Source organism: Protomyctophum parallelum (assembly GCF_964188405.1).
Source record: "Protomyctophum parallelum genome assembly, chromosome: 14".
Taxonomy (NCBI): Eukaryota; Metazoa; Chordata; class Actinopteri; order Myctophiformes; family Myctophidae; genus Protomyctophum; species Protomyctophum parallelum.
Window position 1 is genome coordinate 32,777,295 of NC_139709.1, and position 58,839 is coordinate 32,836,133.

General features: G+C 41.8%; 4 protein-coding genes across 4 annotated transcripts; 3 read left to right on the plus strand and 1 right to left on the minus strand.

The window, feature by feature from the left end:
* The first annotated feature begins 19,613 nt into the window (after positions 1-19,613).
* Positions 19,614-23,783, plus strand: LOC310870291 (aquaporin FA-CHIP-like). Its single transcript, XM_083781455.1, has 4 exons — positions 19,614-20,049; positions 20,920-21,084; positions 21,526-21,609; positions 22,956-23,783. Exons 1-4 carry the CDS (start codon positions 19,687-19,689, stop codon positions 23,139-23,141), a joined length of 798 nt encoding a protein of 265 aa, XP_083637581.1. The 5' UTR covers positions 19,614-19,686; the 3' UTR covers positions 23,142-23,783.
* Positions 23,784-28,870: 5,087 nt separating this feature from the next.
* LOC310871259 (aquaporin-1-like) lies at positions 28,871-31,079 on the plus strand (the record flags this gene model as incomplete). Its single annotated transcript, XM_083782748.1, has 4 exons — positions 28,871-29,233; positions 29,662-29,820; positions 29,992-30,072; positions 30,825-31,079. The coding sequence occupies 4 exons, from the start codon at positions 28,871-28,873 to the stop codon at positions 31,077-31,079; spliced, it is 858 nt and encodes a 285-aa protein (XP_083638874.1).
* Positions 31,080-37,140: 6,061 nt separating this feature from the next.
* thoc1 (THO complex 1) lies at positions 37,141-46,557 on the plus strand. The gene is made up of 21 exons (XM_083781100.1): positions 37,141-37,238; positions 37,419-37,492; positions 38,494-38,554; positions 38,684-38,753; positions 38,869-38,987; positions 39,466-39,514; positions 39,596-39,691; positions 40,245-40,327; positions 40,999-41,072; positions 41,368-41,476; positions 41,641-41,775; positions 42,183-42,283; positions 43,094-43,160; positions 43,427-43,477; positions 43,597-43,667; positions 43,796-43,891; positions 43,971-44,036; positions 44,505-44,588; positions 45,157-45,304; positions 45,633-45,717; positions 46,184-46,557. The coding sequence occupies exons 1-21, from the start codon at positions 37,191-37,193 to the stop codon at positions 46,459-46,461; spliced, it is 1,965 nt and encodes a 654-aa protein (XP_083637226.1). The 5' UTR covers positions 37,141-37,190; the 3' UTR covers positions 46,462-46,557.
* Positions 46,558-46,621: 64 nt separating this feature from the next.
* On the minus strand, positions 46,622-56,486 carry usp14 (ubiquitin specific peptidase 14 (tRNA-guanine transglycosylase)). Its single transcript, XM_083782113.1, has 16 exons — positions 56,353-56,486; positions 55,359-55,504; positions 54,729-54,761; positions 54,524-54,628; positions 52,692-52,795; positions 51,523-51,581; positions 51,275-51,405; positions 51,035-51,115; positions 50,522-50,604; positions 49,704-49,818; positions 49,416-49,481; positions 49,184-49,276; positions 48,945-49,082; positions 48,769-48,829; positions 48,539-48,646; positions 46,622-47,598 (listed from the first exon to the last, which is right to left on the minus strand). Exons 1-16 carry the CDS (start codon positions 56,366-56,368, stop codon positions 47,453-47,455), a joined length of 1,485 nt encoding a protein of 494 aa, XP_083638239.1. The 5' UTR covers positions 56,369-56,486; the 3' UTR covers positions 46,622-47,452.
* Between the last annotated feature and the right edge of the window lie 2,353 nt (positions 56,487-58,839).

Genomic DNA, 58,839 nt, shown 5'->3' on the forward strand with positions numbered 1-58,839 from the left:
TTGAAGCACGTGTTGACAAAGGTGTGCAGGAAGCGTAACTTTTAGGCGCGCACGGTAATAGTTAGACACGGAGCATTGAGGAACTTTGTTATCTTTGCCCATCCCCGTCCATTAATTCGTCATTCTGTCCCATATGGTGCTGATATTTCCCCTAGTCTGTGTGAGTACAGATGGTCACACACACACACGAATACACGACACACCCACATGTGGTGCGTTTTTATTATGGACCCATTATACTGTACTGCACATGTCGTCAGTGAGGGAGCGACCCTGTGCCTTTCAGACAATAGATGGATATGACTTTATCCTCCTCAAGAGTTGATGAGTTCTCATCATTTGAAAGACACTTCATGCATGGCACCATATACCATTAACCCATAGTGGGGTATATCTGCCAGCTATAGAGCAGGTGTTTCTCTGAGCAGGTGTCAATGTAAATGTTTCCTTAAAAAAATATATATATATATACAAATTGGCAGCTATTCATAATCGTTACTGGTGCAAAAACAATTTAAAGCCTTATTTTACACAGGAAAATAATCACTGTTTTGATTGGAAAAGCAGAACATAAAAAAAGGGAATGTTCCACACACGATATGTTTGCTCATCAAAACAGCAACGTTTCGCCCGTCTGTCCGCGCTAGTCTCAAGTTGATTGGAAGAGCAATCACACGTTTAAAGGATCTAAGATAAGCATGAATTATCTCGAAGAAAAGGCATGGGTGCTTATCTGAAGCGTTGATAAATATGTAGTAGCATTTCCACTCCGGCACACGACTAAGGAGATATGGCTTGTTGGGATTCTCTCTCTAGCACAAAGCGCACTTAATAGCTGCCACTGAGATATGTTCCGTTTCCTAGAAAGAGGCATCACAGAGGGTTGGCGTATGGAATCTGCACTCGAGCTCCACAGTACCTTCCACCACGCCAGTAACTCATGTTCTCTGTACCTACTATACAGTACTACTTGACATCAGCATATTTTAAAAATGTCAATGCTTGGGTGGTTTGAATATCAATGTGTTTATTTGCCTTTGTGTGTGTGCCTGTGCCTGTTCTTTCTCTCCCCTAAAATGAAATACAGATGCAATAAATACATAGATACTTGGGTGGGTGGTACTGTGAGCTCCATCCACAAACCAAACCACAGTAGAAACCCCCCCCCCCCCCCCCCAACAGGACAAACCAGTGGTTTATGTCCTACCAATCAATCAATCCTCGACAGCCCGTAAGTGCGTGCCATCCAAATTGTCCAGTTTTAAGGCAGTACACGTTGCACCTAAATTGTATCGTGATCCCTGACGCACTCTGTCATGGAGGTCATCATGTTGACAGCATACACCCTCCGACGTGTCTGGATATGAGAACCCTGTTTTAGTGGTGTTGTTGCGCGTCTTATCTCATCATTGCCTGGCCTGCACGTCTTGCTTGATTTGTTGGGAGCTTGAGTGGGCGTTCTTATAGGCACTTCAAGACGTATAGAAATATGGTAATGGTGCTTTCTGGTTCCGTTTGTTTTTCTGCTCTTTTTAGTCTCCCCTTGGAGGATATGTGTTAACTCCTTGAATCTTTTAAGGAGCTAGTGAGAATAGACATTTCTGGATCATACCACAACATTGTTATTGAAATGTGGAATCTAAGGTAGGAATGCAAAGCCATTAATAAGCAAATTAATTAAATAATGCCTAAAGCCCAAACCACAAGGGTCACCATGCAACTCCTTGGGTCCAAACGGTTGCAAGGAGTTAACGCTAAAACAGTCTTGACCCTTTGGTGTGGTTTGGGCCACTGAATCCCATGCGTTGAATCACTAGGGTCAACGTGGGTCAACGTGCAACAAGACGTATCACACCGCAGGGACAACGCTAAAACCGTCTTGATCCTTTGGTGTGGTTAGGGCTTAATTCAGCACAGCTGCATAGTAGTGTTTGTTTAGGACCAAAAAGAGCTTTCAACTAATATAGTTTTCATGCACCTCTGCCTCACATCAATCATTCTTACCTGCAAACAATAATCGTTCCGTTAGGAAATTATTACAATTAGGCTGACTGATAGACAGCAATGTGTGTCCATGTCTCAGTCCATCCGACTACAGAAATAACACACACACACACACACACACACACACACACACACACACACACACACACACACACACACACACACACACACACACACACACACACACACACACACACACACACACACACACACACACACACACACACACACACACCCTGTTTTTAGGACTCGAACTTCGGCAGGAATTTTCGAGCGAACATCCAAAGTTTCCGAACCATTTGTTTCTAATTCATTATAAAAATTACCTTCGAGCTCCGAACCTCCGAGTGCTTTTAACCAGGCTGCAATTCATAAATAAATGGTAAATGGTGCATTTATATAGCGCCTTTATCCAAGGCGCTTTACATAGATTGTGCATTACATCCACCCATTCACACACACATTCATACACCGATTGCGGCGGAAGCCATGCAAGGTACCAACCGGCACATCGGGAGCAATTTGGGGTTCAGTGTCTTGCACTTCGACGCTTCGACATGTAGACAGGAGGAGCCGGGATTCGAACCGCCGACCCATGGATCATTGGCCGACCTGATAACTCCTGAGCCACAGTCGCCCCTTAACATCTAAACATGTAACATGTAAACACAAGATGAACATAGTACTCTTATTATGCATATCGCATTCTCGCCGAGATATATTTTCGAGTTAAAAAAAAGGAAGAAATAAAAAGGTTTAATTTAAACACAAATTTAAAAAAGAATAATAATAAAATAAACGTTCCAACCCCCGAATGTTCGGAGACAGCCTTAACACACTTGAAGAAAACAAGGTTACATTGTATGTAACGATTTGGCCAAGACATTGGCATGCTCAATCAACTCTTGTTTAACAACTTAAAAGTTGTTGAAATGTTAAAAAAAAAGAATTATACATATATCGCCCGTCACGTGGATGATTAAGTGCCAGTGATATGAAGAGGATTCCCCATGGGATTAGGAGGAGGCTTTGCCATATAGTTTACAATGTAATAACTCATTTGTGTATATGTCTCTGTAAGTGCCTGGGGTCCAAGTTGCAGCTGAAAAAGAGTCTTGCTCAGGATTCCAGGATTTAGTCGGCTCATTATCAGTGGTGGAAAAAGTACTCAATTGTTTTACTTAAGTAAAAGTATCAATACTGCAATGTAGAACTACTCCATTTCAAGTAAGAGTTCAAAATGTAGACTACTTGAGTGTCGTTAAAGTACCAAAAGTAAAAGTGCTCATTATGCAGAATATCTCATTTCAAATGTATAAATATCTTTTGAAAATAGCAGATCTACAAGCTCACAATATGTCGCACTGCAAGTCTGCGACGCATTGTGAGCTTGCAGATCTGCTATTATCAAATGGTCGAAATGTATATGGCTGAGTGGTTAACGTTGTTTTGTAATAATAATCAAAATCTACAAAGTAACTAGTAACTAAACATTTTAAAATAATTGCAGTGGAGTAAAAGTGCAATATTTGCCTCTGAGATGTAGTGGAGTAGAAGTAAAAGTATTGGAAATTGAAAATACTCATAGTAAAGTAAAGTACCTCAAAATGTTACTCAAGTACAGCACTTGAGTAAATGGACTTTCCAGCACACTGCTCAATGTGAGGAAGTGTTAAGCTGCAACAACAAGGATCCACCCGACCCTCGCTCACTATTTCATTGTGGACAAAACATCATGGCCTCACATGGGAGGCTTTCTCAAGCACATCCCACCAACCACAATGTAGTGAAAACACCTCTGTCTGTAGGTTACATATGGAATTTAAGAAGATTGTTTTTGCGACCACAGGTCGCAGTTAACTATGAAATCGTGCATTTCCGTGCATTTCCCCGCCAGTCAGTTGGTCACAGATCCCTTTGGCCAGAAACTCTAAACTCAAACCTCAAAACCTTAGATCTCCATACATGAAGCTGACCTGGCTGTTCTGACATTCCATATGTTGATCCTTCCCCATCCATCCTCTTTGATGTCTCCCTTTTGACTGATACCTGTCCATTTAAACTCTAGACGGGCCTGCCCCAAAGTTATTAGTGCAGCCGGCAGCCGGCGAAAACTAGAGTTCTCAACAGGCCCGAAAATTAAGGCCCGGCCCTACCTGGGCCCTCATCAAACCCTACATGTAGACTCAAGACACTGCCCCCGCTGCCACCCTTAGATCTCCATATATGGAGCTGACCGGTTCTGACATTCCATATGTTGATCTGACCTCATCAAACCCTGCACACTCAAGACACGCTCCATATATGGCCAGTACAGAATTAATTCCATAATTATTTACTTTAATTTACTTTAGTAACTTTAATTACTTTACTGGCCAGTATTTCCAATTTTCTGTACTTCTGGGGCGACTGTGGCTCAGGAGGTAGAGCAGGTCGTCCAATGATCCATGGGTCGGCGGTTCGAATCCCGGCTCCTCCTGTCTACATGTCGAAGTGTCCTTGGGCAAGACACTGAACCCCCAATTGCTCCCGATGTGCTGGTTGGTACCTTGCATGGCTTCCGCCGCAATCGGTGTATGAATGGGTGAATGTAATGCACAATCTATGTAAAGCGCCTTGGATAAAGGCGCTATATAAATGCACCATTTACCATTTACCATTTTACTTCCTACTCTACATCTGACTGAGCTCAGAGGCAAATATTGTACTTTTACTCCCTTTACATACATTAACCACTTCAGCTCTGTATACATCTCAGACATTTGAAAATAGCCGATCTACAAGCTCACAATGCTTCACAAAAGGTTTTCAACAGAGGCAGCGGTGGCCGAACGGTTTGCGGAGCGGTCTTGATATCGGAAGGTCGCTAGTTCGTATCCCCGGACCGGCACGTTAAAATTACCACCGCTGAAGTGCCCTTGGACAAGGCATTGAACCCCTACCATGAAATGTTCTATGAGCAGGGCCTGGCTGTAAACAAGTTATTGAGCTTAGTCCAGTTACCCTGGGTAAACATAGTACCTTTCCTTTCCTTTTTTGGTCCGTGGACCACCGGTGGTCCGTGGAGGTATTGCACGTGGTCCCTGACCATGCATTTAGTAATGTAGGATTTGTTGATTTGTTGTCTCCACCAGGCCGAAGGCATGGGGGGAGAGTATGTTTTACACTCCGTCCGTCCGTGTGTCCGTCCGTCCGTGTGTGTGTGTGTGTGTGTGTGTCCGTGAGCAGCTAATCTCAGCCACCGTTAACCCGGTCGATGCCAAATTTTGCACACACACTCCCTGGATGCCAACGATGAACCTCTGCCCCAAACTTTCCAGAACGGCCTGTTATAGCGCCACCAGGAGGCCGCTTTGTGCAAAACAAGTTTTTGCACAGTACACCTACAGATTTTGTCCAAACATCACGCAAATTGGTACACAGTCTCTCTAGAGCCATTCAACGAAACCGGTCTTTCAGATTTCTCAGACTCCATCCTGATTGGTTAAGATTGGCTTCCAAAGTTCACAGGAGTGCTCAGTTTCAAACAAAATGCTGCAAATCATGAACACATTGCGTGATTTCCGTGAAATTGTGCACCCACATTCCCACTAGGCCGAGGACGAAATGCCACATGAACAATTTCAACTCAGCCTCAAGGTGGCGCTATAACTGGCCGAAAAGTGTTTTTATTTACTTTTGTTGCCCTTTTATCCAACCACCAGATGAAGGCAAGCTGCAATGTCCTACATTCCTATCCTGGTGGAGACCTGTGCCCAGAAGGGCACTTTTTCTAGTTTTAAATGTTCTTTCCACTAGTTGAGAAATCGTGAACTGAATGACCTGGTGACCTGTGATGAGTCCATCCACGTAGTCATTTACTGACAAGTTGGAAATTCAACAGAAAAAGGGAGTTAGAATCTCAAGAAGGGGGAAGTGCACCGGATTGTCTGGTTGAGTCATTATTATTAGGACATTTTACCAGTAGTAGTCAACGGTTGAGAGGGATGTATACTCATGGGATGCATAGCAAGTGTTAACTTACAAAAGCACTAATCTTAGACCATATAGCCCCACCCAACACAACAGTGGTCCCCAGGTCGATTCTAAATCAGGGTGGATTGTTCACAATCGGTTGAAAACCCCTGATTTAGATATTTGATATTCATTTTAGCTGCCCCGCCCCCTTCCCATACAAACCCTATAACCAGTTAGATTCATCGAAAACACCTGTCCTTTAGTGGTGACTCCTAATACGTGGGGTGTCTGTGTTTTTATTTTCATTTAAGCATCAGGGTCTCCAAACAAGGCTCCATAAAATAATAATTATTATTAAAAATAAATGAAAAAAACGAATTAAATAAACGCGTATTAGGAGGGAAGTATCAGTCACCAGAATAAAGGTTTTTGGTGAATCTAGCTTGGTTAAAATGGAATTTGAAGTTACAATGGGTTTGTATAGGAAGGGGGCGGAGCAGCTAAAAAGAATAATCAAATATCTAATAACTCAAATCAAGCAACTTAAAAACTGTCTGGGGGGGGCGGGGGGGGGGGGGCGGGGGGGAGTTCACATAAACACGATTAAACGACGAAAAGATTTTTTGTGAAATATCGCTTTAACCCATTTTGGGCGGGAACCCATTCTGGTGTTAGCATCAGAGGTGGGACAAAGTCCCTATGTTGCAAGTCCAAGTCGAGTCTCAAGTCTTTGCTCTCAAGTCCCGAGTCAAGTCCAAGTCCTGAACTTTTTGTTTCGAGTCCCAACCAAGTCCTAAGCATTTTGTTTCAAGTCCCAACCAAGTCCTTACATTTTGTTGAGTCCCAAACAAGTCCCACCAAGACATCATACTATAATTCTAACAATGTCTGTCCATTTGTGTGTGTGTGTCTGTCAGAAACACCGCCGTAGCATGACATAATGCTAACCAGAGGTGGGGACTTGGACTCGAGACTCGACTTGGACTCGAGTCCCGATTTTGATGACTTTAGACTTGCTTGTGTAGCTCCTTACTGCCTGCACCAATCACTCCCACTTTTCACACAGGCATTGACCATATGAATATGGAGGGCGTAACGATTTGACAGGGTCGATTTGACACATTAATGATTATTAATTAATTTATTAGTCAATTACAAACGCACCCGGGCGCAGTACCCCCCACGGCCACGAGGGGGAGCAAATATCTCACAACGGGTAAGGGCTAGTAATACTAATTAATGATATGTAAAGATTTACATAAATCATGAGAATTTTCCACAATTTGCATTTATTATTAAACAAGGGTTCTGGAGTCCACCAACAAAATGCAGATACTGTACTTTTCAATTTCCTCCGTGAGGACAGGGTTTAAAGCACCACTCTGTACAATGGGGTGGTTGAAGTTTGTCTCTCTGCTCTTCTATTGAGCCATTTAGATCATTTAGATCGTGAGAGAAATAAGCAAACCGACCAAAAAAGAAACAAGACAAAAACAAGCAATTTTTTTCTCCAGAACGTTACACTTTTTAAACATTTTAATATTATTTGGGCTTGCTGTAGGTATTAAGTGACTTGAAAATGTTCAAGTCAAGAGGGCTCAAGTCAAGTCAAGTCTCAAGTCCTTGGCGTTCAAGTCAAGTCAAGTCTCAAGTCTTTGGCATTCAAGTCCCAAGCAAGTCCAAGTCTATTTTTGATTTGATCAAGCAAGTCTAAAGTCATCAAAATCGGGACTCGAGTCCAAGTCGAGTCTCGAGTCCAAGTCCCCACCTCTGGTTAGCATTATGTCATGCTTTAGCTATTGAAAAATAGCAGATCTACAAGCTCATAGCGCGCCACCGAGTGGCGCACTATGAGCCTGTAGGTCTGCTATTTTAGAAAGAATCGAAGAACGACTGACATAGAAACATAGCTTTTTCGGAAAACTGTCATTTTCAAACAGACATTTTTAGAAAATCACCCACGTAAAGTAAATGGTAAATGGTAAATGGTGCATTTATATAGCGCTTTTATCCAAGGCGCTTTACATAGATTGTGCATTTCATTCACCCATTTCATTCACCCATTCACACACACATTCATACACCGATTGCGGCGGAAGCCATGCAAGGTACCAACCAGCACATCGGAAGCAATTTGGGGTTCAGTGTCTTGCCCAAGGACACTTCGACATGTAGACAGGAGGAGCCGGGATTCGAACCGCCGACCTATGGATCATTGGACGACCTGCTCTACCTCTTGAGCCACAGTCGCCCCAGTACGCTTCAAGTCTCTGCATATTGATTTTCACACCGTACTGAGATGAATGGAATCCTATATAGTATGTACCGTCGTTGTCAGTGGGCTAATCATGCCAGACCACCAGTATCGTTTTAGATTTTATTTACAAGAACTACCACATTCTGAACCCTGGCCTGCAGCCCATTAGCCCCAGGATGAGCGTGGGACGAGTACTAAGTCCATGCCTTTATCAGGCAGCCTTTATTGTTTTATAAACTTGTTTTTATAACTGTGTTATCCCCAAAAATCCGGGGGCCATATAAGTCATGTTATCTCGGGAAAGATGTGTAACACCTGCAAGGGGAGGCAGTTGATACCGCATATGACACTATACGACGCATAAATCCTTGCCTGAACTTTTGTGCTTCCTTTTACTGACTTTTAGATAAACTCTCTCCGACCTGGGGTAATTTCTTATGTCCAGCGTTCATATTAGCATTTATTCAGAGAGGGAACGAGAGAAACGGAGATATCAAGACCTGAGGCAATAAGGGAATATCTGAGATCAAACTGGGAACGTTGATATGGTCACCATTTTCACCCAGAATTTTGATCGGTGTCCACCAAATACTGTACCGAGTCATTCAGTCAGTCGGTCTTTGCTGCATCCATGGTCTGGTTACTAGGCACGGTGTCCTCCATAGAGATGCATGAGATAAGGCTCTCTAAAAGCTGGGAGGAGTCTCTAACATTCAGTTGTCATGGCGTCACAGACCCCCCGACTATGTCTTTCAAAAAATGTTTTGTGTACATTTTCCAGCGGTGGAGGAGACACGCATGAGGCCTTCACAATAGTCATAAAAAGACAAAAGAGCCCGACAGCCGCATGCATGACAATTGAGGGGGTCGGGGGCCCTAATAAAAGGCCACCAGTTTGTTTGTGGACCTGCCCCGTCTCAAAAGAACACACACATAGCGGGAGTTTAAATCCAAGACATATACATAAGCTCATATGCAGAGCCAAATTGCAAGGGGCTCATATAAAAAGCAGTGCTAAAACCCCTTCTTGGATTTCACCAACACAATTAAAAAAGTTAATGAAAATTGACTAATTTCGAGAAATTTTAAAAAATCACAGCGAGTGAGCTCAGAATCCCTTCAAAGACTAATTGGTTAATGTTTAGTTTAGTTATATGAACCTCCCGTAGATAAACCTCAACGTTACTGTCGCAATAGGTGAGAAGCAATTTAAGATAAGATAAATAATTAAACGTCCCCTCCAAACATTCCAGGAGGCTATTATAGACTTTGTGGTCAAACAAAGTAATGTTGCCCCTTCTTGTACGGCTTTTGAAAACTTGTTTTCTTTAAGATGCAGCGAAACATTCCAAAAGTCATTCTGTAGTAGAGCCTAGAAGGAATGCACATTGTTGGGCGAGCTGCCAACGTCGCTGATCAATGGTCTATATAATGGAATACAATTTTACAACTGGTCTTTTGTTGCATGGCACATGCAGAATAAGAGGATATCCTATGATGGTCGCTGCAAAAATAAACAGTACAGTGCACGGTACAACTGCTCCCTAATTACACTCCCCGTCGTGGAAGTCAGATAAGCTACCGAATACCATTAAAGAGACATTAGGACTTATTAATGTTTCCTGTCTGGACCAGCCACACCACATCACTATACTGTATACCTTGGGTATTATATAAACACGTCGTAAAAAGGACACTAGGGGGAAATGTGAGGACAGGATGATTCCGCTGTCTATCAGGAGCCAAAGCCGCAACTTCAAACATACATCCACCGTGAGCACCAAAATAATCATCACCATCGCCATCTTCATGATCACCACCACCAGGGAACCTTGGATCTTTTAAAACTTTTCAATCACAGGTTAACGGTACCCATTCTGACCTGAGATCAGATTCATACGAGGTTTCCGCTGGACACACACTGGTCTGATTAACCCATTCTGACCTGAGATCAGATTAAAAAAATGTCAGTCGTTCTTCGATTTTTCAAAAATAGCAGAGCTACAAGCTCGTAGCGCGCCACTCGGTGGCGCGCTATGAGCTTGTAGATCTGCTATTTTTCAATAGCTAAAGCATAACATGGTGCTAACACCAAAATGGGTTCCCGCCCAGAATGGGTTAAAACATTTAGGCATTGTTAAAGCAAAAAACCCAAACAATGGCATAACATTAACAAGAATATGAACATTAGTCATGTCCGTTTATTTTTAGTCCTACTAGCGGGAATCCAAAGAATGAAAATATTAATCGGTCTGCCCCGGGTCCAACAGGTCCAAAACAATGTTCTGTGCACCTCCAATGCTCCCCGGAGGATGAACCCTGCTTATTGTGGTGACCCCCGTATAGTCTCTTGTCTATAGCAGCATCACCACCAGGCCAAACGTTTGCAGGGGTCTAAAAGGATGGAACCCTTTGGTCTTTTCGATTGTTAAGGAGCAGCATGGCTTCTAAGTGGCTGCCAGCAGGACTCTTGTTTGGCACATTTTGGAATGTCTGTATTTGTTACATAACCGACCATGTTGACTAGCTCAGTTTGACGACAGGCGGGCTTCAACTCCTCCATGAATGGCCTCGTTGGGTCATTGGGATTCGGAGGCTAATGTTAGGCTAATGTTAGGTTTGATCAGTGGTCCTTTGAATACTGTATAGGTTTGCTCACCGGTGGTTACTTTAAGAATGCGTGCAGGTGGTCTACGGCTGGCATACAGTCTGTGACGCATATATCTGACAGTTACAGGCTTGGCCATCAAACCGAGTGGTCCTATGACTGTGGCCAACTCTGTGTACAGCCCACCCCATTCATTCAGGCCTTTTGTCTCTGTCTATTTTCACACGCTTGTAGCTAAATGCACCCCCCTCCCGCCCCCCCCACACTCGTCAGTGTGGGGTCACGGAGAAGAATGGGCTTTCTTTTTCCTTTTTTTAGTCAAAACATCCATTTGAAGAACAAATGAATCAATTTGTATACCCACGCTCTTTTTCAAATGGAGATACTTTGGTTACAATTACAGCAGATTTGTTACTTTATAAAGGATGGTGACAGTGATCAATACGAGGCAAGCTTTTGAATGTGTCCGGGGGAAGAAAGAAAAAAGAATATTTTGGACACATAACTCTCCCTGTCCAAATTGTATGAACCAATTAGATAGATTTGAGCAATTAGTCAAATGAGTTCCTCCCTGTCATAGGCAGTTTCATGGCTCAGTGACCGTGTGGGTTTGCCTGTGCTCCTGTTCTTGATGTTCCACCATCAAAACAGAAACCTCCCCAAAAGAACAGAAATCATCTGTATTGCATATTCATACTTTCAGAGCGATGGGTTTATGTAATTCATCTCTTTGTGCTACCTCGACAGCTGCTGGGTCGGTAAAAAATTCAAATTTCAAAAATACTTAAATAAATAAACTCCATTTATTACTTTGACGTATGATGGTGTCGCGAACAAACAGCCGATCTATAAGCTCACACGTTGCAACGCGATTGTAGATCTGCCATTTTTGTTCTTTCGAATTTCTTTGAATTAAAAAAAGAGATGCCGTGAAGACTTTGGTGGTTAAAAGGTCAAGGTCACTGTGACTCCCATGTCCATCCACGGTATCTCAGGAACGCAGAGCGAATTTCATGACATTTGGCAAAAAAGAAACTGGACTGAAATGAACTGATTAGAATGTGGCGGTCAAAGGTCAAAGTCACTGTAACCCTAAAAAAAAACAACAACAACCAAAAAACACGTTCATTCTTTCAAAGCCATCTCATATTCGGTACGTCCGTGTCTGGACAGACAGGGATGTAAACTGCAAATGGTCGGCGGAGGCCGCGATGCAGTCATTTCTAGTTTGCCATTGCTGGGTTTAAAGCATCCCAGTCAAAGTCAGATATACAGAATCAACAAAGTGATTAAAAAAAGCACAGGAACCATAAATGGCTCGACTCTAGATGAATTATTATAATGCGTCATTATTATTCATTAGGGCAGGGCTTCCCAAACTTTTTCCGCCCAGGTACCCCTTGGGGGGGAGATCTTTTTCCAGGTACCCCCTCATCCTCGCAACACAGAGCATATTTGCAACCTTGCATTTAGATGCCATTGGAACCATTTGTATTCAAACTTTTCAATCAAAGGCACAACACATTTTCACAACATTTATTTAAGATGCCATCTTAGAATTGCCTTCCTTGATGCATCAATTAAGAGTCAACGACCATCAGCTGGTCACAGTCACAGCCTCTGCAGCACTAACTGAAAGTGACTGCATGGAGTCTATTTCTATCCAAAAGCTCTGGAATGATGGATTACGATTAAGGATTACTGTGATTATGGTAAACTCACATATCACACATACCATAATTCACTGGCAAAAACAATTAATCATTTTTGAATTATTTCGTGGACCCCCTGGCTATGCGTCACGGACCCCCGGACCCCACTTTGGGAACCACTGCATGCAGCCTATAAGGGTTAGAGGAGCGCCCTTGTTGCCGAAAGGTTTGCCGGTTCGATTCCCCGGATGGGCAGGAAAAATCTGGGCCGGGAAGTGATTGGTCATCATCACTCACCCAACACCGCGCTGAAGTGCCCTTGAGCAAGGCACTGAACCCCCAACTGCTCCAGTGGAGCTGCTTATAGTGGCCAACAGTATATAAGACGTTTGTCTGTCTGTGTGTTTCTATGTGCAGGGCATTGCTGAAAATGAGCAGCTATACTACCCTGGGTAAATAAAAGGGGAAAGAAAATTACATTCATCACAGAATTGTCTACCAGGAATATAATTTTGCAATATGACGGCTACCCTTGCTGTGCTTAAAGGAGAATTCCATACTAAAAGGCTTTCTTACCTTTCTTTGTAGTTGTTACGTCCCCATCAAAGAGGTCCAGGTGTTATTTTGTGCAAAAGCTCCTTATTGGCTATTTCCCCTACCATAAGCCCTAAATGAATTGCATTGAATTGAATGGGATGTATGGGGTGTTGTGCTAATTCGCTTATTTCCATCGCTCAAAATGAGATTTTTTTTGTATATATCCTCTCTTCATAATGTAAATAATAACCCAAGCGGCACACTTTACTACTTATTTCGATGGAAATAAGCGAATTAGCACAACACCCCATACATCCCATTCAATTCAATGCAATTAATTGAGGGCTTATGGTAGGGGAAATAGCCAATAAGGAGCTTTTGCACAAAATGACACCTGGACCTCTTTGATGGGGACGTAACAACTACAAAGAAAGGTAAGAAAGCCTTTTAGTATGGAATTCTCCTTTAAGAAGTAGACTTTCCAGTGATGTTCTCTTGTTGTATTATGTAATACTGAGTGCAACGTACTGTACATGTACATAGTGTATGTTTGTGAATCATGTGTGTTATACTGTGTTACACTAATGTTTGCATACGTCAACATCATACGTTCATATGATGTTGTTGACTTGTGGCAGCTAGTGAAGTTTCCCCCCTCGGGGGGGATTATTAATAAAGATAATCCAATCAAAATGATCATGTGCGTTGTTACGTTTGAACCGCGAATTATCTTCAGGAGAACCGAGTCCACAACCATTACTGACCATGACCCTTCCATGACACAAGAGAATGTCAACCATTCCTTTCAAAGAGAACATGTCCCGCTAAAGCTTTCAATTTGTCAGAGCCTTTTATTTTATTGTAGTTGTTGATATAAATCACTCCCACATACCTTTAAACAGTGTTTATGCTACATGCGTGTTTTGAAGCATTCTCCACATTCCTCGGCCAATAGGCAAACCATCTCAATTCAGCCGGTGGGTAGTAGTCATGTGGGATGCCTCGTACACTGACAACTCTCCACTAAGAAAGGGCCCTCAGAAGGTTATATAGACAACACAATTATAGACAAGACATCAACCAGGGCAGAGTGTCTCTTAACGTCTGATAAGGCAGAGATACTCTACTCAGTGGTTCTCAAAATGCTTCTCAATATATTTTCAGATGGGGGGGGGGGGGGGGGGGGGGAGGGTCTGTGGTTAAATATAATATAATTTTGGTGGTCTTTGACATGAAAAGGTTTGAGAACTACAAATGTAGAGTTAAACTACACAACGTTTTGAGCAGTGCCATTCTGTCCTGTGGCTTTATGACATGCATAATTAACTGTCCATTAGAAAATATTCTTCTTCTTTGGATCACCGCTAATCAACTATGCATGCCGGACAGTTATAGAATGCAATAGTACGGGACGATCTTGATCCATATTTAAACGCCCATGCACTTGCATTACTGTATGCTTTACATTTTGTTTACATGCAGCCACAGAGCAGACACCACAACATCTTGTAGCATTTAAGAGAATTCCTGCGGGACAGTAGGTTTGTATTGTATGGTATAGTTAGATCCTCGATTACAAGCTGGCCATCTCGGTTTCCCAGTCCTCCAGAGGATAGGTGTTGGTTTGCCCACTTGTTTCAGAGACACATTCCTCCCATGTAATTCTCTTCCAGCTATAGGTCTACCATAAACCACTCAGGGGAGGAATGCTTATCACTCGCTTGCCACAAGTCAATTCTGGTCACTTTTTCTCCAAAGTGATAACCCACAGGCGTGAAGAAACTATAAGTACATGTACTCAACTAATTTAGTTTAACCAAGTTGTTTTCCCCTGGCCTGACATCTTGCTTTTAACACTAAACTTCCCTCTAATGAACCCTGATAATATCACCTGCATATTAGACTATACGCACGCAAGGAACTATGTTTAAAATATCTGTTGCTATTTTATTGTTATTGTTCTTTAAACTATTCACCTTATGTATATCAGTTACTATCTGCTGATATTTCAACAGCCTCATTCCATTGCCATTTTTGTCTTTTTACCGTACACCTTATGTATATATACTCTATTCATATTAGGAATATTTTACATTTCTCACCAGTTTCCTTCCTTGTGTTCTATCTCTTTTTCTTTCTATTCCCCTTTCTTGAAAACAGCAAATGATGGGAGCTTGTACGACAAAGAATTGCAACCACTTTTTTACACCTGTGCCAATAAAAGGTGAAGCTGAAGTTAAGTTGAATCTGAAAGAAATGTCAGTGCAAAAGCATTTTTCCAGTTTACTGTAAGTGTACAATAACAAGCACACTGCAACTCTCCAAGGAATCTTCCCTCCTGTGAATCACCTGATAAAAACTTGAAGCAGCAGACAGCACAGTCATGAGTAACCTCCGTTTGCACTTTGCACATACTCAAGAGTCATACTCTGGACGTTTGCAAAGTGCACTTCTTGGCAGGACAAAAATATCTACCCAGAAATAGCACGGAATTGCAATTCCGTACATACATACGCCTAGAAAATCCCCAAAATCCGTACAAATGACACTGTGAAAACCTCCCCGTAGAGAATGACGGAGGAGCGCCGTCTCCACCAAACTTGAGCCACGGGAGACACCACCGACCGGCCTCACTCTGTCTCACTCTTTTCCACAAGAAAAGAGTGAGCAGACGTATTCCCTCACCAGCCTCTCAAAGCATTTGCTGACTGTCAGTGTGAGAGTGACTACTGATTGCTACTATGGTGGCGAATCAATGAGCTGAATGCTTTCTACAGAAGGTTTGAGGCGCTATACATGCTATAGCACTGGCCTGCAGGCAGCTGACACGATTCGCCTGGTGGAAGGGAGTGCTCTATAGCCTTGTAGCAGAAAGCATGCTCGTCGTCTGTAAACAGGACGTGAAGAAAGTGTTGGGCATCAGGAAAGCAGCCGGCCGAGATTAGCATCCCCGAGCCGGTCATCAAGACCTGCTCTGACTTCCTGAGTGCCAGTATTTCAATCTCTCCCTGGGGCCAGTCCGTGGTCCCCAGGTGTGTCTTAAGAGGTTTATCACACTGTCATTCCACTAATCCTATCCCATCCATTATAATTACTTTTTATACTGTATATATTTGTATTATCTCATCTCTGCAGCATATGTCCCGCCAACATTTCGCTATACATGGACCTCAGTACTTGGTAGGTGACAAATGAACCCCTCTTGATTCTTGGTTTCCTACCACACGAGGCAGGAGAGCCATGGACCCCTACGTACCACACAGGCAGGCCAGCAGACGTTTCAGCCGGTGTTGTCAAGTTGTGGGAATTAATGGAATCTGATGCTGAAACGTGAAACCATCCATCCTTTGTCCAGCTATATTGAACTGGTATAGGAATCATATATGACTCACATGTAGTGACATTCTTCTTGCAAATGAAGGCAAAGGAAACATAATTTCCTTTGCCTATATATGCCACTAAGCAGCAAAAAGGAATGGCCATGGACTGGAACATTTTGACAATATCACCCACAGACATGGAGGATACCACAAACGTGCTCTAAAAGCAAGGCATTTCATCTGCACACACAGTACAAGAGGTCGTCCCGCACAGAGCATTGCAGTGTGGGACGGCCTGTACCCATCTCCTCCCTTCAACTCCGACATGTACATATCGTGCATATCTCAGTACGCAAGGCATTGGATCAAGGAATGGAACCAGGGCACACAGAATGAGAGAGGAGACTGCTTCTCATGCCCCACATCATTCCAGGGCGGCTGTCTGTCTGTGCATGCGTGCGTGCGTGCCGTGCGTGCGTGCAAGAAATTAAATAACAGGAGTATCAAACTTCCTTCCTCTGAATGAACTTGTTCTTATCATCATGACAGCAGTCTGTCATAAACTTCCTGGTTCGCCATGCAGAGACAACTGCGCCGCACTGACACACATTTAGAGAGTCCCAACTAGGAGCCATATACCCACAACGGTACAGTTAATCATTGAAAGTTTCACAGTGTAATTTTAGAAGGGAACACTTTCCCTCGTCTCGCCCCCCGGATGTCTCAAAAATAAATATGAAAGAAAGATTATAGCTACATTGGCATTAAAAGTTTCAAGGCTGGCTTTGTGAAAACATAAAAGAAAAAGTATCTGTATCCAACTAAAAATGTGATGCATGCATATCTGTAACCGAGTCTAACTGCTTTCTTATTCTGTGGTTCAGTCAGTGGGTGGGTGGCTGCCGTCACATGCGATTGCGTTGGAGGTCAGGTACGACAGGCTGGTCGTTTTCCCACAGTTGATGTTTTACCCCGTTACACCTATTACTCCATATCTAACAAGCATTAACTAAATGGCCTTGCAGTGCTTTTCCACCACTGGAGTTGCTCTATAACTACAGGTCGGAGTACCATATAGTGGAGCCTGAAGAAAACAGATTTAACCTTCAATACTCTATCATTATAAATCCATCATGTTTCCACCTCATGGTCCAGCAGCAAAAAAACATTCCAGAGCATCGTCCCATTGCTAGCGCTGTATAGGTTAAAACCTTTTTTTATTAACTGAGACACATCATGACAGAAAGAGATCCAATGCAACGCATGCTCCGTTTTCCTCTCCCTCGCTCTCTCTATCCCCCTCCCGCCTCTCTCTCTCTCTCCCCCTCATGTCTGTTTTCTCTGTCTCCGTTAATCCAAAGCTCACGTGAAAGGCCAGTCCACGACAGGCGGTCCTGAAACATCTTGAGTGAGCCCTTTATGTGGGGGCGGGGGTAGGGTGTTGATTCTCAGTAAGTAGCCCTTCCCTATGTTCTGTCCGTCAATGGGATGACTAGATCATGACAAGTGTACCGATCAACGGCGGTGGAAAAAAAGTACTGAAATGCTTTTAACTTAAATAAAAGTATAAATGCTTCAATATAAAAACTACTCCGTATAAAACTACTTACGTTACAACTTAAGAAAAAGTCCGGAATTCAAAATGTACTCACAAAAGTACAAAAGTATTGGCATTAAATTGTACTTAAAGTACCACACGTAAAAGTACTCATTATACAGAATGTTATACACAATGTGGCCGTAAATGTATAGGGCTGAAGTGGTTAATGTATGTTTTCCAAATCTACAAAGTAACAACTAAAGTTTCCAAATAATTGTACTAGTGGAGTAAAAAGTACAATATTTGCCTCTGAAATGTAGTGGAGTAGAAATAAAAGTACTGAAAAGTTGACACTCAAGTAAAGTACAAATACCTCAAAATTAGTACAGTACTTAAGTAAATGTACTTAGTTACTTTACAACACTGCCGATCACTCACTGTGTTGTAATGTAGTGTTGTAATGAATGTGTTGTAATGCAAACCACAATAATATTGAGGGGAAATAAACCCACATTCAACAGCACGTCATGTTCATTTCATCATAACGTATAGAGGTTTGCTGACCGTTGCAGTTTGACCGCAAAGGCATTCCAGAATCGTCATAGGGTTAGGGTTAGACACAGGCGGTTAGGGTTTACCAGGAAACTCCATGACCAAAGTATGCAGGATGCCACTATAGCGCTATCACGGTAATTCGCTTGCTAGATCGATCATCAGGTTTTCTGTCGCTTTATGTTCTTCTTCCCATCTTGCTATGCAGGTATGACTCGCATATATCTTTCGGCCACAATAATAGGACTTGTGCAAAGTCTTATACGTTTTCTACGTCCATGTGTTTAATAAACTGCAGAACTTTGCTGTGTGTTAGTTGCCTTGCAGTCTCAGAGATGAATGAACAACTGAATGACCCAGTCAGCACCCCATTTAGACCTGAAGACGATTCGAAGTGTCTTCTAATTCCTGACAGTTTTCTGAAAAACCCTATGTTTCTGTGTCAGTCGTTCTCAAACATTTTCATGTCGAGGACCCCCAAAAATATATGAAATTGGACCGAGGACCCCCCCCCCCAGAAGCAAAGATTTTAGTTAAAAACGCTCACTCTGAAAGAATATATATTCCAAATTTGCGCCACATTTTCATGATTTTTCAAAAATAGCAGACCTACAAGCTTGTAGGCTATTTTTCAATAGCTAAAAGTATAACATAATGCTTAAAACACCAAAAGGGCTTCCGGGCCCAGAATGGGTTAAAAGAGGAGAGCGTTTTATAGGATCACCAACAGATAATTCTAAATCACAAACCCTGACTCATAATCATAGACTCTGAATCAATCCGACCAATAACACTAGAATGCCTTTTGTGCAAAGGCAACATTAGCCCACTGTCTAGTGTCTACAGCAGCTTTTGGGGCCAATATACTACCACCACACACACACACAAAGGTCCAAAGAGCACAACGAGGTGCACGGAGGAGGTCCCAGGAGCGGGCAGGAGGCGAGAGAGGAGGAGGAGGGAGGGAGGGAACCCAGAGAGAGAGGAGGAAGGGAGGGAGGGAGGGAGGGAACCCATAGAGAGAGGAGGAAGGGAGGGAAGTGGGAGACCAGCCTTTTGGATTTCTCATTAATTCAGTGTGGCCTTCCCTTTCACTTTTTAGGACCCGCCCCCTTACCATTATCAGCCCTCAGCCATATATATGCAGCCTGTTGCTGTTTGTGAGTGAGGGAGTGTACACACACACACACACACACACACACACCACTAAGGACCACCACAGGCCTCTCTATAGCTGCACTGTCATATACAGCCATACCATGAGAGAGTTCAGGGACAAGGCGTTCTGGCGGGCCGTGCTGGCCGAGATGGTGGGGATGATCGTCTTCATCTACCTCAGCATCTCCGCGGCCATCGGCAACTCCAACAACACCAACCCGGACCAGGAGGTCAAGGTCTCGCTGACCTTCGGACTGGCCATCGCCACGCTGGCCCAGAGCCTGGGGCACATCAGCGGAGCCCACCTGAACCCCGCCGTCACCCTGGGCATGCTGGTCAGCTGCCAGATCAGCGTCTTCAAGGCGCTCATGTACATCGTGGCCCAGATGCTGGGCTCGGCGCTGGGCAGCGGCATCGTGTATGGAACGCGTCCAAATTCGACTCTTGCACTGGGTCTCAATGAGGTAAGTGTCTCATTACTTCTCGTGGTTGTTTTGTAATGTTGTCGTTTTGTATGTTGTATGTGTGTGCAGAGCTAAGAAATGTAATTACTTTCATTGTCATTTAATGTATTCAGAGTGCAACTCTTTCAAACTTTTACCGTAAGAGTGTAAAGTACAAAAAAAAGAACAGTGCAAAACTGTGTGTAGGTACCATATGAATATGCATGTAGCGTGGTGATAACGTGTGGTGTGCCTAGAGTTGTTATTATTGCTCACAATTAGATGGTGGTGATGGTGATGGTGATGCACAATTATACCACGCTGTGATGCACCGGATGAAAGCACTTAACATGATCATGTGACAGTGATTAAATGTCTTACATTTGGGAAGTTCTTCACGCTGTATTCTGGAAACTGCAGGAGGTTTTGACTACTGGACTACTTGTTCTCCATGGTGCTAATAAACAACACTTGTCTTAATACAGTAATTGCATTCTTGCTAAACATTGACCGACTATGACCTCCACCTGCCTGAGTTGAGAGATCGACTCAGACAGGAGAGTCATATATGTATACGTATTATAGTGCATCCAAGTTAACCGCAGACTAGTAGTATTGAAAAATGCAATTACCGTAATTTGAAAATAAATTAGCAGTCTGGCATTCGCAGGGTCTTTTGCCCAATTGCTGTCATACATAATTAAGCCAAATGAAGAATTGCTTTTTTTCCCCCCATGGGGGCCAGTTCAGCTATACTTGCCAGCAATTCCTAAATGGGAAGTTCTAGTGCTATGAGAAACATCTAACACTAATGCAAACTGACAAAATGTTGTTGTTTTGGCTTGCCCCTCCGCTCCCCCCCCCCCCCCCCCCCACCCCATGCTTCCACAGCTCAGCCCCGGTCTCACCGCTAGTCAAGGCTTCGGTATCGAGATGTTGGCCACCTTCCAGCTGGTCCTCTGTGTCATTGCTGTTACTGATAAAAGGCGGCGTGATGTCACCGGCTCGGCACCCTTAGCCATTGGCCTCTCAGTCGCATTGGGACACTTGGCAGCTGTAAGTCAATAGGTTCTTCTGCAGCCGTTGTGCACAGTGCAGTATCTTGTTTTAATACCCACACAAAGCCTGTGCTGTACGTAGTACTAGTATATACTGTGGAAAGGTGGTTAAAACACAAAACAATGTGTGATCTCTCCATGTACAAGAACCTCTACCACAGAATTTCATGCACTTATCTTTTTCTCACACACACACACACACACACACACACACACACACACACACACACACACTTTACAATCACGCACACACACATTCACTGGCAACTTAACAATCATATTGTCTTATATTGTCTAAAACGGAATGCAACAATAAAACATCTTTTTAATATCATACCTGCAGCTCCCATGGTCTTGTCTGGCAAAAGTCAGACCACCAAAGCGTTTCACTAAACTATAGCTATATCTAATGTTGTCTCTTCTTTGTTATTGAACACAGATCAGCTACACAGGCTGTGGAATCAACCCTGCGCGCTCCTTCGGCCCGGCTTTGATCCTAAACAACTTCGGCGAACACCACTGGGTGAGTCACAGATCAGAACACGCAATCTTGCACACTATTCTAATGCCTCGCATTCTTGTGCGAGGCCCATTGTACAGTCTGTGCCATGCCTAGACAATTCAATAACTGAATAACCAGCAATCCTCCATTATGTTACAAAGTCAACGTGTGATAACATCAATTGTTTTATTATTAGCCAAACACAGATAAAACCACATGGGCCTAACAAGGGAAAGAATGTATCGCTCCAATGCAACCATGTGATAGTTTGATTTCAGAGGTTCTCAAAGTGGGGTCCAGGAACCCCCTTGGGTTTCTTGAGGGGGTTCCAAATGGGACCCTTCCAGGTCTGCAACTCTCAGAGTCATGGGGGTCCTTGAAATTAAAAAAAAAGAATCACACCAGTGTGAAGTGAGGGGCGCTAATATATTAAAGTCTAACTCATGTTGCTATGATTAGGTGATGTAATGGTGATGTAAAACAAACATGGACAATTGTCAAATTACATGTAATGTTTGTCTTAGGGACAAAATGACGAAAATGTCCCTTCATTGTCAATGGCGTTTTTAAGGAAAAACGAACATTAAACCTGTATATAGGAGGCGCCCCTCAAAAATAGATATAATGTTGAGAACAACTGCATTGTTTCATTGTGTGATCTCTTCCTATAATGACTGTGGAGGTTCAGGAATTGATCCGATGCCTATTTATTCATAGTTTGGATTTTCGGTGGTCACCTCACCACCGAAAATCCCAAACTACGAATAGGCATTTAAGTCTCTCGAGACTAGTGTTGACTCCCACAATGTTCAATTGCTTCCGTCTGCGTCATACAGTCTGTGCAACGGAAGCGCTGAAAACTATCCAGGGGGGGTAAAGCGGATGTTTCGCCTCTCCACAAACTTCCGTTTCGACATTTGCACTGACGTAAATTGTGTCCAACTGTAAATCAAATCATCAAAAGCATAGCTTGCTGCTTTAACCCATTTTGGGACGGGAACCCGTTTTGGTGTTAGCATCATGCTATGCTTTAGCTATTGAAAAATAGCAGATCTACAAGCTCATAGCGCGCCACAGACTGTAGGTCTGCTATGTTTAGAAAAATCAAAGAACGACTGACATAGAAACATAAGCGTTTTCAGAAAACCGTCAGGATGTAGAAGACATTTTTTTTAATCTGATCTCGGGTCAGAATGGGTTTTAAAGCCAAAATGGAAATGAAAGATATTTTTCAAATATATTTTCACGAAGGAGAAATTACAAAGAGATCTCCTCAGAGGTGCACTAGTTACAGTTCCAGACACAGACAGACAGACAGAGTCATGTGACAGACTGTGGTAATAATCCGATCTTTTAACCCAACGCAGGTGTACTGGGTGGGGCCAATGTGCGGAGGCGTGGCCGCGGCACTCATCTACGACTTCCTCCTGTACCCCAAGTTCGACGACTTCCCCGAGCGCCTGAAGGTCCTCGTCAGCGGCCCGGTGGGAGACTACGACGTCAACGGAGCCGATCACGAAGCCACAGGCGTGGAGCTGTCCTCCTCAAAGTAGTAAACAAACCAGCACTATAAAATCCCCAGACGTGTTCATTTAACGCTGAGAGTGTACAAAATGGAACAAATGGAGAGAGAAAATAAAATGGATACAAATGGAACCAAATGGACTCTTATACGGGTCCGTTTGGTTCCGTTTGTACACTTGGATTTTAATGAACGCTCAGGATTTTTGCGGTGAATTCAGCACCAGCGTTTAGTGTGAAGTACTGAGGATCGGTGCTATCGACTCTTGTAAAAAGACGGGGGGTAACAAAAGCTATTGAATTTGCTTCGGCGTGTCAGTGATTTATGCCATTGTGAAATGCCAATGATTATTTCATGAGGTCTTTTATGGTGGTAATAGTCATTTAGGATCTAATTCTAATTCACTCAAATTTGACTACATACCATTTTGCACCCAGACCACTGCCACCCAAGCATAATGTGTTTAGATTTGTAACAACCTCAAGTGAGCTACTTTTTGTGTGTTAAAAATGTCTTCCCTCATCAGTATTCTATGCGTTTGTTTTTGTATACATATTTCTAAGTACCTTTATGAGTAATGACTTATATTTCTTTTGTATAATGTATTATGTGTGTCTTTTCCATCACTTTTGTAAGTAAAATAAAACACCCGACTGTTGGTAACAAATGTTGTTCTGAGTACCATATAAACTGTGAATTTCTCTTTTGTTTAGCACACCTATAAGGTAATGAACAGTAGCCTACAGTACATTATGACTCTCTGAGGATGGAAAGAAATAGCCAATAGTTTTGAATAAATTGCCAATGTGACTTTAAGTGGTTGATACTGTTAGTATCATTTTTGACATAATGGAGACACCAAAATGAACAAATGTTTAGTAAGAGTCATGGATGGATGATGTCGTGGCATAACTGCAGTTTTTTCTCATAGTGGATTTGAGCTACGCTGTACATTTCAGATTATCACTTCATCACAGCCCTTCCCTGCATTTTGAGGGACAATGAATGGAACATTTTCCATGTCGTAGGGCCATACTAATCAACTAGCAGTGGTGTAAAGTACATTTACTTGAGTACTGTACATAAGAACAAGTTTGAATTATTTGTACTTTATTTGAGTATTTCCAATACTTCTACGCCACTACATCTCAGAGGCAAATATTGTATTTTTACTCCACTACATTTATTTTATTTGAAAACTTTAGTTACTAGTTACCTTGATTATTATTACAAAACATACATTAAATTCAGCCCTATATACATTTTGCCGATTTCGGCCATTTGAAAATACATCTACAAGCTCACCATGCGTTGTGATGCGACGCATGGTGAGCTACAATGACTTCACTACAATGACTTCATTAAACACATGCATGCCTAAAAGTAGCAGTTTGCACAATAGGCTTGATCCACATCCAGTTATTGGACAAAGTATACTCAACCCCGGTACTTGAGTACTCCTGGTCAAATATTACTCATTCATTGCAACTATATTTGAATAGGGCTTAAGTGGATCATTCCTAATTTACTTATTAGAACGGTAGTGGAGTCAAAAGTACAATATTTGTCTTCAAAAATGTATTGGATCGAGTGTAAGTAAATATCCAAAAAATACAAATAAGTAACGTACAGAAGAGATACACCTTTTTTTTTCTTTTTCTTTTTTTTTTACTTAACTAGGTGTACTCAAGTATGTCCACCACTGCTCACATCCAATGATACTGTACTTATTTACATCTAAGCTGTATAGATTTCTGACACCATGTGCTCTTTATCAGGATACTGCATGGCAAAGTATACAGGATGTCACTATATATACTGTATAAATCTGCTTGTTAAAACTAGTCAAACAAACTATTCAAACAAAGTATACAGGATGTCACTATAGGTAGTGTAGAAATCTGCTTGTTAACACATCATGTTTTCTATCTATTCCCCCCATATCCCATCTTGCTTAATTGGCTCACATGTCTTGCTTATTTGACTCACATGTCTTTCTGTCACGTATGGCTTGTGCAAATGTATATCTCGCGCTTGCTTAGAGATGAGTTATGCAAACTGAATGACCAGTCACCACCTTTAATAGGGGGAGAGCGTTTAGGATCTCAAGGATTATCACTACATGACAGGAGTTAACTTAAGTAAGAATAAACTATCATTAGATTTGGTAAACATCTGCTGGCCCAGAGGTATAACAATATTATTATTAGTATTATTAAGACCGCATGTCGCAGTTAACTATGAAATTGTGCATTTCCTGTCAGTCAGTCAGTCAGTCGTGACATCACGTGATGCCCGAAAGTTATTAGTGCAGCCGTGCCCGGCAGCTGGCGAACACTAGAGTTCTCAACAGGCCCGAAAATGAAGGCCAGGCCCTACCTGGGCCTTCATCAAACCCTGTACACTCAAGACACTGCCCCGGCTGCCACCCTTAGAACTCCATATATGAAGCTGACCTGACCTAACCTGACCTGACCTGAGGCAGAGACCACCATCCTCACTAAGAGCAACCTGGGGACCACCACTATTGTGTCGGGTGGGTCCATCATACACCTACCTGACAACATTGGTGGGGGTTCATGCACCATTCCATGGGTTAAGATTAGGGTTTTTTTTCTCACACTATCACAGGCTACATTCATGAGCTGGACAAAAGAAAATATAGCTTTCAAAGGCACTACATTTTTGTTGGATACAGCCACATTTTAATGCATCAACTATGCCTATTTAAGTATTTTTCCCTGGACCAAACGGGACACCCAAAGGAAGGAAGGAAGGAAGGAAAAAGAAAGGGGGAATAGGCCTATAGAGACAGTCTTTGCCATCATGCCAGTCATAAACCAATGCAGTCAGCCACCCTGTCACAATAACTCACAGCGAACCTCAGCAACCACAAAACAACCTTTTTATCAATTGAACGTTAGCATTTGGAATTGTTGGCTGTTATGTCAAAGCCCAATTAAAACCTCTAGCTCGAACCAAAATAAATAGATCTTGTGATCAAGAGCCACACAGTGTACACACATATTGTTCCCTCACCTGTTACCAGTTACAACTCACATACAGTACCTTCAACGGTAGATACAACACAACATACAAACTGTAGCAGTGTAGTAGCATCAGCATTCAATTCCAGAGCCACAAACAGTCACTGAACATGTTGTATTGCCACCCAGTCATTGGGACCCAAAATGACAGTAATAGTACACCAACTTGAAGCACACTAGTATACTATACAGTTAGCCCTGTAAACATGACCCTCGTATTCATACGAGGGTCATGACGTAACTTCACCCTGGTCTTTGCAGACGCTACATTTACAAATAATTAAAATATATAAACATTCGCATTTCAAATATAAAGTACTCACAAAGTTTCCCACGGGTGTTAGTTAGTAGCAGCGCGAGCGATTAGAATTTCTGCATCCCGCGTTGTTTAATAAAAAGCATTTTTATCCGAGGTGTTATTTTGCCATTGGCTTTCAACTACGCGCCCCTATCGGTCGGGAGGATGGTGGCACTCGGTGTGTTCGATATAGGTACGCTGACCGCCCTGCCAATACAGACTAATAGGCGAGTGCGCTCTCGGTGTGCAACTGTGGATTTCCCAAACGAACCCTGTTTGAAAAAAGTAGCCGGAGAGCTCGGACAAAAATGCATTTTATTAAAGAACGCGGGACGCAGCAATTCTAATCGCTCGCGCTGCTACTAACTAACACCCGTGGGAAACTTTGTGAGTACTTTATATTTGAAATCTGAATGTTTAAATATACGGAAATCTTGTAAATGCAGCGGCTGCAAAAAACAGGGCAAAGTTACTGCATGACTGTCATGATAATTATCATGGCAGTCATGTTCCAGGGCTAACTATACAGTATACACCATGCCCATGGCATACAACACAAGCAGCAGCAAAGAAGAAACAAACAAAGTTCCTACCTTGAGCAGTCTTCTACTACTTGACTTCAGTTGTGTAAGTGATGCCAGGGTCAAACTTTGGAACCCAGAGAGATAGAGCCTCCGGGTCTCTCCATGATGAGCCCTCCAGCGGCATCTCCAGTCATCGTCTCCATCCTCCATACATCTGGCTAGCTGGCCACTACTTTCCTCCCAGTATCAATGGCACCGACCAGCCACATTCTCCTGGCTGCCATCTTCTCACTCAGCCTTGGATGTTTAATACTGCACATAGCATTCTGGTGTAGTGCAGTGGTCTGACAGGGATTTAGACCTATAGGGTCCTAGGGTCCAGCATGTCACAGGAGAATGGACTCAGGGCAGGGCTGTCGAAAAAGCTGAGCTTGGGTGTCTGGGGTACCTGTGTGGAGCAGGTTGACAGAGACACCATAAGCTTTGAGTATAAGTATTAAAGTAAGGTAGAGAGAAAGAAAGTGAACTCACCAAGAGCTACATACACAGCCTGTATACTGAACGTATACTTCATCCTTCCGGTTACATATATATTACAGTCTAGTAGTATACAGTACATATAGCCTATTATATCCTGTCAACACAGCCTAGTATACGTAGGTGTACATATATACGTAATGTTATATCAGAAAGATAATACATTTTAGGAAGGAAGCTGTGTGGACTTTGGACATGCGCCTGGACTACAGTGGACTTCACTAGGTATACCTTGAAATAAATTGAGAGATAGAAATCTAGATGTGCAACTTAATTACTTTCAAATAAACCATCATTAGTTGTAAACAGTTAAGAATGGCGTTTCATAAAAGGATTTGATGCTGTGACACACCAAACAAAACATTGTGTCTACTCTGCATATTTATTCTATAAATGTAAAATAGGACCCATGCACAGTTGCACACAGCACTTCAAGCACCTTTATGTTTGTTCATAATTCATATCACCCTCCCACCCACGCACACAAACACATGCGCACACACGCGCACAAGTTAATGCTTAGCAATTAGCATCTAACTCACCTGCAGAATGAATACAATCGACCAAGCAGTTTGTTAACTTAAAACTGTCTGACTGTCAGTCTGTCACACACTTGTGCCTGAGCAGTTTTCACTTCCTAACAACCCAGACTACTCCACTCAACTTCCATGAGGTGTAAAGTTACATTATAAGTTGTTTTTTCACTCTCTTTACTACAACTATCTCAATATGTTTGTTTACAGCTGGACGCAGGTGTGTGTAGTTGTGTGGAGGGGAGAGGGGGCGTGGCCACCGGAGGATTTGCGCTTGAAGGACTGATCAGTGCTCAGGGAGTGTCTACCAATTAATTCACTGGAGTGTGTCCAAACATTTTCATGTCAAGGTCCATTGTTTATTCTGCATTTAAGCCACGGACCACCACCAATGACATTTATAGCCTCTCAGACCCAAAACTTGTCTTCGCATATTTTGCTGTTGTTGAATAACATGTTGTCCACAATTCCATGCTGTATTTATTTTTTTAATTTAACCTTTATTTAACCAGTAAAAAAACCATAGGAGAGATAATCTATTTATTAGTGCTAGGTTGTAGTGGCCATGAAAGGATTCCTTGTGTATCAGTGATAACAACATAACAAAAAAAACCTCAAGATGCCCTTTAAGATGGCAAACGTCTCAGTTGATTGGGCCCACCTGATCCTTTAAATAAAGACACCTGGAGCAAATTGTTCATTTCATTCACTTCATGGTGTGGCAGGAGGGTAGTGTTGTATAGAGAACTATATCTAACAGAATAGGGCCTACTGCCTAGAGTAGACTAGACTATTAGCATAGTAAGCGTACAGTTCACAGAATGTCTGAAATCAAAACATGGTCATTTTGGAGGTCTGTTCTGGCCGAGTTTCTATGCATGGTCATGTTCATCTTTATTGGCATTTCAGCTGCTATAGGGGACAAATATGATACTTATCCTGACTATGAAGTGAAGGTAGCATTAACATTCGGACTGACCATTGCTACGCTGGCCCAGTGTATAGGTCACATCAGCGGAGCCCACCTGAATCCTGCCATCACCTTGGGTTTTCTGGCCACCTGCCAGATGAGCTTTCTCCGAGCTTTTTTCTACATCTTGGCTCAGATGTTGGGAGCAGTGGTGGGCAGTGCTATTGTATATGGCATCAGGCAAGAACACCAAAATTCCCTTGGTGTTAACAAGGTAAGGATGTGAATTCAGTTTGCTGATGTTGTATAAATGATAAGGCGTTTGGGGAATTGCCTGATCTTGTTCTCCTCAATACTGTACTTCTCGAGTCATTTAAGAATCTGCCTTCTCAGATGACTGCTGACAACCCCCTTTTTATGTAAATGCAAAAGAGTGCTAAATGTATCAAAATGATGCAGCCCACAGGGCTAGCTCAGGCAGCCATCTCAGAGCTAACCTCTCGTCACCAGGCTTTCCACCTTGGAGGAAAGCCTGGTCTGTGTTACTAAATTGTCTACATGTTCACTCTGATTGGGGCAGGCTATTTAAAACCTCTGTTTATGGTGCATTATTACAAATTATGCAAATTTAATTTGAAGTTCCCAAGAGTTATGATGAGGCATGGGGAGGACATTCTAACTCTCTTCCTGTCTCCATTGTAGCTCAATGACATCAGCCCAGGTCAAGGTTTTGCCGTGGAATTCCTCCTGACGTTCCAGCTGGTCCTGTGTGTTATATCGGTGACTGATGAGCGGCGTGACGTTAACGGGTTTGCACCTCTGGCTATTGGCTTGTCCGTTGCAGTGGGACACCTTGCAGGAGTGAGTACATAAAAGTTTTTTTTTTCCCTCTTTTGTGTGGCCCAATACAATGGATTGGCATGACGCTATAAACAGCCTTCAACCTTGGCTTGCATAGAATCATGAATCGGTCATGAATCGGTGCCAGAAAGGCAAAGTAAGTGGTCTCTTCCTGTGCTCTGATGTTTACAGATCAGCTACACCGGGTGTGGGATCAACCCAGCTCGATCCTTTGGGCCTGCACTTATTCAGCAGTCTTTTGAGAATCATTGGGTATGTACCATGCACAGTATAAAGTGACACATTGCACTATACACCAAAACATAATTATGAAATGTCTACATAAAAAGTCATTTAAACCTTCAGAAATTTTACCACTGGCATTCCTGTTTTTAGGCCTGTCATTATAGGTGAAATCGAACTAGCAGATCTACAAGCTCACAACACATCCTCAACATGCCACCTTATATATCTGAGATCGTTGACTATTCAGGTTAAAAACTTCAGCAGGTTAAAACATGGCAGTCTATATAAGCCTGACCTTATACTACATGTAATGTAAGCAAATTCACGAGATTGTGTCGGTGTGCATTGAAAATGGTGTTGCTATACTGTATGCTTGCACAAGCTGCATAGCTCACAATGTGTTAATAATCTGCTGTAGTCTTCTTTTAAGTAACCCATTTAGGACTACAGCCGTTTCTAAAAACACCTTCTAAATACTGACCTAAGTTTTCTGAAAATGATCAAATATTTATTCTAAAAATATATATACATTTTGCTATACTGTACATAGCAACAAGAACCCCAAAAGGGGTTCCTGTCCAGAAGGGGTAAAACATCCATCCTGGATGGAAAACGAACAGCAAATCAGCCTGGGGTTTCATGCCCCTTTAAGCAGGCCTTTCCAACTGATGACATTAACCTATCAATAGACGATTGATACTATCCCTCAGCTCTTTCAAGCCACAATGGAGATGTATGTATGTGTCAACTCATGACTCCCTCTTGTTTCTCCATTTCAGGTATACTGGGCAGCGCCCATGAGTGCAGGGCTGGCAGCAGCTCTCCTCTACGATTACCTGCTAATACCTCGGAAAGAGGCCTTCAGAGAGAGGGCCAAAGTCCTGTGCTGCTTTGGCCCAGAGGACGACGACGTTGACCGAGCGCCACTTCTGGAGGATGTTAATGACGACGAGCATATGCAGCATCATCATGGCCAGCATCATCGTGGCGAGCATCATCAAGCGAGCATCACCCTGAAGGGTTGTTCACTTTAAAGAGACAATAAAACCTATATAAACATCCTGTTGCAAGACATTCTTTCCCGTTTTCATTCCACCTACTACCCTTTTGCACAAATGACACTATAAACGATGATCTAAATGCTGAAGAACTGCCAAAAATGTTAGTTTTTCTTTCCTCAGGAAATGAAAAATATACTTTTTCCCCAGGAAATTAAGAACCATTTATTGTTTTAAACAAAGCAATACTGCATCATCAAAGTTGGTATTGTGACTTTATATATTGTCAATTGCTTGCATGAGAGTGAAAGTGTGGTGGAGTTGGTTGCTTTAGCAGACAGTTTGAAGGTCCAATGGAGATCAGAAGTTTTATCAAAGCGTTTTTTTTCTTTTTTTACTATCCATTATTGGTTCAATATTTTCGAAACGACACACGGACGTGGCGGGATGGATGTAAAAGGTTGAGCTGTTGGCTGCAGAATCTGATATGATTATGTTCATAATCATTGTTATAATGGATACTATTATTGGAAATGCAAACGGCGAAGCCCAGGAAGTGAAGATCTGTGCTGTTTGGGTCTTGACAGTGGAGCCCATCTGAACCCTGCTTTAAACTTCTGCTGCCAAAACGGTGGCCTTGGATGCTCTCTACACATCCTGGCTCAGATGCTTGGGGCTCATGTCTACGGCATTGTAAAAGCAATCGGACCAGAACGCATTTATTTTGCTTGGCATTTTAATAATATGGTAAGCAGTTGACCGTAAAGTCTTTTATCTGTCTTAAGCCTGATTTATACTGTCATGCACTGAAAATAGCCCACAATCGGCCCAATGCTGACTGCTGAGGTGCATTGAGCTTGCTGGCATGCTGGTCATTGGCAGACCATAAATTAAGCATTAAGCAATTAACAGTAATTTTCTCAGTGACTATTGATTTGTACAATCAGTGAAACTTAGTATGCAAGGACTTTTTCCTTAAATTGTGATTTCATTTGCAATATTTCTGTAAGCTAATTACAGCAGTTAACCACTTAAACCATCTATACTTAGTAAAACGGACTGCACTTGCGCCAGATTAATTCGCCAGCATTAGCCGGCATTAGCCGAGCTACAACGTTTTGCAAGATTAAGCTTGTAGATGGGCTATATTTATGTTTAACGCCACCCTTCAGCTTCTTCTAGTGACAATATTGTGGACCATAATGGTCCAGAGGCTGGATAGCATTACACTGCACAAAGTAAAGGCAGAAAATGTAGCCTCTGTTTTATTGAAAATATTTGTTTTGTGATTGCATTCTCAACACCCTATTGTCAACAGATTTAGAATCTTGCAAATCTGGAATGAGATTTATTCAATTGAAGGGATTTGGCTGCACTCCAGAATGTCTGGCCTATAGACAACTGAAAGGATGTGAATCAACTGCACGTTAAAACACTATTCGTTATCCTGCAGGACAAGTATGATTAGACAAGTGGACATGAGGGAGATTTCATTTCCCATTTGGCAGCATCAGTACTGTTCCTTTTCCAGTAGTGCACAACTGCACATGACCGCTCTTGACATCCCATGTTGTTCTGCGTACTTAACAGTCTCCACACCCTGCGCTAATCATTGAATAACCACCAAATGACTTTACATACCACAAGCAAAACATTCTTGGATGGAAACCTAATGGGTGGAAAAAAAGTGTTCATGGTCCACCCATCTGACCACTGGACACGGCAAGTGGGTGGGCAAGCCGTGGTTTTTCAGAGCATGTCTATTTTAGCAGGTTAATTTTAATTCAGTGATTAATATCAATTGATTGTGTTCCGGCTTGAATGTAGTATAGGCCTACTTTAAGTTCCTATATATATATATATCGGTATCTTTACTTTAACATGCATCATGCATCATGAACATGCAGCACTCTGCTGCAGGACAACATCTGTAGCTGGATGTATCTCATTTAAGCATTGATGTTGTTCTATACTGGGTGTGATATGATCATTAACCTCACATGTTTTCAACTCCAATAAATAATGTGATTGCCTGCAAGGAGAATAAGGTGTACAGTATGCTTTTATTCTGGCAACAGAGAGCTCACACCAGTTGTGTCTATTCTTGTCAACATATCAAGATGATCAATGGATGCAAGTTACAGAAATGTTTATCAACTCTCATTGATTGACGCATCACACAATTACATGAAAAGATAAAACATTAAAATATCAAAACAAATAAAATTATGGAAAATAAAAAATAAAGTACATACATAGTTTGTGACTCTTTATTTGTCCATTTGTTTGCAACTGTGAGGCTCAGTCATCTCATGTGACAAGCCTGTCTCACATTTACTTGCATTAAAACCCATTTTAGGTGGGAACCCCTTTTGGTGTTAGCATTACTATATGCTTTAGCCATTTAAAAATAGCAGATCTACAAGCTCATAGCGCGCCACCGAGTGGCACGCTACGAGCTTGTAGGTCTGCTATTTTTGAAAAATCGAAGAACGAATGACATAGCTTTTTCAGAAAACTGTCCTTTTCAAACAGACATTTTTAGAATCTGATCTCAGGTCAGAATGGGTTAAGCTTAACCTCCAAAGTCAAAAAAGCAAGTTTCAAGGACACCTGCTCGTTTTTTGTCATTTGTCTTAGAATCGTTCACATCCATATTTGGCTCCTGTGTTGAGCTCAGTGTGATTATGTCTTTGTGCAGAGCAATATTTAATGCAATTCCACTGTTTTTAAACTGCCTACAGTACACCAACAAATACCCTAAATGTAATCTCTCAAAAGTCAAAACAGATTCAGAGGTCTGCATGGCAGATCTTTCCAAGATTGCCCTAAATGTAATGTTTTACATTTTCTTTTCTTTTTTTTTTACTTTATTTGCTTTTCTTTTTATTTAAACTAAACTAAAAAAACGTCTGCCATCAATCCCAACAGTGACTGTGGTGTTCCCCCAGATAAGAGGGAGTTTTAAGACTAACTTGTTTATGCGTTAACTATAACCCCACTAACCCTATCCACCTCATCTCTACACGGCTCTGTGCTGAGTGGTGTCGAGGCCTTATCTGCAGCCACAGAGTAACTTACCATGCTCACTCCCTCTCTGTTCTTCGTCAGATTTTGGCAACGGCTCAATAAACTAACAAACGTGTCAAGTGAAGGAGCCTATACACTGTGAATTGTGTAGTGTTTAACGGGCGGTTAATTTAGAGCAGGTTGTCATTGCAAGCAGAGAAAGTACTCTGTGTAAGTGAAACAAGGTGCCACTCAAACCTGTGTAATAAAGCAATCATGGCTTCCCTCTTTCTTTACTGCAGTGTGCGCACAAAAAACACAGACAATTGTGTTTGAGCTCTTTCCAACCTTCCAGGCCCCATTTTTTCACAAGTTTAGTATATAACATCATAACACCTCGACACAGCTGACACGGCAGACAAGCGACTCAGAACCCTTACAACAACCTCATAGATATTTCTTGTAGCCGCTGAGCCTCTAGGGATTGTGCATTCATTCGATGCGAGGGCATCGAATGAACTCATTAAATGACATAATTAAATGACATCAAAGCTCTGTGACAAGACGTGAGGAAACAATTCGACCCACGAGGGTGCCACCACAAAATAAATGACCTCTCTAATGCAAGTCGTGGATTCATCAGAAAGGAGCTGATGAAATATGACGAAACTGCTGCTGGTGATAACCTTTATGGAAGAAAGTTCCAGAGAGTTAATCATTAATGCTGGCTGCTGCCACCTCAAATGTCCTTCATGACATTTTTTAAATAATTGATCGTATCAAATTATTAATGTGCAATATTGCGTGAGGGTGCGAGGGTGCGCACGCACCCACACACACACACAGTCACACAGTCACACACACACACACACACACACACACACAGGTTAACCGACGGCCACCTGTTACCTGGAAGCAGAGATAACTGAACACATTGAGAGTATCATAGATCTCTCCTTGGAATGGAAGGGAGTAAAACAGAGCAAATACTACGATTCCAACTGCTCATTTCTCATGGAGATTCATGTCAACCTTAAATCCGGGGAAGAAATGCAAGGAGCATTTTTGGACATGATTATATGGATGGCTAGTACCGGGAAGAAGTATACAATTTCATGTATGTTTCATGTTACATGTTCCATGTATGGCTTCCATTCTATATGAAACAGCACCATGATTAAGCTGATGTCAGGTGTTGAATGGTAAATGCAGGGACAGATTAAATGATGTGACTCATGGAGGAAAAAAAATTATATGGGGCAACGCTGAAATATGTGGGGCCCTCAGCCTATGCAGTGCAAGGAAATGCATGCACGTCCAAAATGAATTTCAACAGGTGCTGGATACAAATAAATACATTATAAATTAACTAGTGAAAAGAAAATGTATCCTGCACACACCATTTGAACGCTCCCTAAATAAGTGAATGTATTTTACAAGCCCTCTGCCTATTCCGCACGTGCACAAGGCCCCTCCTATGTGGCTGACTTAACAGGACAATTTTGAAAGTGGTTAAAGGTGTCTCTGAGTATTATAAATATTGAATCAATGAAACGTAATAACAAGAGCTTATTACTAAATAATTTCGATACATTGAATGGATCCACTGCAAACATATAGGTTCTGTCTTCCGTTTCTGGGTGTGTGGCTGGAACAAAGGTATTGATATGTTATTAGGAACCGTAAAACTCTGGAGGAAAATAGTATATGAAGCGTAATATTTCATAGTTATATCTTACATGATATAAATACCATAAAATGTCTACAGGTGCTTAAGTGGCCAATTGGTGTTCACAAGGATTAATCCACATCCTTGGGTAAATTGTCTACATAGTGCCTTTATCCAAAGCATTTTACAATTATTGATTCAGACACCAATGGCAGAGGCAACCATGTGTAACGCCAGGGATTCGAACCTGGGTCTCTCACGTGGAAAGCCAACATATTAACCGCTAAGCCAAAGGAAACGGATTTGGGGAAGATCATGCCATCAGTCAGGCTAAGATTGTGAGCTACTCTGCTATACTCACGCCCCTTTTGACCTCCTCCCAGGAAACCCAATCCAGATCAGAGCACCGATGCACCAGCTGGGAATCGAACCTGGGTCTCCTGAGTGGAAATGCAACATCTTAACCACTAACCCAAAAATAATTCCCTATGATTATGATTCAAGAGAGATATTAGACTTTTTATGCCATCAGGCTGAGGTTGGGAGCCACTCTGCTACACATGCAACCAACTTGCTCAAGGGCACTTCGATATGTGAAGCCTGGAGAGGTCAGGAACCAGGGATAAAACTGAGATCCTTCCAGTTCCCAGATAGCTACTCTACACATCCTGAGCTACTGCCACCCCCAAATAAAACAATAAACTCAGGTGCATCAAGCCGTGTCAACTCACTTCATTATAAGCTGCAATAACAGATACATGTATTCGACAGTTTATAACTCCATTATGGAGAATACATGGTGTATAGTGTAAAATGCTGCCATCCTCTGGCATAGTTAGTGCAGGACAGTCAATTGCCACAACTGTTTGCATCAGTAGCCTGTGCAATTTATTTATTGAACAAAAATATGTATCATAATCCAGGTGAGAAAACACAGCACATAGATCGAATTGTTACAAATTGTTCCAAAATATTTGAATGAATGGACGAATGAATAAATAATACTGTAATAATAATAATAATAAAAATAAACAGTAGAAAGATACCAATATGTGTGCTGTGTGGAGTAAATACACTGTGGGAAAATACTAAATATTACAATTTCTCTCGAGCATGAGAAAACCATGAAAAAACGTGTACAATACTATACTACCACCCTCTGGCACCGCCAGTGTATGACATGCCTTTAAGATATGCCTTCTCCTAATTTATCTAACTAGTAAAATGTATTGCATTTGAATAAAATGTCTCTCTGTCAAGTGTCTTCCTTCTATAATTTACAATATAGTAACTCTAATTATAAAGAAGCGTCTTTATGCATGGACGTTCTTCTTTTATTTTTCAATAGAATAGACTGGGTAGCCTCGGTCCCAGGCTTACTTATCTGCGAATAGAGGGTCATTCATTGTTCACCCGGAAGTATATACTTATTATACTAGTGACAGATTGTTCTCTCAGCAGTAAACAACATGTCGCCGTCCTTATTTAATTTTGTCGACGCTAGAGACAAATTTACGGTGAGCAAATGACTTAGTTGTCTTACCTGTTGAAAATACGCATTCATGAACAAGTGCCCTTTTTTATTGAGACGATAGCAGCCTGGTTATTTCATTGTGCCTTTGTCTTTTGTGTTGCTCCTCTCTATCAGTGCTAACGGCTAAGCTACATTTCCCTCCTCTGCTCACATAAACACACAGGCGTCTACTGCAAATGCTTTGGCGGGCAGAAACAGCAAGCCTCTGATCAACGCTTTCAACCAGATTCCTGGAAAGTAAGTTAAACTGAATACAAGAATACGGTCTTAAGCCGCAAGCAAAAATCTGCTAGATGCTATGAACAAAGTTCCATCCGTCCATCGAGAGCCCATTCGGGAAATGGGAAAGTCTCTGTCCTCATGTCCTGTCTGTGTTCTTTAAAAGTAGTGTATAGTATAGTATAGTATAGTGTATAAAGTGATATTTTTTGGGTAAAACAAAAGTGTTTTGTTAAAAGGTTAAATCACTATTGTAATAATAGTAATCAATCATTGTTCAGTAACAGCAAGGAGTCTCTCTGTCTCAGCTCTTTAATAAACAGAAGATACATTTTCAGGGTAGGTAACAACATTTCAGCCAATCAGGAGAGAGTAGCCATGTATGATTTGTCAGCTTACCTTTTAGTGTTTCAGTTCCAATTTTGCCTGCTCATTTCTTTGTGTCATCATCACTTACAATTCCACTTGATTAATCTGTATCCTGACAGCTGTTTAATAAAAAGCTGGAGACAACTGGAGACTCCTATTACTGAACAAACACTCTATATAGCAATGAGTACTATCAGAATATAGAGCTTTTAACACGTTTATAAAAAAAATTACTTACATTTTTATCCCACGATTTTGTAACCCAGTTTTCTGGGGGGGGGATTGACATGCAGTAAAGGGAGTCGAACCCGCGGCACACTGCCGGACTGGACTACCAGCCAGGCTGCCTGGGTACCGATGAGCCAGGGCCCAGGCCAATACATTCAGTTTATTGACAGAAAGTTGCTCTGCATAGCAGAGCTGCCAACCTGCACACATTTTGTGTACCAACCACGCAATTCTAGGTGTCTATACGCCTAGAATTGCGTGGTTGGTACACAAAATGTGTGCAGGTTGGCAGCTCTGGCATAGTGGATCTTTACAAATAGTCTTGACAGAGACAAAGCGGATAACCCAAGCCATTTAGCATCTTAAGTTGCTTGTGGCTACTGTTAATACATTACACATGTTATTTATCCTCTCCCAACCAGTGAGACGGAGAAGAAAACGACACTTGACCAATCATTGAGGGGCGTTCTGGGAGATCAGATTGTAAGTATTTATTTTTATTTTTATTATCTTATTTTGATCTCAGTTGTATACATAATAGATGAGAGCACTGTGGCACTGTGGCTCGTTGGAGATTCTGAGCCAGCATCGTTTATTTTATTTTTCCTGCAGATTGAACAGAAGGCAAGCAGTGAGGATTATCTGTCTCTCATATACCTCAGCATCGATGCAGTTACAGAAGGTAGGATGTTATTGTGGAACAATAATTCCATTATATTTAAAAACTTTGTGAGTGAAATGATCAGGCATGATTCAGTTAAGACTTAAGACATTAATGAAGAGCCCTCTCCATGCAGGTATCTGCTCTGCTACAACTCCATTCGTCCTGTTGGGAGACGTACTCGACTGCTTGCCTCTCGATCAATGTGACAGGATATTCTCCTTTGTGGAGGAGAATGTCGGCACATGGAAATCGGTAAGTTGGCTAACCCTTTAGTTTAGAGGCTTACAGTAAAGGTGTTTGAAATGTTATCGGGAGATATCCACAGTCATTGTTTCCATTGAAGACCAGATGGAACATCCTGTTTGATTCTATTAAGGTGGCATTCACACCAGAATGCTTTACTGCGATTAAAACGAATCCTGCTGCGTATCGTCGGAAAGTGCGCTTCGTTTGGCGGGTGTGAAGGCTCATTCAAATGCTGGTGCGGATCAAACAATGGCATTCAAGTTCGCAAAAAAAAGGGGGTTTCGCTTCGCAAGCGCACCGCACTACAATTAGAAATAGATTTCACTCTGTAGTTTATGAATTGAACATATTCATTGATAAAGTTCCCTGTTGCGTTTCCTTGCAAGAATGCAAGAATTATGCAACTTCTCCGCCCATTCGCATCGAGTCTACCGAAGTTGAGGTGAGAATGTGACCTAAATGTGCATTTTTCTCTACCCTTCAGACTTCCTTCTATACCGCTGGAAAGAATTACTTGTTGAGGATGTGTAACGGTAAGGATAATATTTGTAGACGTTTTCATCACGATGCATAAAGGGAGTAAAGGTAATAATACACATGGTTAATCTCTTTAGATCTGTTGAGGAGGCTGTCCAAATCTCAGAATACAGTATTCTGCGGGAGAATCCAACTGTTCCTGGCTCGTCTCTTCCCTCTGTCTGAGAAATCGGGTCAGTAGTTAATTTGTATACATAGCATTTGATGTGATGAATCGATGTCAGATTCCGAAGCCAATTCACCCTTTGTCAAGTCCCACCCGTGAAATTGTAAATTGTTGTGCCCCTTTCCAAAAATCCTCTCTCTCCATCCACTACCATTGAAATTACATGTTTTTCAGTTGCTTCATATTGATATTCTGTGCTCTGTGATATCCATGTGCAGCACACGTGGCTGGGCAATTAGTTTTTTCCAAAAGTGATGTTTAAGCAAATTCAACATAAACGAGGCAGAACCAGTCAATCAGGGACCAATCAGAAGGCTGACAAATGGTGAATTAACCTCATGCATCCCAGCCTATTCTGGGGGAACATTTGCCTAAAATGGCAGATCTACAAGCTGGCAAAGCATTGTGACGCACGAAGTATAGAAGCAACTCATGTCCTGTTTACTAAGTATAGACGGTTTAAGTGTTTAATGGGGAGGTGTGCAAGCATTGCCTCCTCAATTAAATATAATGGGTCATAATCCTGCTCCTCATGTAGCTATTTATTCTACTTCTCTCAGGCCTCAATCTCCAAAGCCAGTTCAACCTGGAGAACATCACGGTATACAACAAGAATGAACAAGAGAGCACCCTTGGACAAAAGGTAAACAAACACCAATGGGTTGAGGCATTTGTGATGGAAATTGAAGGCATTTGTGATGAAAATGTTAAAATCACACCCGTGTGAACTGAGTGGTGCAACAGGGAGGCGTAGGTCGGGACACAAACCAGGAACCTTCTGTTTCCCAGGCAGCCCCTCTACCCACTCAGCTAAATGTGGTCCACTTACTGGGGTCATTGCTAAGGAACAGAGGAAGTACCAACTGTAAGCAGCCTCAACATGTCGGGTCAACAATACCAGGATGCCGCTTTGACACCTTCACCCCCCCTATGATTTAAATGCCGTAGACCGAGGAACCAACTTCTCTTAAGATTTACAGGAGTAAGGAGTAAGGAGTAGGAATTCTTTATGTACAGAAGTGATACAGTTCAGGGTACAAACATAAGGTCAGTGTCAGGGTGGTATGTTATCAGGACAGTAAAAAAGGTTTTATACAATAGGCTTGTATTCATAATGTTGTTGTAAATCAGTATAAAATATATTTTTTCCATACACGACACTCATCAGTACCTTGTTAAACACTTAGGCCCTATATACTTTGTACAACAATAAGCAGAAATGGGGGATCTACAATCTAAACGAGCCACATTGTGAATGCATTGTGAGATTGTAGATAGGCTATTTACTCAAATTAAAACTTTTGTCTATGGCAGCACACAGAAGAAAAGGAAGATGGAATGGAGGTAGAAGAGGGAGAGATGGGTGAAGAAGACGTACCTGCACCATGGTAAGTGGTAGCATCAAAACAAACGGCACTCACAGATCAATGATTCTATTTATCGACGGCAACAACAATGCAATTCAGTTAAAAAGCTGTCATTTTCCACTGATATTCTTTTGTTTTTATTGTCATAATCAGACCATTGCAGTTTAAATATTAGGAGGCGTCGGTGTACATAAATAAAACCATGATCAAAGAATTAGCCATCCATATTTCCTTGCTTTCACATTAGTCCCTTTCTGTCACATCTTCTAATGATCTAATCTATTCAATAACATTGACTGAATGTTTGACTTTTCAGTTCCATTCCGATTGACTACAACTTATACAGAAAGTTCTGGACGCTGCAGGACTACTTCAGAAACCCCGTGCAGTGTTACGATAAATTCTCCTGGATGACATTCCTCAAGGTAAAGCCGCTTCCACTCTAGAAGCAAGATCTGTGGTTTTGTTGTGTTTTCCACCGATAAACTATGCCATTGGCTATCGCCCTCAACAGGATTTGACATTTGCAAATGTCAAATACTATTAAGATGCACTTACAGTAGAGGTTGTTGTTCTTTGTCCCGTTCAGTACTCGGACGAGACCTTGGCCGTGTTCAAGAGCTACAAACTGGACGACATGCAGGCGTCTAAGAGGAAGCTAGAGGACCTGAGGACATCTGGTGGAGAACACGTCTACTTTGCCAAGTTCCTCACCAGTGAGAAGGTGAGAACGGATTTATGTAGGACAGTCGGCAATAAACTCCCATGAAGATTTTTTTTGTTTCTCGTTTTAGTGTTTTCCACAAACCCACCTGGGACTAAGTCATATGGCTATACAGTACATTAACCCATTTTCAGATTCTAAAAAATGTCTTCTACATCCTGACAGTTTTCTGAAAAAGCTATGTTTCTATGTCAGTCGTTCTTCGACTTTTCAAAGAATAGCAGTCCTACAAGCTCGTAGCGCGCCACTCGGTGGCACGCTATGAGCTTGTAGATCTGCTATTTTTCAATAGCTAAAGCATAACAATGCCTACACCAAAAGGGATTCCCGCCCCAAAATGGGTTAAGAAAAAGAATGCTTACCTGGTCTTTCTCTCTGTCATGTGTGGTTCTTCTGGCCTCCTCAAGCTCATGGACCTGCAGCTCAGTGACAGTAACTTCAGGCGACACATTCTCCTGCAGTACCTCATCCTCTTCCAGTACCTCAAGGGCCAGGTCAAGTTCAAAAGGTACCCGCTGGGCCGCTGCATGTACAACAGTAGCCTCGGAAACCCAGACGTTTTTTATTTCCAGGGAGGAAAAGAAAGTCTGGGTCTGAGTCCACTTCAATTCGGCATAGAGTAGCGCAAACATTGCTCACTCTCTGCTGATTTCTGATCGTCTGCACCTTTGTTAAATTGACATACACACACATGCGCTCCTCTCTCTCTCTGTCGCTCTAAGTAATTAGTCTCGTGTCGAGCAGCTGCGCATAGTTTCTCCGGGAGCTGCCTATGCCATAAAAAGCATAGGTGAGTTCCAGGCTAGTAGAACAGTGGTTCCCCAAACTTTTTAGCGCCCGTGACCCAAAAACAGAAATTAGACATTCTCCCGGCTCCCCAAACTAGTGAAAATAGCAGAGCTTCACGCCGCATTGTAAGCTTGTAGATAGGCTATTTTCGACCACTTCTTGTTCTTCTAATTCATGGAATTTCTTAGATTAGATTCTTAGATTCTTTTATTTTATTTCTTCATGAAGTTACTGGGAAAATGTTTTTGCTTTAATACATGACAAGTTTAGCTTTTTTTTGGGAATGTTTTTTCAAAATGTTTTGAAATAATAATTCAAAACCAAATTTAGGAAATGGAATATAAGGGGACCCATAACAATGTTTCCGCGGCCCACAAATGGGTCCCGACCCAGTATTTGGAAACCTTATATAATTATATATATATATTTTTTTAGAACAACTAATCAGATCACATCTGTTGAAGCAATTTGGAATGTGTTATCTCTGCACTTTACTGAAATCTATTTGCTGCCTCTTACTATCTTTCAGTTCCAGCTGCGTTCTCAATGATGACCAGACTGCGTGGATTGAAGAGACAACCAAACTGGTATACCAGGTTAGTCTTTAATCTTCCTTGCAAATATCACTCGTATACTGGCATAGCTGTTGTACACAAGACTGTCATATTGCTGTTTACATTATATTGGTTGTTACGGTATGTACACAAATATGTCAAGGTATTAGATCATAATATACAGTAGATGTGTATAGTGTGTGTGTATATATATATATATATATATATTTATTTTAATGTAAATGCTCCAGTCTTGGGGGGGGGGGGGGGAAGCAAACTTCAGCTAATGTTCAACTGTTAAACTGTAGCTGCTGAGAGAGATCCCGCCAGATGGAGACCAGTTTGCCACCATGGTTGAGGTAAGTGATGTTGACATGATTGATCTATTCTAGTACAATGCATTTGGCTAGCAATGGCATTATGTTTTAGTTCCGTCAGTGATTTGACTTGTTGGTCAACCACCTCTTATCTCTCACAGCATATCCTGAACACAGAGGAGAACTGGAATGTTTGGAAGAACGAGGGATGCGCAAGCTTTGTCAAAGAGAGGTATGACAACTACTTAGTATTTATTATGGAAGGTCATTTTAGACATTTACAAACGTTAAGCCAGCATTTTGCAAGTGCAACAAAAGTCACCTTCCAGTGACTCTTCTTGATTTTTCTGGCTCCCACAGAACGGTAGAAGACAAACCCAAGAGGCCCACCAGGAAAAGACAAGCTCCGGAAGACTTCCTAGGAAAAGGGCCGGACCGCAAGATCTTCATGGGGAAGTAAGATCTCTCTGTTATGTGAATACAATTCAAAACGACCCAATGGGTTCCTGTTGTATGACCCTGTGTGTTGTTCCAGTGATGAGCTGACCAGGCTGTGGAACCTGAACCACGATAACATGGAGGCCTGCAGGTCGGACAACAGGTCAGTGACGTAGACTTTTATTACGTTGTACAGTTAATCAAAGCACATCTTGTTTAACCCATTTTGACCTGAGATCAGATTCTAAAAATGTTTTAAACAGATTTTGACCCAGGGGACCACCATCCTCACTAAGAGCAACCTGGGGGACCACCACTATTGTGTTGGGTGGGTCCATCATAGACCTACCTGACACAACAGTGGTGGGGGTTCATACACCATTTCATGGGTTTATCACAGGCTAAAATCATGAGTTGGAACAAAAACAAATCTAGTTTTCAAAGCATTGTATTACCAGAAAATGCATGGCCAGGGACCACCTGCAATAACTCTGCAGACCACCAGGGGGCCAAAGGACCACAGTTGAAAACCCATGCACTAGCTAGCATATACAGCCTAGTCTGTAACCGTGCTCGTGTCTCCGTTTCTGAAGTTGTTTCATCTCTGTGTGTGTGAATGTCTTCCATCCAGGGAGTTCATGCCGTCTCTGGACGAGTTCTTTACGGAGGCCATTGAACAGGCCGACCCCGCTAACATGGTGGAGGATGAGTACAAGTATGTCTTCACTTTAAAAGCTCTTGAGCGGTGTCACACGCAACATACTGTTCTGTTAGCCATTACTTTTCAGGAAATGTATTTTCATTACATCGTTATGAAACACACAGACTTAAACCTAGATCTACACCCTGAGTGGTATGGTGGTGATGTTCATATTGAACTTTTAGTACACTTGAATGACACTGTCCTACAACGAACAGTATAATATAAAGAAATATATATATAATATATACAGTACATTATGTAAAGTAAGTGCAGTGATGATACATTACAAACATCTCCTTCTGGCATTTGTCTCTTCTGTGTTGTCTGTCTGGTAAAACTGGTTTGTCCACCAGGTGCATGTCGCTCCCCAATCACCCAGGCTTACATATGCTCTCAATCAATTAGGCCTGGGGAGGCGTGCCCTTGGTGTCCAAACAGTGATTCAAATACATACAAATACAATACAACCAATAATGCCAAATAATAACTATAACAATTGTGATAACAATAATAATAGACATACAAAACAGTGAGGATGGCTTCTACACCAGTAATTACCCCTTTCTCCCTGTGAAATCAGGGTTGTGCGAAATTCCAATTACGGCTGGCGAGCTCTACGACTGCTGTCCAGGAGGAGTCCCCACTTCTTTCAGCCCATGCCCCAGAAGTTCAAGAGCCTGGCAGAATACCTGGACAGCATGGTCAGCAAACTGGCCAAAGAGCTGCCGGTGAGCAAGTTTACTATAGATGTCAATAACCCATTCTGACCTGAGATCAGATTCTAAAAATGTCTTCTACATCCTGACAGTTTTCTGAAAAAGCTATGTTTCTATGTCCGTCGTTCTTCGATTTTTCAAAAATAGCAGACCTACAAGCTCGTAGCGTGCCACTCGGCGCGCTACGAGCTTGTAGATCTGCTATTTTTCAATAGCTAAAGCATAACATAGTGCTAACACCTAAATGGGATAATATCCCAACTGTGCACTCCAGTAGTACCCAGAGATGTCACAAGACGTTCATATTAATGCTTGTATTCTGATTATTCCTCATCTGTAGAAGGACATCCCCTCAGAGGAGATCAAGACGGGGGAGGAGGATGACGACGAGAACGGAGATAACCTTCTAAAAGAGACCAATGATAGTAAGTTCCCCCTTTCCTTGTTGGTGTCCTTGCACCCCTCAATGTCGTTTCCTCGCCACCTGGAGAAAACTGAGCCACGGACAATCATTTGATGAGATTTAGAGCTTTAGACCCAAAACTTTGAATATTATTTGTTGGATAAGATTTTGTCTACAATGCCATGCTGTATTAATGTTGGTACCATAGGAGAGATAACAGGCAAACGTTGATCAAAGTAACAATTCTTCTACGCTACGGTCTCTAATTATGTAACTTCTTGAGAGCGTATTACCATAAAATGAAACCAAATGGACCGTACTATGTAGATTTCACTGTACTTTTGTCCTCAAAATGTAACCCATATTAGTAACAGAGGGTACGTCTCATACTGTAAATGCAGCAGCCATTAAAGTGTTCCCGAGATTGACATTTAAATGAACAAACCATTAAAAGCTTGCATTCACTCAGTATTTTATTTTTTGCCCAGGTCCGAGCATGCAGAGCAAGCTGGTGACAAATCTGCAGATGGATGACATTGCAGCCAAACTGGGTGGTCAGTGGAAGACCCTGGCCACGCAGCTGGAGATGAAAGCGGCTGAGGTGCGGGAGTTCGAGACGGACAGCGAAGACATAGAGATGCAGGCCAAGCTGCTCCTGTGTGCCTGGCAGGACAGAGACCCAACACAAGCCACCGTGGAGAACCTGGTCGCAGCCCTCAATGCCGCAGGCTTCTCCCAGATTGCAGACAGCCTCAATGAGGCATAAAGATGATTTGCTAGTCGCCTAATGTTCTTTTTAAATATCATTTATCCTTTTTTTTTTTTTTAGATCTAGAAACAAACATCAAATAAATGTTTTTCCAAGTAATCAGTGAATTATTCCATTGATTGTAAGATGTTAAGAAAAGATAAGTCACACATTTGGTATAACAGTTTATTTTCACCATCTATGAAAACCCACCAGTCAAGTTATTACAGAGTGGAAGGTTAGACGTTTAACATTGGGGCAATGTGACTGGGAGAACTGCATGAAGAGTGAAGCATAGCATCATGTCAGAGCAGCTGTGTGAACTCTGAAAATCATTTCCAACAAGGACATCATGCAAGGCTCGTCAAACCTCAATCCGAGTTTGAGTTGAGCTTGGACTCTACTCGCCTCATCCAAAGCCCACATTGAGAAAATGAGGGGACAGCACCTCATAGCATGTCAAGCAGAGCTGATGCAAGCCAGAAAATCTAAACTAGGAAAACAGACAGAATTATCCAGAGACCCAATAAGTGAAGAAGAGTCTTAAACAGTGTTAAAATCCTTCATAATGCATCCAATTTGAAGAGATGCAAGCCTGGATGCGTCCAAGTACAATAACTTGGCCACACATTTCTGTACAAACTGGTTTACTTTGATTCTATGACATGAGCACCTTTTATCGAAGGCTTTAAAAAATATACAATGTGTATAAAACATTTACTGAAACCTGCAGAACAAGACAAACGCCTCCATGGATCCAGGATCCTCCTTTCCCCAAATCTCTAATCATAAACTGATAGAATACTCAACTCCGTTTTGATGGAGAAATGTGTTTTACAAGTATCCGTGTCAGTTATAAAAACGGCAACAAAAAAAAAGTTATGGTAATCAAATTTGAAAGACAACCCAGGTTTATTGCACATCTATGCAGACAGTGCTTGGAAATGGCATTTATGCATGTAGGATGTCGTTTCTGGTTCTATTTTATAGCTCTTGCATTTTTTTTTTTTTACTGTTCCTCTTCAAGTATTTCCAGTCGCCGGGGTCCGTAGAGTAGAACGTATGCTATATGCCAGTCTCCACCACCGGACAGCCGCAAGATGTCTTCTGGAGACACCACGCTCACCTTGTCGTCGTCAAACTTAACCCACTCATCTGTAGGACAGAGAAACCAATTACTTTCTATAGGTAGTACAGAGGCATGACATTTCTACTATGATACTTGTTTTCTGTTAGGGTTTCTATGTCAACAGGAGCCCTACATTAATATGTATTTGGCCATGGGACCGCAATCTGACAATATTTTGTATTTGTTTAATATATATATATTTGTTCAGGACAGATCTCTCTGGGGACTTTTGAGTGGACCCCTAGAGATCGCCGGACTTGATTTTCTTTAAAAAAAATTATCAGTGCTATTGAACACCCTTTGCGTCTGTGTGTTGGTTAAAAACATATTGAGACAATGAAAAGTAGGGATGCCCGATAATGGTTTTTTGAAACAGATACTGATAACTTCATGCTTCTCAAGACCGATACGGCGATACCGATAGTTAATGAAAATATACAGACATAGATAAAAAAATACTAGTTGAGTAACGGTACATTTAACAGCTTTGACCTAAGCAAATTAAATTAATTACATTTTTATACCTATGACACAATTGGTGCTTTGTCAGCAAATACCTTCAGCAGATGAAACGAATAATCATTTCGCATAACTGCAAGCATATGAAAATACATGAAATAAAGAATATATATTCAATATATTATTATCTGAGCTATTAATAATGTTATCGGGACGATAATTATTATGTCATAATTCCTGCTATCGGGACGATAATTATTGTGCATCCCTAGTAAAAAGCGCTTCAGACAAAATCTTAAAACAGTCTGCTAAAACAGCCGACTCCACCACCTCTGCCACTCTCATGGAAGTAATTGACAATTTATAAATTCACAACACCAACTTTGACGAGGCACTATTGCTTTGCTTTCTCATTTTCCTGAAAATTTTATATTTTTCATTTTCTGAAAATTGAAGATTTTGTAGTTTCTTCCTGACAGCAGAGAGATAAAATAAAGATTACTGTACCTTCTTTCCTCTTGACCCAGCCCACATAGTGACCTGATGAGCTGGAGCGACCTTGGTGTGTCAACACTGCCTGCAGGTCATAGTAGCCACTGTTGTTGGAACCGAGGTCTGTAGGGAACAGAATAGTGTCTTTACAACACGTCGTGCTCCCTGAGCTTAGAGAACACAATATTAGCTCTATAGGGACATACAGGTATAGCAACATGGGAGCACCAATGTAACCAACCTACCATCAGGGAAGCCGAAAGGTTCATATTTTACTGCTTTCGTTGTTGTGACTGGTTTCTTCAACTATTGCAAGAAAACAGCAAAAGGTGTGACACCATTCAAAGCCGAAATTACACTTGCGTAGACATAAAATGGCAAATGTGATTATAAGAGCTGGACGTATTTAAGCCAGTCTTACCTGGTCCTTTTGCTGTTGCTGTTTCTCCAGCGTCTTTTCCTCCACCTCCTTAAACTTTGACCTGGTTTTCTCCATTTTCTCCTGGAGCTCAGAAGTGCACAGCTCGTAGACATCCAGCATGAGGGGGAACTTGACATCCTATTGAACCAGACGGAGATATTTCAGCTTTCAAAAAACTCTTTACTTCTAAATTTGGGCTCCACTCATTTTCAAACCTCACAAATATCAAAGACACCAACCTTAAGCACTTTGGCATTGACAGACTCCTTCTCTTTGTAGAAAAAACGGACCATCTGAACAGTCAGGTAGGCAGGGAGACGGCAGACTTTTGACTGGGAGGATGCAAACAAGACAAAACCCCTTCAAATAAATAGATACATTTGGGTCGTTTGATCTGTCAAGTCAGAGGTCGATATTGACCTATTTTTTTATTATTTTATAATCAACTTGGGCATGATAAAAGAAGCTTACAGATTTTATATATAAGGCATTTCTCTCCAAAGATGGGGACAGCTTCGTGATTTCTTCCTGCAGTCTCTAGAGGGGGAAAGAAACACATTAGATCGTGTTACTATGGAGATAGACATACCAGTGTGTGTGTGTGTGTGTGTGTGGTCTTGTCACACTAGAGACGAACAAAAATATAGCATCTATTCCAACTGCCAGAAGTGGACATGATGCATCTCGCTGGATGCGGCTCACAGCCATTAAATTGGATACAGCACAGAAACCATAAACCTCTCCAAGCTTGATACTTACCAGCCTCAGTCCCGTGGCGAGGTATTTCACCTCCTGGTTGATGAAACAGCTGATCTGAAGCTGGCTCTCCTTGCCCTTCGTTTGCTCCTCTTCCTCAGACTCTGTGCACTTCATACTGAGTACAAGAGGGGTTAAGAAAAAGCCAGACAGATGGCTACATTCAACCGCTGATGTATTATTAGGGCTCTATAAGGTTCTATAAAATTACAACCAAATAGTGGTAATATCTTTTTTTCTTTATTTAACCAGTAAAAAACACATTGAGACTGAAGTCTCTTTTACAAGAGTGAACTAGCCAAGACAAGAGGCAAAAATAAGTGACCCAGCTCTGACAGTAACAAAAAAAAATACAACAAAAAACATGACAGACGTACAATGCTCATAAATACAGTACCCACTACCGAAGAAGCTCAAAGGGAGAACAGGAACGTTCTTTTGCTTCTTACTAAGACTTATCTTTGATAGTTATCCATTTAGCAGCAAGGCATGGCTCCCCGGTTTTTACTTAAATGGTGAGAATAGCCTTAGCAATGTGTTTTTTTCACACAAGTAATTTTTTCCACCCATACATAACCCGCCTATGAGACTGGAAACAACCTATCCGCATTATCATTCATCTCGATACATGGTAGCCGTCTCCAGTTATTGCCGAGGTAACGAAAGTACCTTGTGCAAACATAGCCCCAAGTGTTTCACTTCAAAAGGGCCTTCTGTGCTCCAATGGCTATATACAAAAACACCACAGTTTAAAAATGTAATTCGCCGGGTTCAAACATAATTCAAATGTCCAAGTCAAACACAAATCTGATTAAGGATACGCGGTTTCAAATTCCACACCGAAATACTGGTCAATGAAGTTCTTCTTTGTAGCGGCAGCGACAGTTCCACCCTCGGACTCGGTCTAGGGAGAATAAAAAGGTGGAAATGTTCAATACACTCAGCCATTTCTTCTACATTCCTTTCATGCAAAAATAAATAGAATACCTTGCCCATCCATTATTATAATATAGCTGTATATTAACACATTCCTGCCGGGAACCCCTTTTGGTGTTTTAAGCATTATTTTGAACTTTAGCTATTTTTGAAAGATCGTGAAAATGTGGCGCAAATCTTTGAATATATATTCTTTCACAGCGAATGTTTTTAACTGAAAACCTTGCTTCTGGGGAGGTCCATAGAACAACATATTTTCAGATGGGGGTCCGGCGGCCAATTTCATATAATTCAGGGGGTCCTTGACATGAAAATGTTTGAGAGCCAATGACATAGAAACATGGGTTTTCCAGAAAACAGGTCTAAAAGGGTTTTTAATAAAGAGATGCTTTGTTTACCTCCATTGGAGTCTCTGGCTCTGCTGGCTCTAGCTTCTGCTGAAGGACTCTCATCATCTGCAACCAGCACTCGTTGGCATCCTGACAGAACACAAAAGGGAATACGGTCATAGAAATGGATTCGGTTGCACTCTGTCACTCAAATGTAGTAGCCATCTTTGTCTTCTCTAATCAGAAGTTAGGCCTTCTGGGTGCTGGTGGTGGGGGTAAGAACACTGGTGGTGGAGACGAGTTCCTTACCTGCTGGAGGTACTGGCCCTGGTCTCCCTTCTCTGCAAACTGCGGAAAGGCCATGTGAAGGAATTGCAGCAAGATGATGGGTGGGAGGCTGGAAGACGTCTTCTCCATGGTGTCGTACAGGTCACGAAGGGCTGAGGATGAGAACAGAATAATCACTCTTGCACTTTTACATTCTATATTGTATACTATACATATACACATATATATATATTCATTATATATTCGTTAATCTAGGAATTCCCTCTAACCTGCCGTTATATACTGGGATGGTGCATTAGCTCCTGAAGATCTCAGAGCACCCGCGTACCTGTTAAGTGGAGAAAAGGAGACAATTTCGAGTGCAGTCATTGGTTAGACCAGACATTAGTCCTACAACCCATCTCACAAAACCCTAACCTCCCACAGGGCAGCACACCTAAACCGAACCTTAACCCTCTCCCAACCCTTAACGCACCCCTCACAAACCTTAATCCGGTCGTCTTAACGCACGCCTCACCAACCTTAATCAGGTCGTCTTAACGCACCCCTCACCAACCTTATGTCTAACCAATGACTAAACTAAACTAAAAAGTATGCACCCAACAATTTCAGCAGGAACAGACATGAAATTAACCATGTCTGACAAGAAGTGTAGAACTGAACACAAGAGGCCCTAATTCTGAAATGAACGTATGACAAGAGTGGAACTGGAGAAGGCATAGAACCGGGTCCCCCAGGATATATATTGAGGGAACTTCTGTGGAAGTATGGGGGTGAGGGGAGCTCTACCGACGGCCAATTTGTACTCACCCACCACTCGGTGGGTGATTGGCCTCCAAAAGAGCTGCGCAGATACCCATCATGTTTGTGTTATTCATTGACGGGATCTCGAGGCACAGTTGTGGAAGATCGGATTTAGGGTTACGGAGAGCTGAGGACTGCATCAGTGCTTTTTGCAGTGTGGTCCTCCTGATGACATTGGATAAGTGACCTCCAGATCTCTCTGACTGGATCTGTTGCTGTGATGCAGCTGGGATGAGCTTCAGCATCTCTAAATCTGAGCTGGTTGTCAGCAGAAAACCGATGCATTGCCCATTCTGGGTAGGGAATGAGTCCCAGGGAATGAGTCCCAGAGTGGTGCTCCTTTGCATAGAAAGTAGCCAGGTGGTTTGTGCATCAAGTAAGGATGCTTCCTGGTCCCCTCCCCAGGGACGTTTTCCAGGCATGCGCTGGTAAGAGGTCACCGTGCAGACCAAGGACCAGGTGGGGAATTCTATCTCCCTGCTTGCATTGGGATAATAGGAGCAAAAGATTGCTCCATGTTTGACAAGAAAAAGCACTGTACATTTCAACAGTACCCACAGATCGCAAAATAAATACATCTAGGCTTTGCATGAAATGGATTTTCGGATAAACACATTTTTTGAAGAAACCCTACCTTCGGAGTGCATCTTTGAGCTCTGGCACAGAGCGCAGACACTGCACTGTGGCATTCATGTAACAGGTGTTGCCCAGGTTTGTCAGCCCACAAGGCAGCTCCAGCTTTGGACCATAGAAAAACAAGGGGTTAGTTCTTCTATTTAATAAGAGGAAACAGCATCTTCATTTCCTTTTTTATTAACATTCATAAGGCTCACTATAGGAATAACAAGAGTAAAGGGCCCAGCAACAGCCACGCTGCCCACTATTTAGGGTGACAGACTCTGTCCTAGTCCTACCCCTAAGCTCTGAGCACAGGGATTGTTCAGAATTTCCGAATCTAGCTAGAGAGAGAGAGAGACACTCCATGACCGAACTTCTCATCATAGAAGACAGCGGTAAAATTTTATTTTAGCAGCCTCTAGAGCTCATGCTGCTCCTTACACTCGAATAGAAAATGACTGAAGGTTGGAGCTAGAGGAAAAGCTCCATGTTGCTCCCTGGAAGGAAAGAAACATCATGCGCAATTGAGACCAAGGAAGCTGAACACGTAAGTGTTGGCTGCATATAGCCCATTGCACATGTTTCTTTCCTTCCAGGGAGCAATATGGAGTCCACCGTACGGTCTTCGCTTCCTAACCTCATTTAATTAACCTTGGGTTCTTCCAAGAAACAGAATGCACTTCAATCTTCCCCTTAAAAATCAGTAGGGTTCATTCCTTCTGAGCACATTCCTTTTCATGGCAAAGTGTCCATTAGATTTTGAGATAGTGTGTGGGGATTTGGGGAAATTGGAAATTATGCTCTAAAGGTGGAACAAAAGGAAAGGTAATTTCTCATTTGGTCGCCAAAATCATTGCGACTAACGTCCAGGGAGCATGTATGCATTGTATTTCAAGAAATATTCTAAAGCACCAACCACCAACCAATCAGAATATAAACAAACCAGCAGAAAACCAGATGAAGAAAATGTACAACAGAATATAAATAGTCATGTAAAACAGCATCTTAAACCATATAAGGTAGGTCATAGTAAGAATAAGCCTAATCCAATTAAGACCTATTCCAATTTTAGACAAATGATTGAAAATGTAGGAAAAAGTCTCCTCTCCACCTTAATCTAGTAACCAAAACTCTCTATTGGACTTTTGTTTTAGAGATTTGCAACACATGGCAGATAATAAGAGCATTCATGGTCAAGCAGTTCAGGTGGTTGTGAACCTTGTTTAGTCTGATACCAAAGCATTTTTGTGGTTAGGCCCGAAACTGGCACCAAAGCACTGGCAGTCTGGCACCAACGCACCGGTTTTAAAGGCATAGCATAAAGTTGTTAAAAGGGCGCAAACATTGTAGTGGTAACTAGCTAATCAAATGAAGGTAGAGAGGTGCGTTTGTCTGAACAAATCTACAACCACTAGATGTTAAAAAGCAGCTGCTGTGAAGGTGGCACCTGTAGTCATTAATCAGGCTAAAGCTCTGAAGCATGTATGTACATGAGAATATGAATAGTTCTATAAATAGCCTCCTATGTAAACAGCTTAATCAAAATATTGTCTTAGAAAGACGTAGAGACAAAATATATAGATGTAGTCATTGTTTGCAGAGATCAAGCAATATCTGCTGCTTCTCGTTGATGAAACTTTACATTTCAGAAGGTAATTCCGACAAGAGATCCGAAGGTAATTTCCGACAGAGCATTAGTCTGACATGCGGGAACAACGGTCGGACTAGCGTTTGAACATGCACTGCCCCCGTGCTTGCAGTTATGGTCAGGTTAGGGTTTGAGGTAGGTGTCGGAACTAAAAGCCTGTACACGTCTTAATCCATCCGGTAACCTTTACATTAACTCACCGCTGATGCTAGCTGTTCCTCGGTCATGTCCTCTACAAACATGGGTCGGACAGCCGGCTCCTCGGGCAGGGCTTCAGCAGATCCCATCATCAACAGGGTCATTCCCTACAAGAGAAATTCATCTTCACTTTCAATAGCCAGCGCTCAGCTTGCTCCCAATTAATCGGGACAAACACAAACACTTAAAAATCCGCTATTCACTCACATTTTTCAGCTTGATGTTGCCCCACTCATCGTCCTACAACAGAAGGACAGACATATATATATTAGCACATATTGTCCATTAAAATACTACAAGACCGAAGTCCCAAGCTAAGCATGCTCTACTGACAGTAGTTACTTAAAAGTGTGTCATTTTAGATTTTAACCACTTTAACCATTATTTTATACTGCAAAAAAAAACACTTTGAGCTTGTTTAATCTTGAGTTGGTGCAACAAGCGAACATTTCAAACTCAAAGGTCTGCTTCTGGGGGTCCCTGGAACAAAATATTTTGAGATGTAGAATCGGTCTCAGGTCTTCATGGGTGTTAAGGAATGATGGGTGCATTATATTTGTAAATGTAAAACCTATTGCCCATCTCTGAGTGAGGCTGCATACAATCAGTGATGTAAATAGGTTTTCAAAGTAATGGGTCCCAGGACTCATTACATGGTCATTTAGATGGGTCCCAGGGACATTGTACGAGTCCTACTTCAACAACGTTAAGTGTACAGTACTGAGTACAGTATTGCATCCCAGGAGGGTGACATGACTGCGTCTTTTCTCAATGTAGTGTGTCTAAGGAGTAAGGATGCAGGCTATTTGCATCACCGTTATATGTCTTCATTGTTACCTTTAGAGTGCCTCCCTTCACCATGACCTTCTGCCTCTCTGGCTGAACTCCTGACAGGGCAAACAGCTGAGCCTTGAACACCATGGGCGGCTCTTCCGTGTTCAGCTCAACTCCATCAAACTTTTCCTTACCCCATTTCACATTTACTAAAAATACACACACACACACACACACACACACACACACACACACACACACACACACACACACACACACACACACACACAGCACAGGTTATTACTTTAGTTAGCTTCCAAAATAATATGCAGAATGGCGGAATTCAAATGTTATCAAACCATGATGACACAGCATATACTGTACTTAACTGTTGCATACAAGGCAACAGAAACGAACGCAGTACAAACGTGCTCAGATGGTTATTAGCTATGGCTCTAAAGTTAAAGATGACAGCTGGTATGTGTAGCTAATACTTTGATATAACTACTAAACCAATTTGGAAGACGTTCTAACTTCTGTTGGCAATATCATGTTGGCTAACAAGCAAACAGTCAGTCATTTGACTCGTTTGTCTTGCATACTTTACTTGCTAGTTATATATAAACATGTACTACTAACTCTTCTTGATCTGATATCATTATATAAATGTACTGCTAGAGAAGCAGGTAATGCGGCAGCAATGTGTTGACATTATTAGCCATAAACAAGTTGACAACTAGCCAGCTAGCTAACTAGCTTGCCGCTAAATCAGTTTCCTAGCAGAAGGCGCCAGGCTAACGCAGACTACTCCACTCATTTGACGCAGTTAGTCAGTAACACTGATTAATGTTATGATGAGAACGTCATAATTTGGTATTTTAACTTTAGTGCACATCTTCCTCATAGTGATTCCTCCAAGACGGCCTGGCTAGCTTCAGCCTGCTAACAGTCCAGTGTTGCTAACGCTAGCCAACATGCGAAAACACTTGACTTAAAAACACGTGTGAGGTTTTATACATAATATCACAGCAAATATTGTGCGTCAATACCATCCTACCTGTAAACACTGGCATGTTTGGCCACTTTTGTTTCCTTCAGCTCTCTTTTGACAGACTGTCCACCGGGGCGCGAATGTGTGTGTGTGTGTGTGGAGTTGACTTGGCTGCGAACTTCATTCATACAGAATGACGCTGCAACAACACACGCTGAACACTGATCCACGACCACGCGCTCTGGGATTGACTAGCAGGAATGCGTATCGAGTCGATCTGGGGATCGAATACCCCACCTGACAGTCACCTGACAGCCAATACAAAAAAAAAACCTTTTCAGAAGGCAAGCAACTTAAGGTGCATATGATATATCAGTGGTTCTCAAACTTTCAGTTTAATTTCAACCCCCATATATTTAGTTATTAATTTTGATTTGGAACCCCCTCAAGGAATCCTTTATTGGACCCGACTTCTTTAAACACCTGATTAATGACGAGCAGTGAGCACAGCACATCCAGTTTATCGAGTTATTAGTGGTTTATAGCCTAAGATTTAGACTCTCGTATATGTATTTATCGATTCTGACATTTTCAATCATATATTCAAAATGTCAGAATTGGTAAATACATCTATGAGAGTCTAAATCTTAGGCTAAGTCGTTTATATCTATGGGTTGAACTTGAAGAACTTTAATATTTTACTAGCCATTTACTGGTTCACTGTCGTATGACAGTCATGTTTCAGGGCTACTATTTTACAGTTATTCTATCATATTCTAAGCATGTGTTGTTAACTGATGTGACCATGTGGTGGTGTGGTCTCACAAACATCTGCAGAGTGAAGTTCCCAATACAAAGTCTCATGCACAAATTCTTTATAAAGTGGGAAATTTGGTGTGTGTGTGTGTGTGTGTGTGTGTGTGTTTATACAAAAATATTATATATATATATATATATATATATATATATAATATTTTGTAATTGGCATGAAATATTTTCTATATTACATTCATTATAGGGGGTTATAACAACCTATAAGGCAAATATTTAACAATTTCATTATGCTTTAAGAAGTTATGTGTCAAACTAGTGGTTTTTCATGATTCTGAATCCATTCCAAGCATTAGTTCTGCACAAAAATACTCCTTGGGATAAATTCGGCCATAGCCACTTGCCCTAAAGTGATGACTTCATCACACTTGTGATGACTAGTGATAACCATCTGGTCAGTTTCATCCAATCAGGAGAGAGTACCCATTTATAATCAGCTTCAATTTTATAGTGTTCCATTTCCAATTTTGTCTGCTAATTTATTTTTGTCATCACTATCCGATTATCCTAGATTCAGTGAGTTCTCTATGCCGATTGGATAAAATTGGTATGCCGACCTGAAAAAGCATTTTCTATTCAATCTGTTGACTGCTGGAGCTTGAGAGACAGAGAGACTCCTGTTACTGAACAAACACTTGATTACTATCAAAATATAGAGCTATTTAAAACGTATTTTAACAAAACAATATCACATACTGGACTTGTAAACCTCCCCTCACATTTTTGTTTCCACTGCTGTTGTACCCATACTCTCTCACCTAAATGTCTCAATAGAAGAAGAGCAGGGAAACAAGTTATAACATACTCTAGTGTCTGTCCAGCTTTATCGAAGATATCCAATCTGTAAGCTTTGCCACAGGTTGTCAGTTTATAGATCTGCTATTTTTCAAACAGCTAAAGTATAGTACTTGTAGCCTAGTGTACAATACTTGATACTGTATGTACTTAAAGTGAATTCCACCTTCCACCACTGCCAATAGAATACAATTAAAGTCTTGATTTTAAATAACACAAATAATAGCCCTTCCATATACATAGCCTACTGTAAGTGTTGTCTTTGTTGAAAATTAACATGTTCATGTAAAACTGAGGATTAAATTAGTCTAATCAGTGTGAATGACAGGAGAGATGATCAGAGGAGCAGAGTTTTTACCACTATCATTAGGACATGGACTGAAGTAGGGATAGGTTCTCAGTGAAGGTGCACCGTGCAGCCAGTGAAAGAATGACCTCTGATCTCCACGTCATAAAATGAGACCAGAAACACTCCCAAACACCCCCCTCTCCTTACAGGGAGGACAGGAGTCAACAAAAGCCTTGTACAGATTTCCATTCCTCAACACTATAGTCTAGTAGCTCAGGGTGTGTTCCCCTTTGCTGTTAGTGGACTCTATGACCACTCCTAAAACCCACTCACTTTTCCCCTTTAACTGGAACCTCATAGTAAAACCTCCCTGAATATTGATTGATTAGATTACTTTAGTCATAAATGTAAACAATACAGAGTACAGTCAAACACTTTGTCTAAAAGCGTATCACCGGGAAAAGCCATTGCAGTCTTGTTTCCATTCAGGTACTGGATCTTTATTAAACTCGTAATCATGACATGAAAAACAACCACCAAATTCAAATCATCACCAAAAAATAAAAAGACGTGTACAGGTTGGGGGGGGGGAAAGGAAGGGGTTCTTAAAGAGGCGGGGGTAGTCACTTGTCCAAGGG

Excerpts from the sequence above, each read along its gene's own strand:
- thoc1 (XM_083781100.1), top strand. The coding sequence starts at position 37,191 with ATGTCGCCGTCCTTATTTAATTTTGTCGACGCTAGAGACAAATTTACG. Across the intron at positions 38,988-39,465 it reads ATGTCGGCACATGGAAATCG|ACTTCCTTCTATACCGCTGG; the intron begins GTAAGTTGGCTA and ends TCTACCCTTCAG. Across the intron at positions 40,328-40,998 it reads AGAGCACCCTTGGACAAAAG|CACACAGAAGAAAAGGAAGA; the intron begins GTAAACAAACAC and ends TGTCTATGGCAG.
- LOC310870291 (XM_083781455.1), top strand. The coding sequence starts at position 19,687 with ATGAGAGAGTTCAGGGACAAGGCGTTCTGGCGGGCCGTGCTGGCCGAG. Across the intron at positions 20,050-20,919 it reads TTGCACTGGGTCTCAATGAG|CTCAGCCCCGGTCTCACCGC; the intron begins GTAAGTGTCTCA and ends ATGCTTCCACAG. Across the intron at positions 21,085-21,525 it reads CATTGGGACACTTGGCAGCT|ATCAGCTACACAGGCTGTGG; the intron begins GTAAGTCAATAG and ends TATTGAACACAG.
- usp14 (XM_083782113.1), bottom strand. Across the intron at positions 54,629-54,728 it reads GCAACATCAAGCTGAAAAAT|GGAATGACCCTGTTGATGAT; the intron begins GTGAGTGAATAG and ends TTTCTCTTGTAG. Across the intron at positions 48,830-48,944 it reads AGCAACAGCAAAAGGACCAG|TTGAAGAAACCAGTCACAAC; the intron begins GTAAGACTGGCT and ends TTCTTGCAATAG.